We start from the raw sequence: 72,089 nt of genomic DNA, 5'->3' as shown, positions 1-72,089 counted from the left end.
AGTTTAGTTTTAAAAATGTCAAAAAATTATTCAAGAAGGATCCCTATCAAGCAGGAAAAGACCTACTCAACCCTAAATCTTATGTTCATCTTTTTGTCGAACTGTCTATTTTTGACAATCACAAGTTATGCAACTTGAGTGACGATCTTGTCTTCCACCACCTCAGCAATCAAAAAGCCTTTGTCATCTTCAACAAATTTTCTGACATTGCAAGTGTTTTTTTATCCTTCTTGATTAATGTATTTAAATGTTGTGTAAAAATTGATATTGGTAATGGTGAAAATAAGTACCGATAATATAAAGGATGATCCCAATAGTTGAATTAGATAAATATCTAAGAACGACAGCGCGTTCCTTTTACGTATAAAGCTTAAAATCAAAAATCTATTTAAAATAATCAAAGCTTTATCTAGAAAATATTTACCAGTACGGCCCTTTAGTATCTCATCTACATAAGAAGGTACATATGAGTAAATGTTATATTATATAGTTATAACCAGACATGTTTTTTTAGCAACTGCAATTTCAAATTAATACTGCAAAATACCAAACTAAACAACATATTATTTTCATAATTAGTAATTATTTGATGTAGGAGAGTAGAAAATGTGCTATCTTTCTCGTATGTGTGACTGCATTTGTTGATATCTTCTCATATACTTTTTTTCGAATCAATTTCTCTAATTGAATTGAATCAGCTAAAACGAATGCAGATACAGGATTTACGAAAGCTTTGTTTATAAAACCACCTACCATTATTTTCTTGGGTTGGCATTTGCCTTATTTACTGTATTTTTCTTTTATTTTTTCATAGCTAAAGTGTGGCCATCTTTTGTTGGAGTAAAGAATGTTATCATCTACAACTATTTTTAATATTTTTCAATATTTTTAAGAGCAAATAAAAACCTAAGAATCAATATATATTCTTCGAGTGACCCATCCCACTACAAGCTACAGGTGTATACTTGTCTGATATCAATACGGAACAGTACAGGTAGATGAAACGCGTGTTTTCTGTGGGTGCCAGTGATTGAAAACAAGTCATTCAATCATGTACATTTTGGACATGATCAATGACGTGTTTTCATACATTTAACTTTTGTCTGCCAAGTATAACATTAAACACTTGTCTTAGACGGCCAAAATACACCCATAACGACCACCTAATTAAAGTGGCGAATAATTGGTCTCCTTGAGTGGCCGTTGTAAAAAAGGTTGGACTATAAACAACTATTCTTCTATCTTCATTATTTCGTTAAGTTCCAAAACGGCTTGAAAGTTCCAAGAGTAACACATTTTTGCCTGCTTTCTCAACTTTAAACAAGTCAGGTACATTAATCAGACTGGTGTGAAGCAGCCATTCAGAAATACTGTTAAAAACCGCACCTCTATTAAATGTTTTTGTCACTCAATCAACGTTTTCTTCCCATAGATACTCGCAAAATATTTCCCTTTCCGTTTGTGCTGTTGAAAACTAACAGAAAGTTGGTAGGCCATCCATAGTTGTTCTGAAAAAGCGTGGTATAAAAGAAAATTGATTTTACCTTTATTTTTGTGCAACATGAACTGGATTAGTTAGTTAACGTATAGGGTATATTTGCTATTTTTGGCAACACTTGGACGGTGTTTTATTTTTGACCTAATATCGTAGGTGTGCTGGACGGATTTACACTTCCGTCACTTTGACGATTGCCTAAGGAGAATTCGCCAATGCCATAATCCTGAGTATCTAAAACTAGTAATTGGTGTAAAAGCAACGCATAATTTTATTGTAACCGCTTTAAAAGGTTTCTTAACCCCCAGTACCAGGTTATTAATTTAATATCCAGTCAGTGCTGAGGCTTCACTCTCCATCGATGTGTTTTGCCGAAGTACTATGATTTTTACGCTATTCAACTATATATTGCTGGATTTTACTGATTTTGTTGCTTTCGATTCATTTGTTTTCTGTAAAACAAATCAACTTTCGCGGCCGGCGAAGTGTGGACTTTTGGGCCCTGTTAAAATAAAACTTTACGAGGTTAGGAGGAATCTTGCCGATGTCGTCAAATTTCATGGAAGCAGAAAAAGTGGTATTAGAGGATGGGTGTGAGGTTCGCATAACTTCGGCGAGTTGCAATTCTGAAGTTCTTTCCGATTCAACATGTCTGCCGTAAGGGGACTAAGATATCATTTTGTACTGACTTGCAAAAAATTAGGCGGAAGTTTCTGAGTTTGGAATCTATGATTGCAAAATGAAGATTAATGATAAGTTGTTGAGAGGAAACATTGCTGAGGACCCTTTATTATTTGACCCAATAACAACCCTTTGAGGTACAGCTGTTTATTTAAATTTTATTGATCTCAGAGTAAAAAACAAATGTTGTTTTGTATTTTTCAGGCAAGTGTAAACATAAAACTGTTTTGTTTCACTTTTAAAAAATTCAAATATGCTTTGTGTCAAATTTGCCACAGGATTCTTTTTTATTTCAGTTAACAACTTATATTTGGTTTAACAAGAAATGTTCTAATAACACAATAAATCGAACAGCTTTTTTGATTTGATGTTTATCATGACTTTGTACGTCTACTTTTTGTAGATTCAAAGCTTCTGACGGTGGACACTTCCCGAGGGATTTTTAAACATTCTATGAAGTCTATAAATAGAGCACTAGTTTTAGTAGAAAGACTTTAACAAGACTTTATAATGTTCTGGTTTAAACCTCTAGTGGAACATCGACATAATTCTGGGAAATGGTGGGAATTATATGCAATCCCTAAGAAGTTGAAATACTGTCATGTAGGAAACGGTTGTAGTTCTACCAACATGGTAAAAAGGACTTTACAATATATACTATTGTAACCCTAGCCAGATGACACATACCTGTACAAAATCTTGATATAATCTTGTCATTTTTTAACTATTGTATATACAGTATTCTCTTTAATTAGCCGACGCCGTTGGAGCATAAACAAAGTGTCCGCTAATTAGATGTTTGCCTTTTGGAAAGTGTTGCAATGTAAACTCAAAATTTGAAGAAAATGCAATTTTGTATACGAAATATGTAACTTAAAAAATTAACGATAAAACCTCTTCTACATCAACCCAAGATTGCTTAACTTCATCATTGTTGATTGCAGACAGTGAACTACACGTTTCAACATCGAAATCAATATACTCTTTAGCAGTGAAAGATTTGGAATCTGTATGTTCTTTGAAAAGTTATTTGAAATTCTCATCGACAAAGCAGTGAAAGATATGGAATCTTTATGTTCTTTGAAAAGTTCTTTGCACTCCTCATGGACAATATCTTCTTCATCTTCACTTGTTTCCTTAGTAAAACCACATTTAGCTAAGCAGTTTTGACTTGTGTCCGAAGTAACCTCTTCCCAAGCTTTAGCGACCCTATCAATAGCTTGGACAACATCAATTTTTTTGTAATTTCTGAAGCAAGTAAGTCCTCTTTAACACGGGCAATAACATAGCGCATTAACTTATTTCGATACTTAAAATTAAAACTTTATATTATTCCACCATAAAGAGGTCGCTTCTCTGTTTTCATTTGACGGTTTAAAGTTTCGAGTATTTTCTCCATTTCTTTTATTTCTTTGCCAAACCTTTGTGGCTAGACCTAATAATAACCTCCACTTTCATCATTTCATATATCCCATATCCTTTAGTTCTTGTATTCGTTCCATCCCAAATTTAATTGTAGTCTAGGGACTCGCCAGAAATTTGTTTTTCCTTTGTACCATGACTCATTTTCCATTTATCCAACCAAGCCTTCCAATACCTTGAAGCTATCTAGTTCTCGTCGATTAAAGATTGTTTGATATTCATTACTTCTTCTTTGAGTAGAGGAGGCTTCACATTTTTTAAACCACATGTAAAGGACTTCGGCTCTGAGCTTTTTCTCATTTTTCAAAACGTTTATTGCTTGTGTCTTTCCAATATTATATGTTTAAGAAATGTCTCAACAATTATTTTTTTATTTTTTTCTCATCTAGTATTATGATTTTCTTATTTAATGGCAGCAGCGTTTGTTACGTTTTCCTGCTTCACGTTTTTTTAAGTTAGCAGGAGCCATGATAATGACGAAAATATTGTTCATTCCAAATAGTTCCCTGTCCATAAAAAAATTTGTACTCAGTAACACAAATAGGATTACTGAGGAAATGCACGAGGTCGACATACCCGTATTCATCGAAAACAGGATATTATGTTTACGATCTGAAGCCATTTAGAGATGTATACCTAAGCAATTAGACAACTAGAACACTTTCACAATTTGTTGCTTCCTGATGAGACGAGCACTGGGGACAATACCACTTGTTGTTGCCTAAAAGTTGCCGGGGTTAAAAAAGATAATTTATGGAGTCTGATATTGACATAAACATTGGCAAGGCTGGAATGGGCTCCTTTGGGGCTTTGGAAGATGAATAAAAACAGAAATTACAGGCTGTTGGAGCGTGTATTTTATTTTGCAAGGACCGCAAAAACGCGAGCGACCTTAAAAGGGACATATTCATGACTAAAGATTTCTCTAGTGGAGACAACAAACATATCTCTGATGGCCACTGAGTTTTGGGAGGAGAGTTAATGCTTGAAGAATGAAGTTTGCATAGCAAGGGTTGCCTTTGTTTATCAACCCAGGGTGAAGGTTGGGAACAGCCTTTTTAGTTGGTGTTTGATTAGGAAGTGTAGCTGGAGGTTGGACACTTCACGTGGTCTTAAATTTGAAGAATTTGCAATACGGGAGTGATTATTTTGTGTTGGGGGTGAAGAGGAACTACTCTCTAAAGGCTCCCGCCACTAAAAATTCTGCTATTTCTTTCCGCCATGAAAAAAATATCGTATTTTGCCGCCCTAATAATACGCAAACGTGATTGGACAAAACAGCAATTTCGTTCCCAAAGCATCAGAGTTATAGAGACAGGACACTGGAAACGAGGGTGTTACATAGCAGAATGAATTTCGTTGTGCGTCTACTTTATTCTGTTCGTTACAACGAGCCAATCATGGACGAATATTCCAGTGTACCAGTTACTTTGTCGCTGTATAGTTCAGACCCGGGGAAAAAGAACAACAAACGAAAAAAATAAAATAAGCAACAGAAATTTAATGATATTAATATGCCAAATGTGTCAAATAATAATATACCTGATAGCTTTTTTTTAAGAATTAGTGTTTTTGTGCTATTAGATCTTTTCATAATTCTTGGATGAGCCATAAGAAAAAAAAGTAACAAAATAAAAAACAGCTGGCTAGCTCTACAAGAAAATAAATTTGACATTGATGTATTTCCTAGTAGAATATGATAAATATCAGTACATTCAATAGCTATACGAAAGTATGGTTTCTAAAAATAACCATATAAAATAATTGAAATTAAACTAGTCGTTAGCCCGTGGAAAAATCCACGGGATCACCCGTCCTTTTTATACCGCATTGCGTGCGTCGCGCTACCTGCGAAGCTACGCTACCATTTTGCGAGACAGACGGACGGACAGACAGACGTATTGAAATTAAAAAAAAAAAAAATAACAATAAGTATGCTTTGCTCTACCATTGAGCTACCCTTTTTTGTAAAGGAACTGGATTTGAAAAGTATCAAGCATGCGAATTACATTTACAAAGCAAAGTAAAGAATATTAAAACATCAACATCTATACATAGATTTTCTTTAAGAAACATTTCAAGCTGAAAACACATTTTTTTCAATGAGAACGATTAAAATCAGGCTAGCTGTTTATATTTTTTGATACTTCTTCCAGCCTAACTTATTCTTATCTGTTTCACAACTTAAAAATTCCTTATTTTTTTTCCAATTTATGGAATAATTTTAGGTCTTTTGTTGCTGAGGGAACTCTGTAATTGTGCTCATGAACAAGCAAGCCATAAGTTTGTGATGGGTTTATTATAGGGCAAAATTCAGACCCAGGTTGTTCCTAGTGAAAAAATAATTTGAGCTTGAGGCTGTTCTTATTTTTTTGTGTTCTTATAAAGTGATGACATATTTGTAGGCAAATGAGCTGTGAAATAACTTTTTGATTCTTAAAAGTGACAGAAAACAAGTTTTAAATTTAACTTTAAATGTAAGACCCTTTCGGGTATTAAATACAAGGCAGTTATTTTGAACTGGAGATTGCGTTCTGATTGGTTAAGAGTTAACATTGAAATAACACCGCTGAAAAGTAGAAACTGTTTCTAATTTACAGGAAAGTGAATTTTTAAAAGCAAAATCAAAACAAGCAAATCTACACAACTCAGATCAATCCAGCTGAATCAAATTACAAACAAGAATTTGGTCTGGAAATTTTTAAGTTTGTAAAAGAGAAAGTGTTTCACACTTTCAGTAAGAAGTGTTTTAAACGGAAAGAAGTCGCAAAGAAAAAAGTGGGCATCATATAGAGGTGTCATACAGTCAGGGAAATCCTCTTAATTAAGCTGTATAGCTTAATTTGGAGATCTCCTAAATAAGCTGTATCATACAGCTTAATTAGGCGACATACATCTAAATTAGGAGGTAAAAAAGTTTTTCCCTGATTTCTCGAAAAATGTAAATTTTAGCAGAATCACCGCTGCAGCTCTTTCATCGTCAGTTTCACCACTATATTATAAAAAAAGAACGGTATTTCCAGCACCCCGGGTTCAAAAGATATGAACTATAAACAATGGTTCATTGTTAGTGATAGTCTATTTAAGCTGTACTGCATCCTAGTTAGGATGTCACGTCACGTGATACATCCTATTTAAGCGGATATTTTGAAAACTTCAAATTTAGCGGATCTCCGGGGTGCTACGAAAAAACTAATGTACTGGAGATGTTTATATGCCGGAAATATTAGATTTATTCAGTTAGATAGATGCTAAAATTCAGTTAAGTGTGTGTTTTAAACGATCAAAGTTTTGTACATCTTAACTAAGCTGTAAAACGCCTAATTAGACTGTATCATACATCCTAATTAAGCCGACATCTAAATTAAGCTGTACAGATTAATTAAGAGGATTTCCCTGACTGTCATAGGGTTTAAAATTCAACTTGCCCAGTACAATAAAAAAAATTATGCTAGCTAGCTAAGTCTGAAATTGCTTGTTGATATGCTTCCCTCACAAAATATAAATCATTTCTCCTAGCTTGTTAGCTAGACAGAACTTAGATTAATTAGATTCTGGACTAAGATTAGCTAATACTGACTCTTTTTTATTGTTTTATCAGATGTATAAACGAACAAACTAGCTACAAACGTTTTTTTTTTAATCTGTTGCCTGGGTAAGGTTTGTTAAATATGGCGGCAGGGACCTTCGCGGCATAAAAAGTCTTCTCCAGAAAAATGCAGACCAGGTAATGGCGGCTACTGGAAAGTTTTGAAAGACACCAGACAAAAAATATGCTTGGGGATAGCTGAATTTTGCTTAATAAAACAAACAAATAACTGAAATACTTAGTAAAAACAATACTTTTAACATTTCTCACATGGTATAAGTCACAGGTTAACCAGAAAACCTAATATCATCCCAAAAAGCAGCTACAACGTCAAAATAATCAAATTTAAGGGTGGAAATCCTAAAATATTAATACTTTCCTCTTTAATCTGGATATATACCATGTAAGATATGGCCAAAGCATGTGTTTGGGTATTATAAAAATAAAGTTTGAACACCTGATTGTAAAAATTCAGCCAGCCCCAAGCGAAAATATACTATTTTCCATACCTCTTAAACTTTCTCACATTTCCCATGAAAGAGCCAACATTATCCAAGGGACGATATGTTTTATGAAAGTCGAAGGGTTCTACTGACCAAATATAATTCGAGTTTGGTACAGCGGTTAACAAAATCATTATAACAAAGCAACAAAGTCAGCAAAAATTCAAAAAGTAAAAAGCGTGTATTTTGCAGACCGTACCTTAACGTCGTCGAGCCTGTATTAATACGAAAAATTGCAAATATATACCATCCATCAGTTTGAAATTCCTCGTTTATCAATTTTACGGCTAAAACATAAAACCTGAGACGAGGTTGTCGATCCTTAATGACAATTATCTTGCATCAATACGAAAAATCGAAAATATATGAGACTCGTCAATTTGAAATGCCTCGTTTATCAAATTTACGGCTAAAATATAGAGAACCTGAAACGAGGTTGTCGTCCCTAAATAACAATTACCTTTTATCAACACGAAAACTGGCAAATATATGAGACACTCATCAATTTGAAATGCCTTTTTATCAATTTTACGGCTAAAATATATAGATCCCGAAATGAGGTTAACGACCCTAAATGACAATTATCTTGTATCAATACGAAAAATCGCAATTGTGTGATACCCGTCCCTTTAAATGCCTCGTTTATCAATTTTACGGTTGTCAAACCTAAATCACAATTATCCTATAACAATACGAAAAATTGCAAGTACATACCATTCGTCTCTTTTAAATTCCTCATTTATCAATTTTACGACTAAAATAAATAGAACCTGAAACGAGGTTGTGGTCCCTAAATGACAATTATCTTGTATCACCGCGAAAAATCGCAAATATATAACACTCGTCACTTTGAAATGCCTCGTTTATCAATTTTATGACTGAAGTATAGACAACCTGAAACGAGGTTGTACTCCCTAAATGACAATTACCTTGTATCAATACGAAAAATCCCAAATATAAAACACTCGTCTCTTTTAAATTCCTCATTTATCAATTTTACGGCTAAAATATATAGAAAATGAGACGAGGTTGTCGACCCTAAATGACAATTATCCTGTATCAATTCGAAAAATCGCAAATATATAACACTCGTCTCTTTTAAATGCCCCGTTTATCAATTTTACGGCTAAAATAGGGAGAACCTGAAACGAGGTTGTGGCCCCTAAATGACAATTACCTTGTATCAATACGAAAAATCGCAAATATAAAACACCCGTCTCTTTTAAATGCCTCGTTTATCAATTTTACGGCTAAAGTATATAGAACCTGAGACGAGGTTATCGACCCTAAATGACAATTATCCTATATCAATACGAAAAATCACAAATATATAACAATCGTCACTTTGAAATGCCCTGTTTATCAATTTTACGACTAAAATAATTAGAACCTTAGACAAGGTTGTCAAACCTAAATCACAATTATCCTATATCAATACGAAAAATTGCAAGTACATACCATTCGTCTCTTTTAAATTCCTCATTTATCAAATTTACGGCTAAAATATATAGAAAATGAGACGCGGTTGTCGACCCTAAATGACAATTATCCTGTATCAATTCGAAAAATCGCAAATATATGAGACTCGTCAATTTGAAATGCCTCGTTTATCAAATTTACGGCTAAAATATAGAGAACCTGAAACGAGGTTGTCGTCCCTAAATAACAATTACCTTTTATCAACACGAAAACTGGCAAATATATGAGACACTCATCAATTTGAAATGCCTTTTTATCAATTTTACGGCTAAAATATATAGATCCCGAAATGAGGTTAACGACCCTAAATGACAATTATCTTGTATCAATACGAAAAATCGCAATTGTGTGATACCCGTCCCTTTAAATGCCTCGTTTATCAATTTTACGGTTGTCAAACCTAAATCACAATTATCCTATATCAATACGAAAAATTGCAAGTACATACCATTCGTCTCTTTTAAATTCCTCATTTATCAATTTTACGACTAAAATAAATAGAACCTGAAACGAGGTTGTGGTCCCTAAATGACAATTATCTTGTATCACCGCGAAAAATCGCAAATATATAACACTCGTCACTTTGAAATGCCTCGTTTATCAATTTTATGACTGAAGTATAGACAACCTGAAACGAGGTTGTACTCCCTAAATGACAATTACCTTGTATCAATACGAAAAATCCCAAATATAAAACACTCGTCTCTTTTAAATTCCTCATTTATCAATTTTACGGCTAAAATATATAGAAAATGAGACGAGGTTGTCGACCCTAAATGACAATTATCCTGTATCAATTCGAAAAATCGCAAATATATAACACTCGTCTCTTTTAAATGCCCCGTTTATCAATTTTACGGCTAAAATAGGGAGAACCTGAAACGAGGTTGTGGCCCCTAAATGACAATTACCTTGTATCAATACGAAAAATCGCAAATATAAAACACCCGTCTCTTTTAAATGCCTCGTTTATCAATTTTACGGCTAAAGTATATAGAACCTGAGACGAGGTTATCGACCCTAAATGACAATTATCCTATATCAATACGAAAAATCACAAATATATAACAATCGTCACTTTGAAATGCCCTGTTTATCAATTTTACGACTAAAATAATTAGAACCTTAGACAAGGTTGTCAAACCTAAATCACAATTATCCTATATCAATACGAAAAATTGCAAGTACATACCATTCGTCTCTTTTAAATTCCTCATTTATCAAATTTACGGCTAAAATATATAGAAAATGAGACGCGGTTGTCGACCCTAAATGACAATTATCCTGTATCAATTCGAAAAATCGCAAATATATAACACTCGTCTCTTTTAAATGCCCCGTTTATCAATTTTACGGCTAAAATAGGGAGAACCTGAAACGAGGTTGTAGTCCCTAAATGACAATTACCTTGTATCAATACGAAAAATCGCAAATATAAAACACTCGTCTCTTTTAAATTCCTCATTTATCAATTTTACGGCTAAAATATATAGAAAATGAGACGAGGTTGTCGACCCTAAATGACAATTATCCTGTATCAATTCGAAAAATCGCAAATATATAACACTCGTCTCTTTTAAATGCCTCGTTTATCAATTTTACGGCTAAAATAGGGAGAACCTGAAACGAGGTTGTGGCCCCTAAATGACAATTACCTTGTATCAATACGAAAAATCGCAAATATAAAACACCCGTCTCTTTTAAATGCCTCGTTTATCAATTTTACGGCTAAAGTATATAGAACCTGAGACGAGGTTATCGACCCTAAATGACAATTATCCTATATCAATACGAAAAATCACAAATATATAACAATCGTCACTTTGAAATGCCCTGTTTATCAATTTTACGACTAAAATAATTAGAACCTTAGACAAGGTTGTCAAACCTAAATCACAATTATCCTATATCAATACGAAAAATTGCAAGTACATACCATTCGTCTCTTTTAAATTCCACATTTATCAAATTTACGGCTAAAATATATAGAAAATGAGACGCGGTTGTCGACCCTAAATGACAATTATCCTGTATCAATTCGAAAAATCGCAAATATATAACACTCGTCTCTTTTAAATGCCCCGTTTATCAATTTTACGGCTAAAATAGGGAGAACCTGAAACGAGTTTGTAGTCCCTAAATGACAATTACCTTGTATCAATACGAAAAATCGCAAATATAAAACACCTGTCTCTTTTAAATGCGCCGTTTATCAATTTTACGACTAAAATAAATAGAACCTGAGACGAGGTTGTCGACCCTAAATGACAATTATCTTGTATAAATACGAAAAATCCCAAATATATAACACTCGTCTCTTTTAAATGCCCCGTTTATCAATTTTACGGCTAAAATAGGGAGAACCTGAAACGAGGTTGTGGTCCCTAAATGACAATTACCTTGTATCAATACGAAAAATCGCAAATGTAAAACACTCGTCTCTTTTAAATGCCCCGTTTATCAATTTTACGGCTAAAGTATAGAGAACCTGAAATGAGGTTGTGGTCCCTAAATGACAATTATCTTGTATCAACACGAAAACTCGCAAATATATGAGACACTCATCACTTTGAAATGCCTTGTTTATCAATTTTACGGCTAAAGTATAGAGAACCTGAAACGAGGTTGTGGTCCCTAAATGACAATTACCTTGTATCAATACGAAAAATCGCAAATATATGAGACACTCATCACTTTGAAACGCCTTGTTTATCAATTTTATGACTGAAGTATATAGAACCTGAGACGAGGTTATCGACCCTAAATGACAATTATCCTATATCAATACGAAATATCACAAATATATAACAATCGTCACTTTGAAATGCCCTGTTTATCAATTTTACGACTAAAATAATTAGAACCTTAGACAAGGTTGTCAAACCTAAATCACAATTATCCTATATCAATACGAAAAATTGCAAGTACATACCATTCGTCTCTTTTAAATTCCTCATTTATCAAATTTACGGCTAAAATATATAGAAAATGAGACGCGGTTGTCGACCCTAAATGACAATTATCCTGTATCAATTCGAAAAATCGCAAATATATAACACTCGTCTCTTTTAAATGCCCCGTTTATCAATTTTACGGCTAAAATAGGGAGAACCTGAAACGAGGTTGTGGTCCCTAAATGACAATTACCTTGTATCAATACGAAAAATCGCAAATATAAAACACCTGTCTCTTTTAAATGCGCCGTTTATCAATTTTACGACTAAAATAAATAGAACCTGAGACGAGGTTGTCGACCCTAAATGACAATTATCTTGTATAAATACGAAAAATCCCAAATATATAACACTCGTCTCTTTTAAATGCCCCGTTTATCAATTTTACGGCTAAAATAGGGAGAACCTGAAACGAGGTTGTGGTCCCTAAATGACAATTACCTTGTATCAATACGAAAAATCGCAAATGTAAAACACTCGTCTCTTTTAAATGCCCCGTTTATCAATTTTACGGCTAAAGTATAGAGAACCTGAAATGAGGTTGTGGTCCCTAAATGACAATTATCTTGTATCAACACGAAAACTCGCAAATATATGAGACACTCATCACTTTGAAATGCCTTGTTTATCAATTTTACGGCTAAAGTATAGAGAACCTGAAATGAGGTTGTGGTCCCTAAATGACAATTATCTTGTATCAACACGAAAACTCGCAAATATATGAGACACTCATCACTTTGAAATGCCTTGTTTATCAATTTTACGGCTAAAGTATAGAGAACCTGAAACGAGGTTGTGGTCCCTAAATGACAATTATCTTGTATCAACACGAAAAATCGCAAATATATAACACTCGTCACTTCGAAATGCCTCGTTTATCAATTTTATGACTAAAGTATATAGAACCTGAGACGAGGTCATCGACCCTAAATGACAATTATCCTATATCAATACGAAAAATCGCAAGTATATACCATTCGTCTCTTTTAAATTCCTCGTTTATCAATTTTACGGCTAAAATATAGAGAACCTGAAACGAGGTTGTGGTCCCTAAATGACAATTACCTTGTATCAATACGAAAAATCGCAAATATAAAACACTCGTCTCTTTTAAATGCCCCGTTTATCAATTTTACGGCTAAAGTATAGAGAACCTGAAATGAGGTTGGGGTCCCTAAATGACAATTATCTTGTATCAACACGAAAACTCGCAAATATATGAGACACTCATCACTTTGAAATGCCTTGTTTATCAATTTTACGTCTAAAGTATAGAGAACCTGAAACGAGGTTGTGGTCCCTAAATGACAATTATCCTATATCAATACGAAAAATCGCAAATATAAAACACTCGTCTCTTTTAAATGCCCCGTTTATCAATTTTACGGCTAAAGTATAGAGAACCTGAAATGAGGTTGTGCTCCCTAAATGACAATTACCTTGTATCAATACGAAAAATCGCAAATATATGAGACACGCATCACTTTGAAATGCCTTGTTTATCAATTTTACGGCTAAAGTATAGAGAACCTGAAACGAGGTTGTGGTCCCTAAATGACAATTATCCTATATCAATACGAAAGATCACAAATATATAACAATCGTCACTTGGAAATGCCCTGTTTATCAATTTTACGACTAAAATAATTAGAACCTTAGACAAGGTTGTCAAACCTTAATGACAATTATCCTGTATCAATTCGAAAAATCGCAAATATATATCACTCGTCTCTTTTAAATGCCACGTTTATCAATTTTACAGCTAAAATATAGAGAACCTGAAACGAGGTTGTGGTCCCTAAATAACAATTACCTTGTATCAATACGAAAAATCGCAAATGTAAAACACTCGTCTCTTTTAAATGCCCCGTTTATCAATTTTACGACTAAAATAAATACAACCTGAGACGCGGTTGTCGACCCTAAATGACAATTGTCTTGCATGAACACGAAAAATCGCAAATATATGAGACTCGTAATTTGAAATGCCTCGTTTATCAATTTTACGTCTAAAGTATAGAGAACCTGAAACGATGTTGTGGTCCCTAAATGACAATTATCTTGTATCAACACGAAAACTCGCAAATATATGAGACACTCATCACTTTTAAATGCCTCGTTTATCAATTTTACGACTAAAATATAGAGAACCTGAAACGAGGCAGTCGTCCCTAAATGACAATTATCTTGTATCAACACGAAAACACGCAATTATATAACACTCGTCACTTGGAAATGCCCCGTTTATCAATTTTACGACTAAAGTATATAGAACCTGAGACGAGGTTATCGACCCTAAATGGCAATTATCCTATATCAATACGAAATATCACAAATATATAATAATCGTCACTTTGAAATGCCCTGTTTATCAATTTTACGACTAAAATAATTAGAACCTTAGACAAGGTTGTCAAACCTAAATGACAATTATCCTATATCAATACGAAAAATCGCAAGTATATACCATTCGTCTCTTTTAAATTCCTCGTTTATCAATTTTTGGCTAAAATATATAGAAAATGAGACGAGGTTGTCGACCCTAAATGACAATTATCCTGTATTAATACGAAAAATCGCAAATATATAACAGTCGTCTCTTTAACCCTATTTGGTATGGGCTTTTTTCATTCTTGTAAGTATGGAGGGACATAAAGTGCGGGCTGTAACTTTTGTTCAGTTTGGTTTTAAGTGACGAAACTTGGCACAAAGAAGCATCAATATGTTGTGACTTAATTAGTGTTAAAATATTTAGATTGACATGTCATGTTAGGAAGTGATGACGTCATAATGAAACAATGGTTGAAGAAAATATGTCTTTCTTGGAAATTCTCGTTTTTTTATATTTTTTAGAACTATTTACACTACTAGTCATTATGAGAATGTAAGATTTTATTAGCAACATTATCAGGTGGTATAAAGACAAAGGATTTAACTAAGGAGAAAATGAAAATCGATCAGAAACCAAATCTTCAAGAATATTTTTTTAAAAGTCTATATTTGAGAACCTTAGTGTTAGTAGCTGTCATGGAATAAAACTTGGTATATATATTGGCACCTACGTCAGTAGCTACTCAATCAAGACAATTTGGATTGACAAGGGACAAAATGACCTATGACGTTTTCATATGACAATTCATATGAAATAGAGAAATAGGAAATTACAACCATTCCAGTCTGCAAATGACACAGTATGCATGTCAATATTGTATGATGAGTTTTTGTCACTATCACATACATAATCCCAAAATTCATACAACTGGTTAGTTTAGAAAGCAGTTATTTTTAGCACTACAATAAAAAAGTTGATATGACCACCTGCCAAAAAGGACAAAGTGACATTGACAGGACAATTTTTGAAATTTTTTATTTATTTTCCGTAAGTCAAATAAAAGTTAGGAAAAGTCACAAAATTTCAGGTAATTTCATCCAATATTTAAAAAGTTATTATGAAAATGCCGCGGGCACTTTATTCCCCCTTCCCCCCATAGCAAATATGGCTAAGCTTGGTTGGTTATCAATGACCTTCTATGTTGCGAAATGGTTCAACAACAGTTGCTGTTTCGAATTTATACGAAACAGCTGGTGTATAACAAAAGCGAAACAAAACAAAAGAGGTTGCACAGCAGGAAATAATAATTAGTGTTATGTATAGGCCCTAGTGTTTACATCATTCAGTGCTGCATATTATTTATCTAAAACTTACTTATTTTTTCTTAACACAGCCATGAATTTTCTTTAAAAATATTGTTGGAAAAAAATATAGATATATATTTATGGAACATATGTATTTATTTGTTGTCAACGCATTAACTTTAGCTGATTTTAGACATGTAATATTTATTCCTCTCTCTCTTAAAATTTATTTTGCGGCTCCTTTAAAGTACATCAAGGCATTACTTTTTGAATATGTTCTGCTCGTGCTTTACAAATGATCAGAGATACTTCTAAGACATTTTCCGAAGATTTCCGATAAAAAAAGAATCGTTCTTATCTGTAGCGTATTCACTAGAAGTCATATTTTAAAATGCAACAAATAAATCAATAAAATTTTAGGGTCTATTAAGTGCCAGAAGTATTAATTCAACAAACCCATTAACTTTTTAATTGAGAAATAAACTGTACCAAACATTTTCCAGATTATTTTAAGTTAGAATATCCTTGGGTATATGAAAAAATTAAAAATTAGGAGGTTTGAAAGAGTGGTTACAATTTTCATTTAAAATCTGTACTTTGTACAGGCAAGACTTTTTGCTTAGTGTGTAAATAATAACAAAAAAGAAAACTGTAGGAAGATAACCTTTTGCTTAAACGCATGCCGTCTTTTTAAATCTTTTTATCTTTTCCCTTGTAGATCTATTTCAGGTGTTATATGGAAGTTATAAAAAAACGAACAAAGCTTTTTTTAAGAACTTTTCTAAATTTAATTTACTAGGCATTTCGTGACACCACGGCAACAACAAACACATATCAATCCCCTGGAAAACGACGTCATACTTTTCTGTAAGGACTAGATAAAAGATAATAACCCACAAGGAGAACTTGTTTACTGTTTCTTTGCTTTTTGTTCAAATTTTAATTTTTTCTTCAGAATTTTAAGTATCATTTTTGGAACAGAATCAATACAAAGAGATTAAGAATCTCTGGAACGAGATTTACATCAAACCTGTCCTCTGAATGTTAATCGGAAATTTGAAATACTAAACCAATAATAACCTTTCTTAATGTGTTGTATAATGGACTGTCGAACAGTGTCAACAAATGTTCTGGACCAACAAAAGAAATGTAACATTGACGCATTTCAAACAAAGGTCAATTGAGACGATACTGGTAACAAAAACAACTACATGACAGTGCCAGGAATTCTTTAAAATATTGGGCACAAATCTCAGCTCCTCATGGAATGCTGCTGATGAAAAACTATATGGAAGTATGCAAAAAGTAGGGAAAAAATGATTTTTAATTTCCATTTTTTCTTTTCTTTAAATATTTGATATTTACGAATTTTGGATTTCAAAATAAAAAAGTATTAGAAAATGAATTTGTATCAAAATTCTGATTTCTGATTTTCAATTAAATTTAAAATCAAATGGGCGTAATTACAAAATGTGAATTACAAGATTTTCAATGATATGAGAATCAAAAATACATAAATATCGAATAACATATTACCGCGATTTTACTTAAAATTATATGATAACTATAAGCTTTTAAAAGGCATTGAATAACGGAGTCTCTCATAGCTTCTACGATGAAGAACTTTTAAAAGAGAATGCAAGCTATGGCAACAAAAGAGATTATCAATAAACTGTTTTATTAAATATTTATAGCGTGTGTCATTTGTGGTAAGTTGATGGGTATTGTGAAAAAAAAAGTTAGAATATTTCTGTTAAATAATTTTAAAAATAATTCCAAGACATATTTTACGTAAAGGGTAATATCTTACGACTTTTATACTGAACAATCTCACTCAACATGAATAAAAAATATACTTATAATATTTTACTTTTTAGAAGATTTTCCAAATTTTTGAAATAAAATGGCTTTATCAAAAGTTGAGCTTGCTGCGATGTTGGAATGCAAGATTTGTTTAGACACCTATCATCAGCCTAAACAATTAAACTGCGGACACACTTATTGCCAAGATTGTCTAGATGATATTTTAGTGTTTATGGAAGATGGGAGTGCTGAACTGTCTTGTCCAGTGAGGTGTACTGAAAAGACAATAATTACTCAGGAACAAACAACATCCTCGTTAGTAAAGGTGTTCACATTAACTGGCATTTTGGACAAAGTGTAAGTTAATCCTATGTACATAATACTGAAAAACGCTCATTTTGTACTTTTCTCAGTAATTGTAGGAATTTTTATTTTAGACAAACGCGCATGGAAATAACACAGACATAATTTTATGAAAATTTTTTTAGTTCCTAACATTTCAGTTCATTTGGATGTGAACAAAGAAAAAAAATTACAAAGCTGAAAGTATTTCATAAAAAAATAACAAACATAGGAAAATGGTATTTTAAAGCAGAAATTTTATACCAAATATTTATAATTTAACGTTAATAACAGGTGTTCAAAATATAAGAACAAAGTAAGAAAAACAGCAACTCATGGTCGTCATAAAAAGTGTATAGCATATGTTAGGAAACTCATTATAATGGAATATGAGGATATATAATTTGGTTATATAGAGTGTTTTCAATAATATTAATTAATTTTACTTTATCCATAGTTCACCTGGTAAAAATGTTAAATCTTTATGTAAGCAAAGTAAAAAATGTATGCAGATAATCAGCTATTCCTGTACAACATGCAGTTTAAAGATCTGTGAAAAATGTCAAAATCTTCATTCTTGTTCCAACAAATCATATATCAATGTCATTTTCAATCAAAAACTGCAAGAACTCCAACCATTGTGTAAGCAACATGACTCGCTTGCAAAATTTGTCTGTATTGATTGTGAAAATTTGTTAACATGTGTATATTGCACACACAGACAACATAAGAATCACAGAATAAAAACAATTGATGATTTTGGACTGGAAGCCAAAAAGTGGTTCCAAGCGTTTATCAGCTCATTCGATGAAACAAAAGTGGTGTTGGAAAAGTTAACAAGGAAATACAGTGACGCTCTAACAAATTTAGAAAAAGAAAGGGAAGTATTTGTTCAAAAATTAAAAAAAAGAAAGTTAATACGACTAGAAGAATATCTCAAAATGTTAAATAAAGAAGAAGAAGATCTATTGCGGATATTCGATGAGAAATCTGAAGAATTTAAAGCAAAATTGACTTGTGATGGTTTTGTCGACAACAAGAAAGTACAAGATTTTACAGATTACGTTCAAGCTTTTAATTTAAAATCTAATTTTGAGTTAGTTACTGAAAAGTTGGAAATTGAACGACAACTTCGCAGGCTATCCTCGTTTCCAAGAACTATCCCAACATTCAATTCACACCTTCATCAAATGAACAAAGCGGATATCTCGTCAAATCCGTTGGGCAAAATGAAAATTTCAATTGATGACGTCACCGCTGTTGAAGTAGACCCCAATGAATGTTCTGTTTATAGAAACTTGATTGATGAAGTTGAAACTCAACGCAACTATTCACAATTAACAACTGATCTAATGAACTTAGTTGAAAGTCTGAAAAGTGAGTTTTCATTTTATTAATTAAAGTTCTAACATAAATTGTGTGAATTTTAAAAAATTTATTGTATTTTATAGAGTACGAGAAACCAAATGTAAATCCTCGTTCTGAAAAACAGCAACAGAAGTAAGTATATTTAAATTCGCAAAGAGTTATGTGCTACTTGACACCATTAATACACACCACTATATTGATCAGAATAAGAATTTGTTGTCATTGAACTATTTTAAATGATTGATATATCATTACAACTGCTTCAATATTTGTCACATACAATTAAAATATTTCTACAGCCTGTTTGTTAAATGTTTGTACAGATTGATAAAGATTAAAAAAATAGCAGCACTATAATTGAACAGTGTTTTTATTTAGTGATTTAAAGCCAAAAGGTTTCCAGCATGTTAAGAAGAGTTACTCTTTCGAAGGTATGAAGTTCTTTATGTAGTGAAGATAGGTTAATTTTTCTCAATCTCCAGTAATTTTGGTATTGCTACCTAAAACAGATTGCCTTTGTACTAACGTGAGCAAAAGTATTACTCCAATACTATCAATTCAAAACACTCATCAAGTTTGACAATTTTTTCTTGTAACTGTTCTGTTTTGAGCACTCGGCTTTGCAAAAAAAATCCTCCCTAAAAATTTAAATTATTTTAAGATAAACCAATATGCTAAGAGAGATTTTAGGCGAAAAAGCCTGGGGTTTGTTCTCTTGCGTTACGTAAAAATTTGACTTGTTTATTCGTATTTGTTTATTCTTTCATTCCCATTTTTAACCACTTGTAGTTTACATATTTGTTCCATACAATTTAAATATTGCCTTTGTAATAACGTAAGCACAAGTATTATTCCAATACTATCAACTCCAAGTACTCATCAACTTTGAAAGTTTTTCTTGTTGCTGTGTACTGTGCATAGTACTGTTCATTTCTGTACGCTAGGCTTTGTAAAAAATTTTCCCACCAAAATTCAAATTATTTTAAGATAAAACCGATATGCTGAAAGAGATTTTAGGCAAGAAAGACTGGGGTTTGTTCTCTTGCATTACGCAGAAATTAGACTTAATTTATTCGTCCCTATATGTAGTTTTTGATGATTAACAGTACTGTCAATCCCATTTCTAATCACTTGTAGTTTACTGTAGTACTATCACTCCAATTTTCACCACTCGTAGCACAATAGATGTTCTTCTCCACTTCTTCTCACACTGCCCCCTAAATATTTATACTTGGTGAGCCAATCAAAGCCAGTCTGCCTACTTCCATTTTGATTCTTAACAACTCACCGTGTTACTGTAATGTCACTTGCCACTTTTAAAATTAAAAAAAAAACTGTTTGAGAATCCAAATAAAACTGCCGCCCTAGGTAACACCTACTAATGATAATTCCTCACTGAACTATCCATCCCTGCGCTCCCGTAAAATTACTCCTTGCTAATATCGACTAAATACATGCTATAAGCAGCGACTTCCACGGTTTTCTTACATAAATAATTTTATAAGAACAGGAGCCTTTCCTTTCTGGCAAATACAAATAACAAAAGAACAACTTTAGGTTCAAATCGTTGTTTCTAAAACTAAGGACAACCTCATTTTCGTCGTCAAGTAAAAACAATACAAAATGTAAATTCTCTTGGCTCTCAATAACTTTCACCCAAAATCTTTATTCTTCAATAATTAGGCGCTTTTAAAAGAGAGTAGCTTGAAAGAGCATGTGGAGATTCTTTTTATAAAAAAAGTTCGTTTTTTATATGATTTTTATTTTCTGTTTTCCTTTTTTAGTTTAAAATTTGTACCTCACACTAGATATGATAAACTCTCACTTTAAAATTTGTAACTCGCACTATGATACGTTAAACTCGCAGTTTAAAATTTTTAACTGGCACTAGATATGATAAACTCCCAGTTTAAAATTTGTAACTCGCACTAGATATGATAAACTCGCAGTTTAAAATTTGTACCCCACACGAGATATGATAAACTCGCAGTTTAAAATTTGTAACTCGCACTAGATATGATAAACTCCCAGTTTAAAATTTGTAACTCGCAATAGATATTTTAAACTCGCAGTTTAAAATTTGTAACTCGCACTATGATACGTTAAACTCGCAGCTTAAAATTTTTAACTGGCACTAGATATGATAAACTCGCAGTTTAAAATTTGTAACTCGCACTATGATACGTTAAACTCGCAGTTTCAAATTTTTAACTGGCACTAGATATGATAAACTCGCAGTTTAAAATTTATAAGTCGCACTAGATATGATAAACTTGCGGTATAAAATTTGCACACTGTTAGGTTGCACCTAATCAAAATCGAGGATAAAAACTAACAGCGTTTTTCTTCTTTCAGAGGACTGTAAATAAAAGTAATGTGTGCAAAAAATGGAAACATTGAACAAAGATGTCACCCAAGTCAACAGCGAACGCCCGCGGCAACTTTGTTTCCAGGGAATTTACATTAATAATAAAACAGAATATCAAATACGCACTTTAAATTTTTACACTTAGTCGTATATCAGTTTAAAAAATGATGAGTTTAATTTTTATTATTTACGAAAAATGACATAACCCAAGTAAACTTTTTCCTAAAGTTTTAATTTTTAGACAATTGATTATATAAATGTTCTTAAAACTTAAGAGGTTAGAAATAGAGATTCCTATTGAAATTTTGCGCCGACTGCGAACTTCAGTCCTATTTCATTTAGCGCAATAATTTTTATTTAAAGTTTACACCCTTGTTATTTTTGTTTTTAATTAATACCACATAACTTGTGTTTAGAACTTGTAAAAATCATTGCAAATAGTGATGTCAAGACATTTCAAACAATTCTTATTGATCATCCAAGTATCGTTAAAATGAGAGGTTTTAGTTATGACAGAACACTGTTGATGGAAGCAGCACGTTACAATAAACCATCAATAGTGAAATGTTTGATTGATGCTGGTAGCGATGTGAATGCTGTGGATAAAATTAAATCGAATGCATATCACTACAGTGCATGTAATGGTCGTCATGATGTTTTGAAAGTTTTAATTAATCATGACGTCACAAACATTAACAATTTAAACGGTTACAATTACACCCCATTACATCTTGCATCTCGTGCATCTTTTCATGGTCATATTGATTGTGTGAAGTTGTTGTTGTCTATACCACACATCGATGTCAATATACGAGACAATTCGAACAGAACTGCTTATGATGTTGCTCGTAATAACTCTATCAAACGTTTATTACAAGAACATTAGAGAAATTAAGAAAATTTTCAGACAATTATAATTTTTAATTTACCTAAGCAAATTATTAAAAGCACATATCGTCTTTTTTATTAGAACTATAGGTTATAGTAGAATAGGTTTCTTATTTATTTCATAAATTTACGTTCACAAATTTTAAAATGTGACTTCTTAAGAGGAAGAAGATATAATTTATCAAATACAAAAATTTTAGCTGGGATGTGTCATCTTTACTAACAGTGGTGAGTAAGACACCTCAGTAGTTTGACAAAAAGAACGGATTGCGGTTTGTATCAGAATAAACCCTTAGAAAAAACATTTCAAACAGAATTTATTTTAAGAAACACCACTGGCTCTTTCTGGACTTATCGTCAAATCTTTTTTTTTAATCAAGAACGTAAAAAGCACCACACAAGTTTTCTTGACATGTATATATCGGAATTATATGACACTAGTCACTTTGCATTACCTCGTTTATCAATTCCACGGATAAAGTATATAGAACCTCAGACGTTGTTGACCCCAAATGACAATTATCTTGTATCAATACGAAAAATCGCAAATACATGTCTCTTTGAAATGCCTCCTTAAGCAATTTTACAACTAAAATATATAGAACCTGAGACGAGGTTGTCGACCCTAAATGACAATTATCTTGTATCAACACAAAGAATCACAAATATATAAGACATTTGTCTCTTTTAAATGCCTCGTTTATCAATTATACGGCCAAAATACAAAGAACCTCAGACGAGGTTGTGGACCCTAAGTTACAATTATCCTGTATCAATACGAAAAATAGCAAATACATGGCACTGGTCACTTTGAAATGCCTCGTTTATCAATTTTACGGCTAAAATACATAAAAACTGGGACGACGTTGTCGACCCTAAATGACAATTATCTTGTATCAATACGAAAAATAGCAAATATATCAGACATTTGTCTCTTTTAAATGCCGCGTTTATCAATTTTACGACTAAAATATATGGAACCTTAGACGAGATTGTCGACCCTAAATGACAATTATCTTGTATCAATACGAAAAATAGCAAATATATCAGTCATTTGTCTCTTTTAAATGCCTCGTTTAGTAACTTTACAACTAAAATATATAGAAACTGAGACGTTGTTGACTCTAAGGTACAATTATCTTGAATCAATACGAAAAGTCGCAAGTACATTTCACTTTGAAATCCCTCGTTTATCAATTTTACAACTAAATTATATAGAACCTGAGACGAGGTTGTCGACCCTAAATGACAATTATCTTGTACGAACACCAAAAATAGCAAATACATGACACTCGTCACTCTGAAATGCCTCGTTTATCATTTTACAACTAAAATATATTGAACCTGAGACGAGATTGTCGTCCCTAAATGACAATTATCTTGTATCAATACGAAAAATCGCAAATACATGACACTCGTCACTTTGAAATGCCTCGTTTATCAATGTTACGGCTATAATATATAGAATCTGAGACGAGGTTGTCGTACCCAAATGACAATTTTCTTGTATCAACATGAAAAATCGCAAATACATGAGACTTGTCACTTTTAAATGCATCGTTTATCAATTTTACAGCTGAAATATGTAGAACCTGAGACAAGGTTGTCGACCCTAAGTAACAATTATCCTGTATCAATACGAAAAATCGCAAATATATAACACTCATCATTTTGAAATGCCTTGTTTATCAATTTTACGGCTAAAATATATAGAAACTGAGACGAGCTTGTCGTCCCTAAGGTACAATTATCTTGTATCAATACGAAAAATAGCAAATATATCAGACATTTGTCTCTTTTAAATGCCTCGTTTATCAATTGTACGACTAAAATATATGGAACTTGAGACAAGATTGTCGTCCCTAAATAACAATTATCTTGTATCAATACGGAAAATGGCAAATATATCAGACATTTGTCTCTTTTAAATGCCTCGTTTAGCAATTTTACAACTAAAATATATAGAAACTGAGACGTTGTTGACTCTAAGGAACAATTATCTTGTGTCAATACGAAAAATAGCAAATACATGACACTACATGATACGAAAAATAGCAAATACATGACACTCGTCACTTTGAAATGCCTCGTTTATCAATTTTACAACTATAATATTTGGAACCTGAGACGAGATTGTCGTCCCTAAATGACAATTATCCTGTATCAACACGAAGAATCGCAAATATATGAGACATTTGTCTCTTTTAAATGCCTCGTTTATCAATTATACGGCTAAAATACAAGGAACCTGAGACGAGGTTGTCGACCCTTAGTGACAATTATCCTGTATCAATACGAAAAATAGCAAATACATGGCACTGGTCACTTTGAAATGCCTCGTTTATCAATTTTACGGCTAAAATATATAGAAACTGAGACGAGCTTGTCGTCCCTAAGGTACAATTATCTTGTATCAATACGAAAAATAGCAAATATATCAGACATTTGTCTCTTTTAAATGCCTCGTTTATCAATTGTACGACTAAAATATATGGAACTTGAGACAAGATTGTCGTCCCTAAATAACAATTATCTTGTATCAATACTAAAAATCGCAAATACATGTCACTTTGTATAGCCTCGTTCAGCAATTTCACGACTAAAATATATAGAACCTGAGACGAGGTTGTCGACCCTAAATGACAATTATCTTTTATCAACACGAAGAATCGCAATTATATGAGACATTTGTCTCCTTTAAATGCCTCGTTTATCAATTATAAGGCTAAAATACAAAGAACCTGACACGAGGTTGTCGACCCTAAGTGACAATTATCCTGTATCAATACGAAAAATAGCAAATACATGGCACTGGTCACTTTGAAATGCCTCGTTTTTCAATTTTACGGCTAAAATACATAAAATCTGGGACGAGGTTGTCGACCCTAGATAACAATTATCTTGTATCAATACGAAAAATGGCAAATATATCAGACATTTGTCTCTTTTAAATGCCTCGTTTAGCAATTTTACAACTAAAATATATAGAAACTGAGACGTTGTTGACTCTAAGGAACAATTATCTTGTGTCAATACGAGAAATAGCAAATACATGACACTCGTCACTTTGAAATGCCTCGTTTATCAATTTTACAACTATAATATTTGGAACCTGAGACGAGATTGTCGTCCCTAAATGACAATTATCCTGCATCAGTACGAAAAATCGCAAATAAATGTCTCTTTGAAATGCCTCCTTAAGAATTTTACAACTAAAATATATAGAACCTGAGACGAGGTTGTCGACCCTAAATGACAATTATCCTGTATCAACACGAAGAATCGCAAATATATGAGACATTTGTCTCTTTTAAATGCCTCGTTTATCAATTATACGGCTAAAATACAAGGAACCTGAGACGAGGTTGTCGACCCTTTGTGACAATTATCCTGTATCAATACGAAAAATAGCAAATACATGGCACTGGTCACTTTGAAATGCCTCGTTTATCAATTTTACGGCTAAAATACATAAAAACTGGGACGAGGTTGTCGACCCTAAATGACAATTATCTTGTATCAATACGAAAAATAGCAAATATATCAGACATTTGTCTCTTTTAAATGCCTCGTTTAGCAATTTTACAACTAAAATGTGCTGTGAAATCGGTGTCTACTATTTTATGTGTCTAAAAACAATAGACACGGGAATGTGTCTTATATGCATCCGTTGAGATGATATCTAGCATGCTTGAGTATGGTGTTTACAAGTATAAACTTTAAAGCCGTTAAGGTAAACAGTGGCAAATTCTCGAAGAAATCACAGCAGCGTTTATATCATTCAGTCATTTGTAAGGGTAAAGCCTAATTCTTATTGATAAATATAACTTCTTGATAATTTTTTATAACCTTTTAATAATTTTCTTGTCAAAATAGTCAAGAAACCTAAGCTAAAATTAATTTGTTCGAGGCATAGCCAAGGGTATAAGTTTTTTTAGCTGGGTTATTTTATAGCTAGCTAGCTTAAAAGTAGTTAGCTAGCTAGCTAGCTAGCTAGAAAAGGGGGCCAAGGTAAAGATAGCGTGTCAGTGATATCAAGAATTTCGAAAGCCAACAAAACTTAGTTAGCTATCTAGCTAGCTATAGATAATATTTTTCTGCACAAGATTCCATATTCAAAATTGTTAGCTATATATTATATAGCTACCTCCTCTTCAAGAAGAATGTTTTATAGTAACTACATAACAATGGTTGAGTCTGTTATTAGCTTGTTGATTGATTATTCCATGTTGTTGACTGTGTTGAAAATCACTATCTCTCCATCATCACTTGTTCTGTTTTCTGTTTGTGTTGACAGATTTCTTTGTTTAAAGTTTTGGTAGTAATTTCTTTCGGTTACTGGTATGCTGGCCAAAATCAGATATTATGTGACCTATCCTACATTGTGCTCCATTTACCATGCCATCTTTCACAGTCATCTCACATACGTATGTATATACAGCTGTCACATTTGGGGTTTTATCATCCTTGAAATAAAAAACAGAATTCAATCTCTTTAAAACAAGGCATTAAGGATTATTCACTTCAAAAAATGTTGGGAATCTACTGGTCCATTTTATCTTGAATCTAAAATTCTTCCACTGAGCTGAAGTATGAAACTGAAAAATTGTTTTTTTAGCTTTTGACCATTATAAAATCAATATTCCATCTGTGATTCAAAGTTTATGCTCTCCTGTTAGATATAGACATGAACACTGTACAAAATCATCGCATTTTAAATTGTGTATTCATTCCTCGTGTCAACACCATAACTTAAGGATCATACAGTGCTAAAACTAGGATTGCAAAATTATTACCAGGGTTACATTACCTATTGAAAATTGTTTGAGAAAACACTAACAATGCATGTTTCAAATTTACGTCTAGGATTAACGCTGCATCTGAAGAATCCATAAATTATATATATTAATTTTCGAATCCTTAGTGTCAAAATTTTGGAAAATGTTTATTATATAATACAGTGGTAGTTCTATTTCTTTTAATGAAATTGAGATAAATCCCCTGTTTTTTTAAAAAACTTTGGTGATGAAAAGTATTTGTTTCTCCCCTCCAGTGTGACGGCATTCTGGCTTTATAAAATGTTTTTCTTAGCACTTACTTTTATTAAGATTATTCCCTTACTATCAATATTTTTTTAGATATCACATCAAAGAATTTTGCTGGGATGTACATGGAAGTACTCTTTTTTAAACAGAGTACTTCTGAAATGGAGAGTTTGGAGCATACGTTAGCCGATAACTTGCCATGTTCCTCTGGAGTGACGGAATTAACGTTCGATGTTAACATTTATAACTATAATAATTATTAATAATGACATTAACACGGACACTTTATAATTCTATCTATATGAAATATATTTCCCAATAAAATTCACGTAATCGATGGTTATGCATTTTTTTCCTTTTTAGTTTTTTTTTGTTTAAAAAATTTGGCGCTTAAAATACCTTTCCGCAATCGTTCCGTTTCTTAAAAAAATATGTACTTGTGGATGCACACTATCACGAGGCTAAAATTTCATGAAATTTAAAGCAACTATTAAGCAACAAGCCAGCCTCAGATGGATAAGTCAGAATTAAACTTTAAACAGCAAAATACGACAAATTAACCATGGACTTCTGTAGCATATTTACATGTAAGGTTCCACATAGAGAAAGAATAGTTCCCTAGCTCTGTTCCTTCCTTTACGCTTACACCAGATTCTTAACAGAAGAGAAAAAGTCCGATATAAGCGTGATGGAAAGAAGTCCTAGAAACGAGGTTGGAAATAATTGCTTTTGGGATATTTAAGCAACACATAAGCATTAAACGAGACTAAAAGTTTTAAAAAATTAAGCAACAGCGAGGCTGGACCGAAAATTAGCGTTGCTTATAAAAAACGTGTATTTCTACACTAAATTTCGCGTACTAACGAACTTTTTTTGCTCGGTGCGAAGATTTGTACGAAGAAGCTAGTTTTACATTATTTACATACTAAAGTCATATTATTTTCATCAAACTCGTCCAATCGCAAAAAAGGTTATCTCTATATTTGTCTAACATATCAAGCGGATGCTTAATTTGGCGCTCTTTACACTACCAGAAAAAAATTTCTCCATGTCAATTCGAACAGTTCCATTCCATTAATTTCAAGGTCATAGTTTGAATTTCAACGCAGATTTGTTGAATCAAGTCCTATCCATGTCATTTCTACTAATTATCCACTTTAAAAAAAACAGTTTTATTTTAAATTCAGGGCTAAATTCTTCATAACTTATCTTCGGATTAAAAAGTCTAAAAAGTCTATATTATAAATTAATCGAAACCGTTCAAATTAAGGCACAATTTTATCGATATCGTATTCTTGATTTTGTAACCATAGGTTCTTACTGACAAAACTCTGTTTAAATTAATCAGTATGCAGTTCTGAAAGATATGAGACGGCCAGCACTTAATGGCAGCAATGTTAGCATTTTAAAAAAAACGTGATTGAGTTTGAGAAGTCGACAAAATCGGTGTGTATGGATTGATCAACAGTAAGAGGTTTTCAGCAAATATATAATACAGATCTGAAAGATATCGTAATTCTAAGATTGTAACGTACATTCTCACCGATAAAACCTTGCATGGATTAGTTAATATGTATCCGTATAAACGATATGAGACGACAGGAATATTTAACAGAAGAAACGGTTGAAGCGCAAAAAAAAGAAAGAAAAATATAGATTTTTGTGTCGGTGTCAGTAAAATCTACGAAATGCTGTGTATGGATTGCCAATAGCAAGAACTCTTATAACGTCAGCAACATCTATATTGCAAAAAGATATTGTAATTCGGAGTTGGTAACGTGTACGGAAGAAACTTTATATGGATTAATCACCACTGTGTTGGTTAAAGCGTATATTTATACAACACTTATACCTAAGGATACATGAAACATCTAAATGTTCTTGAAAACAATTGTTAAAATTTTATCACACACAGTGTGAAGGTAAAATAGTTCAAATAAATTCGGGACTCGACCTTAAAAGCTCAAAATCAAGATAGTGTTATAGCACTCAGATGGACTAGATTTGAATAGTGTGAATTTTATGCGATATAAGCTTTAAATGTCTGTACCTTTTGGGCTCGAGTGTCGGCAACTCGAAAAGGGTGTTCAATTATATTCAAAATCTTACCAGTTTATTATTGTATGACAGAAATACCACTATTTTATATGAAATTTATCCGGCTTTTGTTGTATTTATTTCAATCTGTTTTTAAAATTATATTTATGTTATTAGTATATCGTTAATAAGATTTATCCTGATACATCCGAAATCTTAATTACTAAAGTATTGGAAAACACGTTTCTCCATGTAGTTATTTAACATACTTGTTGTATAGATGTACTGTATTAAGCATGTAAGCTAATTCTGATATCGTAAGGGCGAAGTGTGACACCCAGTCGTGTAAACGCGCCTTTAGTCGAAACAAATTGTAAAAATAATTTCCTCACTCACAATATCAAAGAAGAAAACAAAATATGTCTAAATATAATTGTTGAGGAAGATCTAGCATAAAAACTTCAAAAGTAGTTTAGGGAGACTGTTTTCTTCCACACTTGACACGGGAAAAACAGATAACACAGTAGGACACCCTTAAAGCGACACCTGGGGCCAGAGATTCTGTCCGCTTTAGAGAGGTGTCAAGGAAGTTTTCCTTTTTTGGCAAAACGCGAAAAATTCTATTGCGAAGTCAATTAGGCATGCCCATTATCCCCTCCTCAGTTAGACAAAGAAACATTCTTAGAAGACAATTTGCCTCAACAAGGACGTTTTTAGACATTTTAGGTAGTAGGGTAGAAGAATATAAAAAACGTGATAAGACTGAGAAAATGATTGCAAAGTTATACAACCTGGTCAAAAATTTTCTTTGTCCGATTCATTGAGGTAAATTCTGTGAGAAATAACCGTGTGGGATATGGAAGAAGTATCCACTTTAGACTGTCTGCCTTAGAGAGATTTTATTATAAGGGTTATTATGAAGTCATCCAGGACAAAAATTTATCTGTCTTTTAAAAAGGAAGGTGTCTGCTTTAGGAGGGATGTCCCCTTTTATTAAAAACGTTTCACTGTAGTTCTAAAAACTTGCCAAAATTTTTTATTTCTTAACCCTCGTAGTGCAGTCCGTTTGTCAAAAAGCCCAATTTTGACACAATTTTCATTCCTACTTTAATTGACTATAACTCAAGAACAAAAAGAAACTAAATGCTTACTTCAGGCTTATTTGATGGAAAAAGTCCTAAACTTTTTTTTTGGCCTCCAGAAATTTGCGTGGGGGGCACTGCCCCTTGGACCCCCGGGCCTGTTGACTTTAGTTGACTTTAGTTTAACGTAAGAACGGATTGCGAGCATTAGATGTGTAGGAAATGCATTGGGCGCACGCTAAGTACGTGACACAAAACTGTGTTTGGGTGAATTTGCGCTGCTTTGGTGGCCCGTGACATGACCAAAAATCTCGAACTTGGCAAAATTTGCGGAGAGATTATTTGAATGAATTATTGATTTTGTTTTAGACTCCGACTTTCTTTTCAAAGGGAAGAGTTTTGTACTACCAGTTCTGAGCAAAACCAGTTTGTTGAAATTGCTTGTGTGACGCAGCTTGGGGCGGGCCTGTAAAACGTCCGTGGCTATCCCGTATATATACGGGATCCGCACCACAAGGGTTAAATTTGGGCGCTAGTCTTTCTGTTATTTCGTGAGAACTAAATAATAGATTAGATTTCATGAAATGAGATCAAAAATACTCTTTTTGTGGACACGGGGGAATTCAAGCGCGTCTCTGGATATGAAAACCCGGGGCATTATGACAGATCAGCACTAATCGAAACGGGATCGAAACTTTATCGAAACTTTTAAATGTTCAAGATAAATTAGTTGCTCTTTTCCTTTGAAAAAGAAAATTTACAACTTCTTTTACTTCTTACTTCTATATTTGAATATTGTACTTTTATATCGACAAAATATAATTATCTGACAAGAGTTATTTGACACTTATCGATTCCCTTGCCTAGGTCACGATATAATCGATTAACACTCACAAAAGACCAGAGAGTATAATGGCGGCCCGAGATACAGGAGAAAATGTTTGTAGGTAGCAAGATAAAAATTATTCAGACATCTTTGTTTGTGTATCTGTTATCATGTATTAAGTCGCTAATGAGATTATTTTACATTGAAGGCAGCATCTAAGGAGGTGTAGGGAGTAGAGAAGGGCCTCCTCCTCAATTGATTTTTTTTTAAATTAGAACTTTTGTTACTGATTAACTTTTAGGGTTTGATTTAAATGTGAAATTTTGCAGGAATTAGTTTTGTTTGTTAATGGCAAATTGACTGTTTATTATGTCCCTCTTATTTCTACCCTCCCTACTAAATGCATGCTATTTTTGAGTAAGGTGCTGTATATACACAAAAGTAAATAGGGCAATTTTAGTTCAGAGGCAGCAAAAATTTAAAATTTAAAAAAATAAGACTATTCACATAAAAAGGCACAAAAAAATCTTTGATGGGAACGGTAAGAGACAAAATAATGGTAGGGCTAATTCTCGTCATAGCACGTTTGATAGTATAAAAGAGAGAGTAACTTGTTACAATTAATAGATAAACTGGTAAAATTTTTCGTCATATAAACAATCTTTATATATTTTAAAAATAACATTGTGCACATTAAAGAAGCTTTTCATGTGTGAAACCTCAGGTAAAATCTAAACTAAAGACAAAAGCAATAATAAAACACAAAACTCTAAAATAATAAAAATAATGTAATAAACATTATTTAAGTCATATATACTATTCTCGACACCACTGTTTTTTATGTTATTAAGTGTTTTTAAATATTTAAAGAAAAATATCGAAGGAGTAAAAGATAAAAAATAAATATTCGGTCTTGTCCCTTTAAAAAGTTATTACAAAAATAACCTGTAAGGACACCTTGCCTTATCCTAAAATAAATACTATGTTTACTATAGAAGTTAAAAATGTTCATCTTCCTCATTTTTAAAAAAAGCCATTATGTTAATATTATTTGTTCTTAAAATGTTAAGAGCAATTTGCATGTCCTTCATAGAAAAAAATTCGTAGCCACAGTAGTCCATTAGGTATTCTTGGCTATTCATTCATGTCATCCTCCAATGCTCTTTTAATATTGCTTTGCAATTCTTCATCTTGACTAGTCAATACAAGTGGACGAGTTGGTTGCATTTCAAGAGTTTGTGGATTATTTTCAAACCATATCTCGGCCTCAACTAAGTGTGGCAAATAGTTTTGACAAAAATCTGTAATCCCCAATTTGTTACATAGCCTTTCTTTCTCACCTAAAAAATGTTAGGATATTCTTTCACTAAAGTTTAATGACTAAAAAAGAAAAGAAAATACATCATGGATGTACTTGACATACCAATCCGTTTGCATTTTTTAGTTGGTGATTCCATCTCTCCTGATTTCAATGAAGTTTCAATTTCACCTACCTTAATCGGACAAATTTTCGCGCGGAGAAATTTTCGCGGTTTTTGCGAATTTTGCCCAAATTCGCGAAATTAAATCCTCGCGAAATATTTGCAAACAGTCAAATCGCGAAATTAAATTCGTGCGAAATTTTTAGAGAGCCTGAATTCGCGAAATTAAATCCTCGCGAATTTTTTTTTAATTTGTACCATCGCGAAAATTAATACTCGTGAAATGTTTTGTTCTCGATTATTTTTTTCTCTGTAAAACTTACAACAAAATTCGTAAAAAAATACGGTAAATAATATTATTTTATCTCTTTTGAAAAAAGTTTCGGATGTCTTTGCTCCCTGCTGTTGGTTGAACTGTTTTTTAACGCATTTGCGTTTTTTTGCTCTGGCTGGTTCGGTACGGCCAACATTGTTCTCAAGAAACGAACCCATGATTACCTCATTCTTTGGTTGACAATATAATTCATCCACCACATCTTGATAGCGTCGAAGAAGCATGTGCCCCTTGATACTTCCAGGCATCGAAACTGTTATTTCGCAGGCAATTTCAAGACCTCCTTGAAATAGAGGCGATCTTCTGTAGTGGGTGGCTGTCAGCTTTGCCACAACCGTAGCCCCTCTATCCAAAAGAGGGCGAGAAATTTCCCTTGGTAAATGACCAACTGTTTCATTATTTTCGATGCGACATGTTTTGATCGCGAACATATCAAATATATTGTTTTTCTCAAAACGACATTCAAGCTCTTCATTTTCATAGGGATTCCAAATATCACGGTAAACGTGAAAGCCACGTACTGCCGATGAAAATACCAAGACCTTGTTCGTGTCCGCCATATTTCTGAAGTGTTGTTTAAACAAAGAAGGAATTCCATTGGAATTCGAATTTAACGTTCGAAGTTAAGTACGTGGGGAAAAACCTGTTTTCCATTTCATGACATCTTTTTCTCATTTGTTTTGGTGAACGAGGGAAGTGTACGATCAGAAGTAAAAGATGTCTATTATTAATAGCCTTGGAAGAATTAAAAAAAGTAGACAAAATTCATCAACGCCAAAACAAACTTTGTGATGTAGATTTGACAGTTGACGACTGTAGTTCTCTTGCATCATCGTCACCGATTAGCAAGCTACAACCTTCTTATTCGGAAACAGGACTTGGTTTGCTGGACTATGAAGCGTCTGCCGCAGCAACATCACGTGAACTAGGAGCGAAAAAGAAACTGAGAGGATCATACACTAAGTACTCTGATAACCAAAGACACGCTATTGGAAAGTATGCTTCGGAATACAGTACAGCTAGCACTTTAAGAAGATATAAAGATGAGTTTCCAGAACTGAGCGAAAGCACTGTTCGAACAATGCGAAAAAAATACGAAGAGGAGATTCGGAATGCATTACGACAAAAACGCCAACCAAGTAATACATTGAAAACCGCTCGTCGTGGAAGACCTTTGCTCTTAGGGCCAATCGATTTGATGGTACAGAATTATCTACGGGTAAATGCATTTTTTATATATTTCAATAAGAGACCCAGTTATTAATGTACACCCCAAATAAATGTCTCACTTAGCATTAGGACAAGGTCTAACTTATGGTAAGTATGCCCGCGAGGTGTGAAAAGATTTCTCAACAAGCAACATCCTCGTATGTACTAAACTATGACGTCAACAAGTGAAATTCCCCAGCTTAAAAATGAAATTGAATAGCATTTTTTTAATTCTCAGCCGAAGGCTGAGACCTAAGATTATCGATAGAGGTAGAAGCATATACTTTTTGAGACAAAAAGGCAAAATTCTAGGTAATCATGTAGGAGTAAATACTTTGCCTAGAATTTTGCCTTTTTGTCTCAAAAAGTGACAATCATGTAGGAGTAAATCGTAGGCCGGCTGAGATGCTTCACGCCTGCGTGGCTATTTCATAATTTTTTACTTTTTAGGCTGTACGCGGAAGAGGAGGAGTTATCACTTGGGGAATCGCCGAGTCAGTCGCAAAAGCATTAATAAAACGTCATCCCGAGATGAATGTCGATCATATTGATCTCAGCCATTCACACTGGGCACAAAGCTTGTTTCGAAGGATGGGCTTTGTCAAAAGATTCGGTACAAAAGGGAAGCACTTCGAAAGGAGCTTGAAACTTCATATTTACATGGAATTGTCCGAAAGATCGAGGAAAACAATATCCCACCATCACTTGTTCTCAATCTGGATCAAACGCCTTCAAAATACGTACCCGTATCCAACAAAACGTTAGCACAAAAAGGATCAAAAACTGTTCCAATTAAAGGTTCGAGCGATAAAAGAATGATTACCGCGACCTTCACAATAACATTGGATGGTAAATTTTTGCCAATACAGTTGATATATGGAGGGAAAACACTACAAAGCCTCCCTAGAGTAAGCTTTCCATCGTCGTTTTCACTTAGTGCGAACCCCAAACATTATAGTAATGAAGAGGAATCAATTAAGCTGTTGAATGAAATAATTGTTCCGTACGTCAAGAAAGAGCGAGAGAGGCTGGGATTGGAGAAAGATCAGTCAGCTTTAATGATTATGGATGTCTTTAAAGGGCAAATGACCGGTCCTGTCTTGAAGGTATTGTCTGACAACCATGTATTGCTAGAGAGCGTTCCTGTCAATTTCACATACCTCTTCCAACCTCTTGACGTCCAAGGAGGCCCAAATGGCTATGTAAAACGCATGATGAAAAAGAAGTTTACCACCTGGTACGCAGATCAAATCCCCCAAGCTATGGATAAAGGTCAAGAGCTCGAAACGATTGAAGTAGCACTAAAGCTTTCGATTGTCAAACCGTTACACGCGAAATGCGTTATTGAGATGTACAATGAAATGACGTCGGATGATGGAAAACAGGTGTGCTTGAAGGGTTGGCAAGTAGCAGGTATAAAGGATGCTGTAGCCAAGGGTATGTCCGGTTTACCAAGCCTTGATCCGTTTAACGACATCGACCCAATGTTAGACGAAGAACCTAATGTTCAAGCTGTCAATTCTTCTGGTTTGTACACAGCTTCAAAATACGTCAGTGATTACGGGATCGAAGACGAAAGCGACGAAGAAGAATGGGTCGAAGAAAATGAAGAGGATGAAGATAGGAATTTTTTTGATGTTTTTGATGACGAAGATGATTTGTAAATAGATTTTGACATGTAACTCGGAGGAAAAAGCATGATTCTTGATACTGATGACAATAAATCATTTTCTTTCCTTTACAATTTTTACGATGTTCAAATGTTTTGTGAAAATATGTTTTAAGTTAAGACAGAATACGCGAAATTAAATCCTCGCGTAATTTTTAGAAAGACTAAATTCGCGAAATTAAATCCTCGCGAACTACGATTTATTTGACCTCGCGAAATTAAATCCGCGCGAAAATTTGTCCGAATAAGGTATATCATTTCCGCTTTCCCGTCATTCTGCTATCCCGCTTCGTATTTCAACGTCTTAGATTTTGTACTGTTATTAATTCACGTATTTTTGATACCCCGCTTTTACAAATATAATGCATTAGTTTAAAAACATAAATTACGGTCGTATAACTGAAAAACATTTGGTGTTTAAGCTTTTGAAAGGGAGGAAATTTTATAGAGGAAAAATGCTATTCTGGTGTCTATTTTAATTAATTCTAGTTTTAATACGTCCCTTAGAAGTTGTAAACATTTGGATTAAAAACGAAGGTTTTTAAATATTCGTGCGAGAACAGCTGGCCGCCATAACCGATGAAGACTAGGTTGCTATGAAATTTTCTACACGTGTTTAAGAATCCTTTAAAAATTTGCAAATCGTTCTGTTTTGTGATATTAACATTACTTGAACACGCAAAGAAAATTTTTTAAAAAGAATACGTGATATGTTCAAGAATATATAATATACCTAATATACCTCGGTTACTGTTATTTTAAATAATATTATCTTGCTCTAAAGATAATTATTTTCTTGAAGGCTATACAATGAGCGTCATCCTCATCCGTAACATTAGGTTCCAAAGGTTATAAAAAGAACTTGGGTTTCAAAGGTTATAAAAAGAACTAAGTAATACTTACAATATTTATAATAGCAAACACACTCCCATTGGAGAACAACGTTTTTTTAGCCTAGATGGTTGTTAGTACTGTTCACCATATACAGTTGATATTGAAATTCCGAACTACATATTTTGTACGTCCGCGTGTAATACTCCGCGTCGCGTGTAACACAGAACACCGACCCGTGTAATGTGTAATAAAAACACCAACCGTGTAGCGTTTAATACAGAACACCGACCTATAACGAAGAAATAACCTTATAGAAGCAGTTCACTAGATCAAAGCAAAAAAAAGCTAGAAATTTCTTTTCTAGTTCTAACTCATGTCAATGGCACAGTTTCATTCATATAGATGTTTTGGTTTTAATACGAAGATCATGAATGTGTAATATCACCGATCAAAAAAAGAAATGTCGCAAAAATTTCTTTTGAAACATTATGTGAAATAATTATATCATCGTCAATTTGGAGATAACACTACTCCTGCGATATTTATTTTCTTTTTTTAAGTAATGACATCTAATATAGCGATTAATTGAAGCATTTATATGGTCGAATAATAAGAACAAAAAAATTTTAGTAGAGCTCAGATGTGCCTATTTTCTTACACTGAGCCTTAAGTGTTCTTATTCGTGGTCTGCCAAAAAAGTTTAAAAGAAGTATTTGAAGTTAATTTATATTGTTGTAAACAGTTATTCTTATCGATGACAGAAATTCACATTTGAGATAAATTCAAAAGTAGCTCTGGACCTGTCTGGTCATGTGGTAAAAATACCCCCATTATATGTGTGCATTGTCTCGATTCGATTGCCGGACTCCTTGCTTGCAAAAGTGGCCGTTTCTAGTTTGACTTATCGTTTGTGCGGACGAATTAGATTTGTGACTTTGTGCGAAACAGATTTTGTCCTTACAACACTTGATAGATGAAAATGATGTCGTAGTTGTGTTGAATACAGGGGAGATACTAAGAACTTTCTGAGTCCGTTCATAACTCTTTCACAGCGAAAACCTCGTGCATTTTCCAAAAACAAGAAATTCACAAGTTTTGTCGCTTTTGGGAAACTGCTTATTTTCTAGGAAGTTTAGTCTTCTTTCAGACAAACTTATGTAGAGTGTCCATGATGTTTTATATAGAACATCAGACGAGGTTGTTGACCCTAAAGTGCAATTACCCTGTATCAATACAAAAAATCGCAAAAATATAACAGTCGTCACTTTCAAATGCCTTGTTTATCAATTTTACGGCTAAAATGTATAGAACCAGAGGAGAGGTTGTCGACCCTAAATGACAATTATCTTGTATCAATACGAAAAATCGCAAAAATATAACAGTCGTCACTTTCAAATGCCTCGTTTATCAATTTTACGGCTAATATATATAGAACCTTAGGCGAGGTTGTCGATCCTAAATGACAATTATCATGTATAAAAACGAAAAATTGCAAATTTATGATACTCGTCACTTTTAAATGCCTCGTTTGTTAATTTTACGGTTAAAATGTATAGAACCTGAGGCGAGGTTGTCGATCCTAAATGACAATTATCATGTATGAAAACGAAAAATTGCAAATATTTTTAAATGCCTCTCCTATTAATTCTGCGGATAAATTTACAGAATCTGAAAGAATTATCCCGTATCAAAAAGCCGTAATGGCTTGAAGATTTGTGCAGCCAGCATAGATAACCCCGAATTTAAATTGCCCAATAAGCACAAGGCCAGCTTAAGGGTTTCCCGATATTCAACAATGATGGAAGAACAATAGAAGTAATCTGGCTGCAAACATTTTTGTTAGCGACACAGCGTAATTTTTCCCACTTCAGCGACTTTCGATTTCCCGGAAATATCACGCTGGGTCTTTATTGTTATTGTGAAATCACGTGATTTTTTTGTTCTTTAAAATAAAAAAAATAAAAAACCACTGTGGAGATAAAACGTGAATGTCACGCAGAAAAGAATGTCTACATTAAAGTAAAAAATAAAAATATTTTACATGGTATTCTCAAAAAAAAGGAAGGCTTTTACTCGATGTCTTTAAAATTGATCTAGAAAATTTTGGTAATTTTATGATAAATCCATTTACGTAAAATTAAACTTCTGAACAAGTTGATTAACTGTTTCGGTATTTAGGCGTTACTCTTACTCTCTCGCTCAATCTGAAAACTGAGGATGTTTTAATAAAGGTTGATCTGAAAAAGAAGAAACATTAAAAAAATGAGGAACAATAATACAATTGTAGCACAAATTGAGTGAACACAAGTTTATTATTCCATCATTATCTCTTTAAGGCAGCACTTCTATGATTTGAAGAGGACATTCTCAATACTTCATATGATGCAAAACGTATATAAATCTTTATCAACCTGATACATAAATATTTTATATTTTGAGTAAAACATCGCTACCGTAAGAAGTGAAGAATTAATTAGTGCGAAATTGGGGTTTTCATGGGATACTTTAGCAGTTTTTAAGTATTTTTTTCCCCTACGCTTTTATTCTCACACATTTTTATACTCACACATCTTTATACCCTAAACAAGTTGGCGAAGAACATATTTTCACGAGGCTCTGCCCAGGAAGGTGCATGGAAAACTTCCCTGTTCACATGAACCAATAATATTTGGAAACTCTAGAGGACATAAAAGCATACTTGTCACATGGTAAGTTTGTCCATGCACTACATATTCATCCATCCAATTTTAAAACCACCAGGACAGAAAACGTATATACGAGACAGGAGAAGTATATATACATAATTTTACTGACTTTAAACAAGTGAACAGGTGTAGAAAAAAAATAATACAAAAATTAGGACTACTTGTGAAAATATTTTTTTACTTATACTCCACATAAAACACATATCACCAGAAATACAATAATTTTTTTTAAACCTTAACCCTGCTTTTATGTTAATAAGGCACGTTTTTTCTAACGTCTGAATTTTAGGTAAGGCTAGATATTCTTATTTATTTACGCTTTTTCAGCGCCAAGTGTTCTTCAATTTTATTATAGCAATTGTAAACTCATTATTTTGTTACTATAATCTACGAAGGCATTCAGACTGAGTACGTTCTTATATGTTGTTAATATTCGGCAAAATAACATCAACGTTCTTATAAACTAGATTCTTCTAAAAAAACGTGTAGTCAAATAAACCCTTATTAAATAAAGTCAACCCAGCCGGCACAAAGAGCTCTAAAAGACGTCTTTTAGACATCTTCCGCATTTCTAAAAGACATCTTTTTTAGCGCTGATTTGTCCGTCTATAATGCATCTTTTTAAGCATCTAAAAGAGGTCTTTTTAAAGATGCATTTGAAAAGATCTCTTTTAAACATCTTTTAAAAGACATCTTTTCAAAGATATCTTTTAGACCTTTTACAGATGTAGAACCGACTAAAATGCAACTTTTTAAATGCATCTTTAAGACTTCTTTTAGACGTTTACTTTTTAAATGCATCTTTAAGAACTTTTTTGATCTATTTATAAGACGTTAACAAATTGCAGTAAACGACATGAAAGGCGACAACTATTTCGTGATAACTTTTTATATCAAAATCGTACAATAAATATATTTTACAATTACATAAATATAATTTATATATAACCGGAAATAAATAAATAAAATATTATTAATAATCAACACTATAGCTACAATTAGTATATGTAATCGCACGTTTACGAGTGCAAATAAATCATTTTTATATTCATATTTGCAAATTGTGACCATTGCAATAATCTTTAATACGAATTCTACCTATGAACTTATCTATGCTATTTAAAGCATAAATTGGAACTCTAGTCGAAAAAATCTTAAGCATATCGAGCTTAGGCCATAGAAAAAAAATTGTGAAAATTGCTAGTAGTTGAAATTCGTCGTAACGCTTGCAAGGCCGAAATAAACTAAATAAATATTGGAAATAATAAGGAAGTCAGTTCAGAAGAAACAAAAGAGATATATTAAATGTATTTAAATGACATTCATAAATAAGTTAAGTCGAAAGGGCTTTTTCTTTATTTTTTGGAAATTTATACATTTAATGTACCCTTATGTCTCTGATACTTTGACTGGGAGCGTTTCGCAGCCTGGTCCCAATTATGCGCCTCATCTCTTGTCCGTTCGCATCTTGAAAACGCTCGTTGACAGATTCTAGAGAGAAAGAAATAGCTTATTTGCAGATAAATAATAGATTTTTCTAGAAACGTAGTCAGTAAATGTTTGAGAAATACACCAATGAACCTATAGATATAGGTTCATTAGAATAAATCATGAATTCTATAAATATAATCAATTACAAATATGGCAAAAAGTAATGAGCAATACGAATACCATGTCATAAATTCTGCTTTTATTAAAAAATTGAACAAACACAGAAAAATTGACAAATAATTTTATGTTCGACTATGTCCAGGTGGTTGTGGGGGTTTGATCCCCACATAAGGCTGTCGTCCAGTTGGGCAAAAATTTCAAAGAAGTTTCTGTAGCTCTAATAGAAGCTTTAAGGATTCCAGAACTGCGTTTTTGTGAACCACTCCTGAATTGACTAACATAAAATATAAATTAAATTAAGACATAATATTCTTTAAACTATAGTCACAAGTCTCTGCCCCAGCCAAAGCGATTCTGCCTCTCAAATTACGTAATAGGTCAAGTTGCAATAATCCCATCGAAGATTATCTTGAAAAGTAAACATAAATAGCTTTAAAAAAATAGCTAACTAGATTTATATATATATCATTACATTGCATTGAGCTGAATGTTATATCTTGATATTGAGTCAGTATTATTATTTAGTCGGTCATTATGCACACAACAATTCAGGGAAACTATCTATAATCATGCAACAAGGAGGTCTCTATAACCACTTTAAAAAAGTAGTGTTGTTTTTGCTACCCACAAAAAACTTGAAATGCAAAACTCGATTTAATCTCAGCTAGCTATATACAACAATACGCCAGAAATTGTTTCAGCAGCTCAGTTCTTTCACTTTATTGGAGTTATTTTACGTTAAATACTAGGTCTTGATGTATGCAAACACCTTTTAATGCCATGTCGCAAGTTGGTCCTGGCCCGTCAATTGACAAGGGAGCATGTGAAAAGATGGGCCGTCTTAAGACGGGCCGTTTTCTAAGTTGGGGCAGAATAGCACCATCTTTAAAAAAAAAAAACTCCATCGCTGTGCTAAAACACGTGATCTTGTTGAATTGGGAATTTAAGGGAAAATAGCCAGATAAATTACTGGGGAAACCAGTCAAAAAATTGACTAAAATTGAAAAATTTTGATGTATAGGTGCGGAAAACCTATACACCCTCCACCGTCCCTTATATTTGGCTAATTAATGAGGAAATGGACTTTGATACGCTCCGTTCGCTGACGCTTTGCCCCGCAAAAAACCCTGGGGACAGGAGTGCGTTATTGTTTTAGGCGTGTTAACCCAACGATAAATAATCCTTGTAATAACGTTGTTTTATGCAACTTTTTTAATGTTTAAGGAGTTCAGAAAAAGATTTCTACCTAAAACACAATAAATAATAATCATATAACTTAAACTATACAGCTATATTAATTGAGCGAATACTTTACGAGACAAATTGGCAAACATTAGTTCTGTATTACTTTATCCCATAGTCTTATCCACATTTATTTCTTCCATTCCAGTAGCTAGCAACTTTCTTAGACAATTCTAATTTTTTGTGAAGCAGTGTAATTAATAACGTATACAATGTCAAGATTGTCAAAATGGAGGGAAGCCAACAATAATTTTTGGTTTATAAAAATATCAGAAGAGCTGTTTGTAAATAACTATTTGCAGGAAGGTAGGGCTTAATTATATCAAAGGAGACGGTTGTCAAAGGCAAGTCGGACGAAACGCAAAGATAAAACTGTGATTTTATTTGGAGCACCGAAATGACGCCATTTTATCAATCAAACTTGTGCAGTTTATTTTATTTTTCTCTGTTTATTTTGTTTCTGTAGTGTGGCCAGTGAAACCTGGAACGAGGTGGAAAGAGAAGACAAACGTAAGCGCGAAAGACCAACAAAGAATGCGGAAAAATAAAGAAAATGGAATAACAAAGAGACATTCAAGTTGATTAAAATTTTGGACGCCAAGTGTGTCTGTACAGACCGACTGGCATGGTCTGCTCTATATTAAATCAATTTAAATATTGCAGCCATCATCAAGCCAAAATCGTGCAAGTTAACTCAAGTTGATTGAAATTTTGGACGCCAAGTGTGTCTGTACAATACGGAGTCATCTTTTTATCTCAGAAAAGAGGCGAACTGCGAACTGCTAAATAAAAGTTTGTAATTACTGTGTTAATTTTGGAAACCACGCCGGCTGGCATGGTCTGCTCTATAATAAATCAATTTAAATGTTAGAGTCATCATAGTTGAGGCCATTTCATATTAAAGCAATAATGTAAAACGGCCTTTACAAAAATTTGTATTTTCACGTAAAAAAACAGTATTTTCACCTGAAATTTTGCAGAACGACAACACACTAGACCCAAAATATAAAACAGTCTAAGAGATAGATATTTTTTTCGTCATTATATAAAAGATACAGGTTAAAATTGTCTTATCAACAAGCCCTGTTAAAAATACCAGTTTTGTTTATATCTTTGTGAATTATTTTTAGTTTTTTACATATTTACCAAATGTGACTGAATTAAAATACAATGAAATATATTTCTCTTTATAGTGATGGTCACAGGTCAACACGCCTAAAATAATGAAACAAGAAAAAGTTAAAGATCAAAATAGCAAAAATGTTAAACAACATGTGACGAACTCGCCTAGTTAACCCTATTCGGTCCTGGGGGGGAGGGGAATTCCGCCCACCCCCCTGACGGTTTTTTTTAATAACTCCTGATTACTTTGTAATATAGCTATGATACTTACTGAGTTTCAGCATTTATCTATTAGATACCTGCATGCTAATTTTTTAGGTCCCATACCTTTCAGAGGCTTTGATATTGGCCATTACTCGAAACTACCCCTAAAAATCTCTATGAAATCCTTATAATGGGGAAAATATAATAACTCCTGAAAATGTGCTGACGCAAGCAAAAGTTTATTGGCGCCATTTTGTTCCTTTTATGACGTACTATAAGTGTGCCAAGTTTGATTCAATTTGAACAATCCTATGAAAAGTTATTGAGGGGGGGGGGCGGAATCCGCCCCCCCCCTCTCCCCGCCGGTCATAGTATATTCGAAAACCCCGGACCGAATAGGGTTAACTAAGCATTCTTTGAGCATATCAAATTCACTTTCTATCAAACTAAAGCTTAGACGCAAACACATGTCAAGGCAATGCCCTAAAAATCGAATCCACCTTATAGCAAACCTTGAATTATAATCAACCAATTAACACAAAGTTGACGTGGTCACATCTTACCCTCTTAATAATGCAAGAAATAATTATAATTGTTCGGGTGAATATAGCCATGCACGCTCGAAACAAAGGATTTCCTGATATTGACCACGTGAGCAAAGAACAATAGAAAAACCAATCAAAAAGCGCGGTTAAAATTCCGACTGCAGAAAAATTGTTTGTAATTTTTCCCACCTAAGCTATTCTGGTGGTAAAAAAAATTGTCCTGGTTGTCCTGGCTAGTGATGTATATATTTTTATTATTTTATACTACTGCACTTACTGAACAAATTGTGAGTAAAAAAGATCAAGAAAATATAAGTATGAAGCCTCCAGTTTGCCTGTTCGTTTTGTTGTTAAATGAATATTTGGCGCCATCTCATCATAGTGTTGTAGAAAAGAAACTCAAACATGAAAGAAATGTTGTTGTTGGTCATGACTACGATGAAGACTTAGTCTCAAAAAATTTTGACATCCTGAAATTTTTAAAAGATAACCTCGTTTTCCAGCCTACATAAAGTAATCTGGAAGACCTTGATTCTTCTAATAATGCATTTACTTTAACAGCGTCGGCTCAATAATCATTTTGATTTCGCAAGAATTCTCGTATCCATGTTTTTCTGTTTGCTCGTTTCCTTGTAGAGGCATTGCAGCTGAACAAGCCAAATTCCTGCAAGTTAACTCATATTCTGCTATTTGTTTATCTCCCATTTTGAAACTTTTCTATTGAGTCACTATCTTTCAGTAAAATTTGTCTCGTATCAATCTTCAACATATTCTCAAGCATATTAGTCATGTTACTACTTTTGAAAATGTTGCAACCCAAAATGTTATCATCTATCAGGGCCTTAACTGCGTGCTCAAAAAATACTGAAATTGATTTGCACAATTGTCAATGTTTATCTAACGAATAGCACTCACTAAATGTACAGTGTAAGTCTTCAAACTAATTTTAGTGAATGCCAGGATGAGACAGAAAAAATACTATTCTTTCATTGAACAAGTTTGAATAAGTTTTGGAAAAAAACAAAATGAATTTGATTAAAAAACTTCCAAGCTGAAATCTTTGGGAAAAATAAGGATAGGGCGCCAATGTTGGGAAGCAGTAGGTAGTGTGGTGGGCATGCGCCCTTTGTTAAAATTTATTGAAAGTGCCTTTTCTGTTGACATGGAAAAACACCTAAAATGACAGGCAATTCAAGGCCATTTTAAAGCGTTTAAATTTTCTTTCATTTATATTGACTAACAGCTTTACTTTTTCTCGCATGTACATCACACTGTTTGACATGTAAAAACAAAACATAAACAAAAATATAATTTAATAAAAACATCTGTGTGTACTACCGGATGTGCACGTGACGCACTCATCATTAACGTATTGAAAATAAAAAGATGCCATACTAAAAGGTTATCTTAATGGATTTACAATGATGTGTTAAACCCAGCCGGAATTTTGTTTCTCTATTTATTTTATTTTCATTGCATTTACAAATTCAATATGTAGAAAATATTAATATATGTTAACGGTTGGGAAAGCGAGTGGCTGCTAAGTTTGTTTTGATCGGCACATTCTTTAAAAGTCAAGCAAGTTAGTCATCTCTTTTTTCTGGCGGACAGAAGCACAAGTGTGTAAACAAAGTATAAATGGAAAAGAAGCAGTGAGTTTGGTTTATTCATGCTATATATTTTTTTGATTATTTGTTCCACGGCTTCTAAGCTGGTAAGACTTTGAAATGGGCTCCATGTTTGTGTCTCTTTATAATACCGAGACTGGTGAACTACGAAACGGTATCATTCTTGAGTATAGCGCTACGGAGACCAATAGTAGGTTTGTGTTGTAAGCCAAAAAATCTAGTTGAACAAGATACAAAACCATCTTCTTTTTTAAATAAATAATTTTGAAATATTATTTTCTATTTAGTTGGTTATGGAGCCAGATTTTCATTTGCCAATACAAAATTTTCCGAACATTGACGATGTTTTATTTCCATTCAAAGTTCTATGAAGATATTTGTTTTCTTTATAAGGAGTTTTTAACTAGCCGAAACTCGTAGATAACTAAACATTATATAGTTGTGTCTATTGATTTTTATGTTTTATAAAAACAAAATGTTTGAAATCGTCTTTGAGTTTTATTTGTTTCTTGCTTTCCTAGTTATTAAAAAAAAACTTCTTCTACAGCCTTTAAGCCTGTAGAACTTTAAAATACTCTTTTGTCGCCGTTTGTAATATAAAGACTAGTGTATCAAGAAACGGTACCAGTCTAGCATAGCGGTACGGAAATTAATAGTTGTAGAGTGTTGTGGTCAAAACTGTCTTGTTAAACAGGATAAAAAACGTAAACTTTATTTTTACACTATCAGTTTGAATTATTATTTTGTTTCGCACATTTTTTCTTGGGTTTAAGGCAATAAATAACAAACTAAATTTGATAAATTTTCTTATTATTTTGTGTTCAGTCGGTTTGGCTTGTCAACATTTTAGTGATCTTAATTTTTTTAAAACTGGATTTTCTTTTATTTTGAGAAAAAGTAACTATCCCAATTTCGTTTTGAAAAAAAAGGAATTAAATACAAAATATTTTTTATTGATTCTGCTTCATAAAGCAGTGGTTCACAAACTCAAACAAATTTTTAAACTTTTGTGTTGCTTGCCATTTCTTAATAATGTGAACACATGTCGCGCACAAAAAGGTCAAGTACAAACCAATACACTACGTAACGAAAAAATTTATAAAATAAACCACAGTCAAATCTCCTCAATTTTATGACGGATTCCTTTCTGGCCAGCTTTTAAGATCTGTCAGCGGTATTCCTTACCACACCCACGCAACAAAATAAGCCATCTTGATACCCACAAACGTCTCGAAATTCGAGAAAAATGGCGGTGTTGAGTGAATTTACCAAGATCAAAATGCGTATAACGGGCTACGCAATTACTTGTGGCGCAAAGTTCAAAGTTAACTGTCTTGTTTAATAGCGACAGGCAAATCTCTGATGTTTTTTCCTTGGCTAGTTGATTCTTATTCAGGAAATCCGTTATTTGACCAGTAAATATTGAATTGAGCAAAGGTGATAAAATATGTCAGAGTTTTTACCAGATTACGTCACGTGTCAAAAAACACAAAAACAAGCATTTTTGTTGCTGATCTTTGATATCTGTTCTTAAATTAACTTATAGGATCATAATCGGGCTAGTGGTTGTCACTGTCGTGGTAGCTGTCGCCATCACTTTAGGCGTCACACTAAGCAAAGATGACGACGACGATGGAAACAATTCTGCTGTAAATACAACCAGCTCTACAGTTATTACGACTAGCTCTACAATTAGTACGACCAGCTCTACAGTTAATACGACTAGCTCTACATTTAATACGACTAGTTCTACAGTTAATACGACTAGCTCTACTGCCAAGGACTATTACACAAATGGTGCTGTTGCAACAGATGCTAAAAACTGTTCAGATGTAAGTTTTATTTATTTCTAAACTTCAATAGCCCTATAAAAAGTATTTTAACATGAAAAAAGAAGTCAATGCTGTACTTCTTTGTCCATGTGTCACTAAATATTCTTCTTATTCTTAAAATGTTGCTGTCTCTTCGCATCATAGCCGCAACATTAGTTCAAAAAGCTCTCAATAAAATGGTATACCTTTTCACCACTAATGCATTAAATGCAATTAGTTTTAACAATCGTATATAATTCATAACGTCAACCTGCATGCCATATAAAATATCTCTTAAGATTGGTTTGGAAATGTTAAAAGCAGGAGGGCATGCTGTAGATGCTGCTATCGCAAGTTTAATTTGCGTAGGAGTGGTAAATCTGCACTCTACTGGTATCAGTGGTGGAGGTTTTATGACGCTGTACGATAAAGCAAGGAAGAAAACTACAGTGTTTGACTATAGAGAAACTGGTCCAGCTGGCTTACATGCAAACTCTTATGCTCATGACAAAAACGCCGCAAAAGTAGGTATGTACATAGTAATTTAACTCTATTCAGGTCGGTTTTGTGGCCGGGTTACCCCTGAGAAATGACCGTGACAACAGTCGTTTAAAAAGACAAAAGTTGTTTAAAAAAATCAGCTTTCCTGAAGGCAACTGAAACTTACAAAAGTCGCAATATTTAATTCATGCATCTTTTCAACAAAAATTTCAGAGCGACAGATTTAAAACACTTTTAATTTTAGCACTTTTGAGTTACATAAACTTCATACCATACCATTTCACTGATCTTTCAGCTTAATTTTTTTAACTTCCGGGTATTTTTGTAAGCATGTCCAAATCTTTCAAATCTTAACTACAGAAATAACCCTGGTCGGCAAGTTCTGTAAAACTCTCTGTATACACATATAACTTTAACGTTTTTTGTGGGCTTTTTGTGAGATTCTGTTTAATCGTCTGTTAATGATACTTATACATCAAACAACATCGCTACAAACAATTGAAATCAAGGAAAAAAAGCTCTGTAAACACATTGACTGAAAAATTTGTTGTTTTTTAGAATAGCGGTTTCTTCTAGAATAAATTGGTCCACACAAACGATGTTTTCTTTCTGTTTTTTGGTTTCAAAATCTGACGTTGTTATAACACTAAAAGCTATATTGCAAACCCTCAGAATTTTCTTTTAAGGTGGATTAGCAGTCGGCGTTCCTGGAGAGATCAGAGGTTTAAAGTTAGCTCATGAAAGGTATGGAAAATTACCTTGGTCTCAATTATTTGAACCATCAATCAAGCTGGCTGAAGAAGGTATCACGATCGGAAAGCACATGGCTTCAAAATTATCAAGTTCTACAAAGAAAGCAATGATGGCGGATCCTGGATTGAAGTAAGAGACGACATATTTATATTTAAAAAGAAGTACCAGAAATTTCTGGGCAAGTTGCTTCGAAATCTGAGTGTGCTTTGACTTACGTCAAAATTCTAACCAAAACCGACTTTTTGCCAGCAATATCATAGCGGACTAAAAAAGCGAAAGAGAAGCATTTACATAAATTTCGGATTTAGTTTCTGGTTGCTAACATGTTAACATGCTCTATTTTGACTAGTATTTCACTTGCCAATGGGGAAAATATATCAAGATATATTATAGATATCATAGATATATCATAGAACCCTGGGCAGCAAGTGTTTACTCCTAAGGATTTCTCTGCTTCAGTTCAGGGACTATACCCACTTCGTACCCAAGACCAAACATTTCTCCAATGTCTGAAAAGTTCTACGATAATAACTTCAGATTTAAAATCCATAAAAACGTTTATCAAGTTATATTCTTTAATTTGTCGGGTAAAAAAACATGCGAATTGTAAAAAAAATTATTTGTTGTCAAACTCGACATTTCAAGATTAAGAAAATAATAACTGAAAGCAATTAAGTCACTAATCCCTGACTTCTCAACCCTTTGTCCTGTCTATCATAAACAAGCAAGGCTTTCGCGTTTTTGTTTGTTTGTTTGTTAATTAACTCAGGTGGACAAGGGACAAAAACTAAAAAGCTGTGAGCTTGTTGTGTTATGTTCCGTTTTTAACAGAAAAGTGCGACTTCAATAAAACAGTTGCAACAAATCCATATGATTCCACATTCGTCTCTCTCATCACAAACTTTTATATCTTTCAACAGATCCTGTGTACAATGATAAACCGGACATAAAATTTATTTCTGAAATTATTTACAGAAGGAAATATTTACACTCGCTTAAAGGTTACCTCCCGCGAAAAATAAAGTTAATTGCATATGAAAGAGCTTGAAGGGGTGTCTAGGAATTTGAATATTTTTTTTAAAATTCTTGATTGGTTCTTTAGAAGATTCACTAATTGATGCATGATGCCATAAGTATTCTTTGCGAGAGTGTTGTATTTAACACTTCTGACAAGCGATATAGAGCTATAAAATTTTCTGGCCGTTCACTTTGACGCGTTTTAAACATTTTACATACATTTCAATATTAGTTACCATAATTATGCTCAATGCTAACTCATGACGTCGTAATTTTGCACAATTAGCGCAACTTTTAAGACAAATATTTCGAGAACAGATAAAGACTTTTCAAAAAAATAAAAATATTTCTAGTGAATATAGGTAACCTTTAAAGCCAAATAGGCTTCGCCCACACTTAGCTCGTTCTGTAAGAAGTACTGTTGGCAAACATCGAAGCGTGAAAGAATTCAACGCCTGTAAACTGATGCTGTATTTAGTATCAAAAATTAAGTTTCTATTATTAAAAGCCGCATCATTTGAGGACGAAGAATAAAGAAGTTGGCAACTAAGGTTATTTGAGGATGTTACAGTCTCATTCCAAAGTTGTTGTTTCTCAGTTCTAACCTCTTTAAAGCTTCCGAAATATAAATCTTAAAATGAATAATTTTTGGTGAAGAAATAGGTATGTGGAAGTTCAGCTATCAATTCAAGCATGCGCGAAATAAATAACTGGCAAGCTATAATTAGTTACCTGTATACTCCAAATACCGACAAATCAGTAGACCATTAACAAAAGAGAGGATATAAACTCATTCCAGAAGTTAGGCAAAAATTCCCGATCTAATTTAAATTTTACACGAGTCCACTGAGACTAATCACCTCTGCTTGAACTCTAGGCTAAACTTTCCTTGTATGACATTGCGTAAGAAATGAGGCTATCTTTTAAACATTCTCTGTATTTTTATTACCCGTACTCTGTTATATTAAAACTAGAGTAGTTTCATTCAAAATAGTAACCGAATTGCAAATTTGGGCCAAAGTTACACATAATGGTAACCGTAATATGTAACCCCGGCGAACCGTGTTTTTTTGTAGAGAAATTCTAGTAAATGAAGATGGTACGTTCAAAAAAGCGGGAGATATTATTGTTAACAAGAAATATGCTGATACACTCCGAATACTTAAAGACAATCCAGAAGATCTTTACACAGGAAATATCTCGAAGTCCTTTTTAAGTGACGTCAACAACAATAATGGTAACATGACGGCGGAAGATTTGAAAAATTACAAAGTTTTAGAGAAAGTACCTATAACCACAACATTGAATGGTTTGACACTTCATACAACTCCTTTACCAGGAGGTGGTTCTGTTTTAATACACATCTTAAATATGGTAAAAGGTATGATTTTATTATTTGATTATCGGTTGTGTATTACGGCATTGCTAAATAAAACAACAACGTTAACGTTTGCGACTACGAGAAAAGGGATTTCTTTTAATTCATCAGAGTATCCAGTCTCGTTACCTGAGTAAATAAGATAAAAAACTCCTTGCAACTTTCTGTTTTCTCATCTTAAAATACTAACTGAGGTGTTTCTTTTTTTTCCTAGTGCCAAAGTGTATTAGTTTGGTTGCATTTCCTTACATTTTCATAGGCTACAAGTTCAACGCATCATATTTGGACACTGTTGACGAGAAAGTGTTAACATATCACAGAATTGTGGAAAGTTTTAAATTTAGCTATTCGAAACGACCACATCTTGGTGATCCCAATAAAGTACCTGTTGAAAATAAAACCGAATTCGATAAAGTAAACATTCAGTTGACTTTATACATATTTTTGCGGTGGAAGTTCTTATTTTCACTCCTTAAACAATTTATCGCATTTTTAACTTCTACTCTCCTATTCAATAAAAGTATAATCGCGTGCGTTGTATTTCAGATGAAAGAAGACATGATAAGTCTAGCGAAGGCTGAAATGAATCGTATGAAAGTGAATGACACTTCCACGCAAAAAAATAGTTATTACGATCAATTCTTTACGACAATTGAAGACGATGGTACTACACATGTTTCAGTGATTGATAAAGATGGGAATGCTGTATCAGCTACGGATACGATCAATTTTGCGTATGTCTTTTTTATTTAAATTTTTGTTTAATCTCTTGATGCCTAAACCCGCATAGTTTGTAGAAATTTCAATTTATGTTTTTCAAGAAATGCGGTTCTTACCATTAACTTGATTCTTTTAAATTAAGACAATGATAAATAATCTTCTTAAGTATTATTTACAAATGTCTCACTAATTATTCGTCTGTTTTTATGAATTTTCAGCAGGCATTCGAGTTTTTTTTTTTAATTTTATTTTTAAAAAACTTGATTTTGTCACATTGCATTTTTACGTACCACCTGCTACTTTAACATGCAATAAAGTAACTTTCACATCCAGTGAAACAATCATGATTTTTTATCTGTATGTCTTGATCGATATTAATAATGTTATACTTCACTTTAGTAAAAACTCACTTTTTTCATTGCTTGAATAGCATAGTTAAAGTTCCTCCTTCCTAGGTTTGGAGCAAAATTTCGATCAATGAAAACTGGTATTATATACAACAACGAACTAGCTGATTTTTTCTTAAACTCCACTTACGGTGATAAATATCCAACGCCGTTATATAATGCTCCCGGTGCTGGACGCCGACCTCTTTCATCGACCTGTCCGTCAATTTTAGTTGATAAAGATGGAAATGTTGTGATGGTGGTTGGTGGTTCGGGAGGTACCAGGATAACACTTTCTACCGCTTGGGTAAGAGTTTGGTAAATAGCAATTATATTTCTATACAAGAAGCATAACTTCCATTTATAAAACCTCCTTACAATTTAAATTGAGATATAAGAGTTTAAAGCGCGTCCACACGCAGTTTTGCGGCAAAGCATAAAGTATTATTAATTAGCGCTATATTATTACTCAGTGTCCTTCCAAAGAGGTCTTTATAGTTAAGCGAATTTATCTGGAAGAAATAATGAGATAAGAAGTGTCTAGAAATTAGGTTGTACTCATCGAAAAATTTTTAATTGCATTGCTTACTGTCATAACTTTCTTTTTAACATTCTAACTCCTTTTTTAGGTTATCATCAAGAAGTTGATGTTTTCGTACAATCTAACTTCGGCTGTGGAAGATGCTCGTCCGCAACACGCATTTTTTCCAGAATACATTCGAAATGAAAAAGGGTACCTCCTCTCCGACGATATTGTGGAGGGATTAAAAAAAAAGAATCACAGAATTCTACAATCCAGTCTTAATGCTATAGTTCAAGGTATATATGTTGACGGTGGGAAAATTTACGCAAAATCTGATCCCAGAAAAGAAGGTGTGGCAGTTGGATATTAACTTCGTACACGAATACAATGTTACCATATTTAATAAAAGTTAGAAAATATGTTCACAACATTCTAATTATAATTCTACATTAATAACACAAACACCGAACCAGCGACATAAGAGAGAAACAGATTTTTTATTTTTTATAAATTTTAAATAATTACACGTCTTTTAAATCTTAAATATATTCCTTGATATTGCTTTTATGGCCTGTATGTGCAGCCTTGTTTCGCGGTGAAGTAGGAAGAGTGAAATTAAGACTTTCGCTTCTAGTTTTATTCGGGAAACGTTTTGAATAAAAAGTGGCAAAAAATCAAGAGTGAAACGCAAAATTTTGACTCTATGGATTATTTTTATGGTATTCCAGGGAGTTAGGACTTCTATAGAACACCGAAAACATTTCAGCGGAACAATTTCTAGTAGTGAGAATTTTAATAGATGACACAGGTCTGTTAAGCGCTTGATTGATTAGCAGAACAATATAGCTAGTAGGTGAAATAAATGTTCTTTTTCTTCAATATGTTTTGATCTTCTTTAACAACTGACAACTAAATTTCATTCTGTATTTTTGGTATTTTTTATTCAACGCCACAAAAATATGATTATTCTGAGGAAATATCTAAAATACTATACATAACAGGGACATATAAAATGAAATCAAGTCGCTCTTAGGCGCAAAAAAAGTGTAATAAATCTTTACCATATGGAAGTAAATTGTAGTCGAAACAAAAGAAAGCCTAAATCAACGGGGGATTCGTCATCAGACTTAAACTACCTAACTTTAAGCAGAAAGACCACAACTGAAACCATAAATCTGCTAATCGAGAAGACGAAATGTTACTACAACCTTCCATTCTTCACAAGACATAAAAAAAACGATTTTTACATTTTTTTCGAAATGAGTTATAATAGCCACTACCATCGTGCAGTCACTGAATATGGTCGCCACAAGCCGGAAAGTGGGTCGACTTTTTTTTAAGTAGTTTAATATCCCTTGGTGACTTCAAGGCTGCTAGGGCCTTACAAATTAACTTTTGTCCTGTGTCCATGAGAGTATTGGTCCACCTTTACTTTCTATATTTCCTTATCACCTTCAGTGAGCTCATACAGCTCATTGGTGAGCCATAAAGACGTACATGCTCCTGTTTCCCAAAGGATTCGAGGATGAGCCAAGAAACAAGGTTATAAATCAGCATGAAGGTGGAGTACTTGACAAAATAATGTTGACCAACGCAATAAACAAAAAGGATATTCTCGATGATTTTCGGCCAGATTTTAGGATTACATTTCAAAATATTCAAATGAGTTCTTTATTTTTCGGTTTTGACGTTCTCCTAATCTATCTACCTAAGTGCGATAAGCAGACTTATTCGACGCCTGTTAATCTTTTGATTTCGGATAATGTAAATCTCCGATTTACGGAGAGATACAACGCATCCTCATAGATAATATTAATGTATAGCATGAAAGGTACAAAACGGTCTAGTATTCATGCCATACAGTAAAACTTTTAAGCGGTAAAAAGGCCTGGCAATAGTCGATGCAATATTGCGGATTTAGCTGCACGATTTTATCAGCCGAAGCTTTTCTTTGTTAGAGGTCGTTGTGTTTCTGATTAGCTGACTTTTTGTTCTACTATAGTAGTATAATCACAAGATCCTACAAGATAATGGATAATCAAGAAGTGACTAGAGATGTAAATATTGAACAAAAAAACACTTTTGACTGTAGTGATGGCTGTAAAACTGCTGTTGGCGTAAAAAACAACCTGGTTAGTATTATTATATTACTTTTGAATTCCGTAGCTAGCTAGCTAGCTATTTCTTAGGCAGAAATCTTAACTAGCTAGTCAGCGCCTATAAATTCGCCTATTAACCAGCTTGCTACTACCAGGGTTCAAGCTTTACTTTCCAAACAAATGGCTTCTCACCATGTGTTGAAGCAAGTGTTGTGTAGCTAGCTATATATTTTGGTTTGGTCAGTGATTTTTTTTGTGTGTAAATTTAGGCGGTCATCACCCAAATTTTGAATACTCTGCTTATTGGAGAAGCATTACGTCCAACTTAGTTAACAGTTCTTTCCTGACTGATAGCTAGCTATAGATGAGTTGCGAATGTTTACGATATTTCTTATATGTGCGTGCATCTAGACAGGCAAAAAAAAAGGATCACATAGGTCAAATTGGCTATTTACGTTAATTTGTTGATTAGGAATATAAGATTAAATTTACATTGGAATTGTTTCTCAGGGCAGACTTTGGTCTGTTGTTTATATTTTTTGCCTGTACACAAACGTGGATGTCCTTTGTTCTCGATACTAAACTTAAAACAATACGTCATGCCGCAACTCATGTATTATGAGCTTTTTTAAAATCTAAACACCCTGCCTACTATCAATGTTCCACTATATATATAACCTCGTGGTTTTCTAATTTCGTTTTCTCAGAATTTAGACATAACTTTATTCTCAAGTTTATCCTGTGCTGCAGTAGAGTAAATTGAGCAAGAATGGAGAAAGGCCCAGATTAAATCTACTTTTAAAAATAAAAGTCGATAATTTCCCTCAAAAGTTTAGGAATGACTCAGAAAATTCAGAAAATGTATACAAATAAATTCAAAGTGTTATTAAGATATTTTTTTGCAAAATGGATATTATTTTTTCACACATGATATAATGTAGTATATATACACTAGTTGTTAGCAAATTTGTGTTTCACATTGGAAATTTATATTTTGTTATGTGAAGACACACAAATTAGAGAGAAAATGAGAGACAAACATTTTTTACTCTTTTACAAATAAAAACCAGTACTAGACCGCTTCACCTGAATGCGTGGCACAGTTTCCGGTTCATATTAGTCCCTTCACTGGTAACAAAGTTATTTGCGTTTCGACTTTGGATCACCTGGCTAGTTTACACACAAATTATTAATTATATAATTCAAGACAAAGCTACTTTTACATATGTGCATGTCAAAATGCAAATCAATTTACAGTTTATATCCAGCAGTATCGTACAAACCACATGATATCGACATATCTTGCCGGACAGAACAACAATGTCATATAATACGAAGCTTCCGTCTGTCTGTCTGTGACTTTTGCAAATTGGGTTATATTTTTCACAGTTTTCCTTAACAAGGTTATAAAACTTTATCTATAGAATTGTTCTGTAATTTACCAAACTTTGACGTTAAAACAAAATTGACGTCAAATGAAAGTACAAAAAGATTAGTGAAGCCATTACATTGCTATTTTAAATTGAAGGCTGAAAAATTGGAAACGAGTGGAAATAACTGACGTAATCTCCGTTGTCTTTGTTGCTCAGAACACACACCATTCTCACTTGATCATTCTCAGCTTAAAGCAATATATATTTGTTTTACTACTGTTTGCATTAAACTGATTTTTTGTCCATTAAATTGCTACTTCATTTTCTTGTTGTCGAAGTTGTTATAGTGGAAGAAGTGTTAATTTATTTCTTATTATAGTTTTTATTATAGTAAAAAAAATTTACCGAGGTGCGCTTCTTCTACCTTGCATTTAAAAGATCCCTAAATGTGGTGGCGGACCCTCTATGTGCGATGTTTGTTAATTGTTTTAGTATTTTCTCCTTATATTTTGTGTTTTACGAGTAAAGTCGAATTTCATACATCTTGCCGTCTTTTTGTTAATAGTGATTTCGACAACAAATTTTTCTGTTAAAATGTGCCATGCGCCTTAGTAAGGAAATTTATGTGGATTTCTGAAAACAATGACAGTGACACTGGGGGAGTATTGTTTGCTGTACTATGCTCAGTTTTTGTATAAAAAAATTAGACATCTAGGTGTAGTGAAAACTACAGACTCAGGAAAAGAAAAATAAGGACGATAAAAAATTTGAACTGAAGAAAACAAGAAAGAATACAAAAAAGAAAGTTTATTATTGAAAATCATGTAAAATTCTTAATTAAAAGATAAAATCTAAAGTTGAAAATAAACATACGACTTTAAAATACCGTACTCAATTCCAAAATTTATTTTTTAAGGACTGAATTTTCAAAATTGAAGAATCTAAGGTGAGTCAGTTGTTGAATAGGTGTGAATTTTTTATTTATTTTTTTTCAATCAGAGTTTCAATTTTCTGTTCTTCTTTCTTTATCAACCACGTTTATACATAAGCAGACAAGCTCGAAAAAAAGAGTGTTACGGTACTGCATACGTTAAGACCACTGGATTTACAACAGTGTTGAATTTCCTTGTATGTTTTTGCTACCGCTACTGATGTTACGTAAAAACAACTATTTTTTAGGTCTCAACAAAGAGTGACCATCTCAATGTGTTCTTGCGAGAAAAAAATTGACATTGAAACTAAGACGTACAATAAGTTTTTGTCGCATTATTTTGTTGAACATCATACGCATAGAAAGACAAGAATAATTCGTTGCACTGTGTGTAGAATTTTCACATTATTTTCTTGACAAAGTGCTATGATAGTAAAAGGATTATTCTATAGCGTGCTTTCCAAACATTATATTAACCTCACATGCTTTCATCCCAAGCGTATGACTTTTCGCTTCTGTTATAACTATCCAGTAATGAATTGATAATTCCATAGTATCCTTTTATGCATAGAATTCAGTTATACGGTTACTCGGATGTCCCATGGCATTTCAAGAAAATAAATTAAAATCTCGTGACTATCGGCCACTATAGATCGGTTTCTCTGAAAAGAACTCGATTTTCTACAAAATCAAACTGTTTTGGGGCGGGCATGTTCAAAAATTACGTGCTTCCCGCCACGAAAGTGAAAATAATCATGAAATTTTTGATTGATTCTGCTTCTTCTGCAGTAAGTTTGATAATATAATTCACTTTTTTCGGAGGAACACAAATGAGAATATATATAAAGCTGAAAATGTATTAAAACAATGAACACATCCGGCCTTTATCCTACTGTTGGAACATTATAGCTATGTATAGGAGATGCACATAGACAAGATTTAACGATAATTAATACTTAACACGATTGGCATGTTCGTAAAATTTTTCGTTACTTTTTAACAAGTCTCATGACGGCTTTTTACATTAAAATATTTTAGGATTGTCCTCAACCGTCTTTTTCGGACAGTATTAACGCCGCATGCTTAATATTAACGCTGCATGCTTTCCTCAATTATGAAATTCCAATTTCTGTATCATAGAAACATATTTCCCAAGCGTAAGTTTAATGATTTTTCGCTTCAATTGTAACTACCATTAAGGAATTAATAATGACATTGTCTTGTTCATGTAGGGAATTCATACCACAGTTACTGATCTCCCATGACTTTTTAAGAAAAGAAATTAATTAACCAGAACGATTTTATTCCACGCCTAGTCGAGATAAGCATTGTTGAGCGAGAGGAAAGAGTTTCTGACGATAAGAAAAAGTAACATGACTGGGTAAAAAGTTTGTAGTAGCGGACGGTAAGTTGCGTTTTTACTGATTCATTATCTATTTTTTCATTTACCTGATCCAAATAACGGTGCATCTGTTTTTAATTTATTTATAGAATGACAAATAGAACTTCAGAAGCAAGAAAAAAATAATGTCACACTGAAGGATGGTAAGTCGAATTTTTACAATTCGAACAATCTTACAATCTTTGTAAGTTATAACTTGCGATCATTTTTTTAGTTTGGTTTATCAGAATTTTATGAAAAGGTGGAAAAAGCAATTGTGGGAGCTCCGAATAGGTTTGAATCGACAATCTGGATTTCTGTATGTGATTTTTTTTATTTTTTAATATATTACGTATCGTGTGTTATTAAGCCGTGCACGCCCACTAAACAGCAAACTGCAATCTGCACTACACTCAAATATATAATTACCCGCGTATTTTTTTTTCCGCAACAAGCTTTTGGGACAGATTTAAGTAATGCGCGCTCCTTGCAGGCTGTGTAGAATAGAATCATTATGTACCGTTTTGTGTGGCTGTCAAATTCTTAACCCCCTTTAATTAATGCCAACCTGCATTTCAACTCCAGAACAATTGTGCATACAGTCCTGAAAAAAAGAAAAAATCACTCTTTATCAAAACTTTTTCTCAATCAAGTACAATGGAAAATGTTTCAGCTAGTCACAAACCAAACTGTATTTATCTTGAAACAGACACATAGAAAAATTTTTCGAGCAATTCTTAAACCATTTTAAAGTATTCTGTTCAACGAATTTCTATCTTTCGGTGCCATTTTATGAAATCTTTTGTTAGCAGGTATAATAATTACAACTACTTGAAAAACAAAACTTACATCAACCTTTATTTATTTCAAAACAAGCCAGTTCGATATTAATTCTCGGCTAATTTGTACTAAATCTGTTTTTAGGATTTATTCATTTATGAAAACATTTTGTTGTTGGGTAAGAAAATGCCACAACTCAAACGAAGCAGTAAAACTTTTAAAAAAGCCAGTTTGATTTTGAACCAGTTTACTGCTTTTGTATATCGTTAGTGCTTTTTTATGGAACCCGTTTTTTCACTGAGTCCACTATTGAAGCTTGCAGTTAGGTAAACATGTCCACGTCATTTTTCGTAAGGTTTCATAAAATGCAGAAAGATGCGCAACCTAATATATGCTTATCCTTTGAGAAAATATGCTCTTTCGTTTTCGTAACATAACTGGTGAGATATGACAACAACATATTTCCGTCATTCCATAATTGCACATCCGTTTTGCAGCGGAAGTGATCTGACTTGAAAACGATTGATGTTAAACATTTTAAAATCTTTTACCCAAATCAATATGTGAATGTGTAAAGTCGTCTGTTTCTGGAGCTCGAATCAGTAAAATATCAAACTCACATTTGTTCGGCCTGCATGAAAAGGACCACAAACTTACTTCCGTCACTTAATCATTGATTCCAGACAATATTCCTGTAGCAACTTGCAAGAGGACATGGACAATGTTTTCTTACAACGTGACTTGACTTTATACAATCTGACGTACTGGGCAATTCTATAAAAAGCATTTCTAATGCTATAACATAATATCAAAGGTTGCATAAGAATCCGTTAAAGAAATAATAGATAGCGTCGGGTCTATCAGATTCTATGGCACCCAATTCTTCAAAACAACTTATTTAAAAAAATATTTATACAGATAAAATCTTAGCTACGTATAATATCATGTACTCACCTTATGGTTGAGTTCTTCTCGAATTTCGATTGGTTAATCTACGCGAAAGAAATGATATATTTTTAGTTTCTACTAAGAGACGGGTGCAAGTTGTTGTTGGTGTGTAATTCTAAAAGTAATTTTCCCGTTGAAAAGAATTTTCCAGATTGGTTTGACCCCAATTTGGTAGGGTCTAAAAATTTAGGCGAGCACATAATTGTTGACGCCTATTGCTAAAAATAAAATCATTGCATTGCACATTTACATTTCAGACTAAATATCATGGAACGAATAAAAATAACAACGACTTAAAGTAATATTTTAAAACTGGGTTAACCGGGTTAATACAACCGTTTTAAACCGCTTGTTTAAAACGTGTGATCCTATACATATTTTGATCAGCATTTCAACAATGAAATCGGGTAATTTTTGAAAAATTAAACAATAACAAATGGCTGATAAATTAATTTTTTTAGTTACTAGAAAACCTATAGTATTGAATCCAGGCCTTTTGCTTGTGTAACCGAGCCGTAGTTTTGTTTTTACAAAAGAAAACTAGTATACCACATATACGAAGAAAGTTTTTGAAATGCAGTCCGCGCGTCTTGTCTTTGTTTTAAACACACAAAATTTTCTCAACATTAAACAGATTGGTTTTCAGTTCATGGATGCTTCACTTTTTTAAAACATTTTAAGGTGAGAGAAATTAATGTTTGTTTTTAAAATGTGAAAATGTGTTATTTCTTCTAAATAAAAATATTTTTTTCTGTGTAACATTTGTGCAATTCTTAATCTGTAAACTTTATTATCTTGCAATTATTTAGATAAAAATATGAAACAAACGAAATATCGTGACATCAAAGATCCGATCATAGTGTCAATACGTGTATCTGCAAGTATAATATGTTACGATTACAATTTTATATCAAGAATTATGGATACAAAAAACTAGATGTCAACCAGTAAGGAAATTTGTGCAAGCGGAGTTTTTAAATTCAAAATCAATTCATAACGTATTAAACAGCGACCAATTTGTTAAGCTGTTTCATAGTCTTACGATTATAACCTGATTTGATGGAAGTGCTCTGTGTTGTTTGATGTACACACGTTTATCAAAAGCAAAGCGATTTCAAGTCCTGCTTGCCGAATGATAATTGTGCGTAATAATTCAGATTCAAGTCATTATTGCTTCGCTTACACCATATCTTTCATCACAATATTTAAATAGTGTTTTGGTGTTAGATAAACAGTTCTCGGTTATTCTGATGACACTGAAACATTTTACCATGACAAATGGTTTGGTCACGCTTTGTAATAAACATCAGCAAGTAACGCAATTGTTCTCCACAAGTTTCAAATAAGTGTCTGTCTGGGACAAAAAAGTGAATGTGTTTATTTTTTCGAAACGAAGTTACCAACTAAAAATTAGTATATTAATTCTTAATTAGGAGAGCACTTCGTGTTTTTTTACCAAGCTCTTCAAACTTATTTCGCAAAATTAATGAGCTATCTACGTCCATTCGTTCTTTTGACTGAAGTTAACAAACAGATTTTTTTAAAAGACTTCTTTGTTTACAAAATTGGTAAATCTTGTTTGAGCATTAAATAACTAATTATTATATGTTATAAGTTATTGTCGAAGTAACATACAACTAGTAATTTATTACATATTAGGAAGTATGTTTTACAGATATGCTTAATTTTCGAGAACAGCATCCGTGAACTGGAATAATTGACAATCTGATAAGAGCGTCTGTGTGCACTAACAAGTGCAGCGAACATAAAATAAACAACGCTTGACGCGCAGACTGCAATTCACAAACATGTAATGTAGGTAACAAGAAAAAATAAACAAATTTAATTATAATTTTCTATCATGCGTGTTGATTATTTTTTTAAAATGTGACCACTGTAAACAGCCTTCCTTTAATTGCAATACAATTATTTTCTCCATTCACCATCAAATATAACAGGGTCTTGATTCAATGCAACCGTTTAGAGTGTAAAAATATTACGCGACTGTCATAAAATAGCGAATTAAAGAAAAACTACTTCTACAAAATAATACATTGACAATTCTTTAGGAGGTGCAAATAGTAGAGCGAGAACGCTGATCAAAATGATGTATAGAAACATGTACCTTTGACGAACGGTTAAGGAGATATAACGGTTAAAACTTACGAAAATATTAACCAATTTAGACCAACCACAAAATTAAAACACAACATAGAAAGATTATAAAAAGAAAATAACCATAACACTAGATTTTTCAGGGAAATCGATGCACAGCTTACAAGAACATTAATCAAAACCTCATGTACACCCATCATAAACTCATCTACGTCAAGTAAACTAAAACATTCGAACAGCACGTTCTCGTCTACATCATTCTGTAGAGCACGTAGATGTTTGTAAGCCATGTAGAGGTTATATGTTTCCATTTCCCTTTTCCTGGAAACGCTCACAAGTTTTAATCTGAAAAAGCTCTGTCATGAGGGGGGGATTTACATCTAGCAAATTTATGCAAATTTCACAACATAAGTGACATAGAAGTGAATTATAGCCAATATGCACACCTATTATCAATACAGCAGATGACGTAAATTATTTCCATGTCATTTGGCCTGAAAGTGATAGGTGCATATATTGGTGAATATTTACCATAGCACATCCGTATTTCATTCTCAACAGAGAATGCTTCACCCTGATCAGACCTCTGATCATGATAAGTGCATATTGGCTTAGCCCCTTTAACATTACATTAATGTAATTGACGGCGTGACGTTTAATTTGTCAATTTTCATTGCATTTGAGACATGCATTTTTCGGCGAAAATCTTTGGACAGGATAAATATATAAATTTATTATAGTGTTAATCATAATTGCTGGACCTCTGCATCACGAGTCACCTACTATTACTTGTCACTATAAGTCACTTGTAGCATCCAGTGACATGTCACATCATCTGTTACATTTAAAAAATCACAATTGTAAATTAGCTACCAGAGAACTTAGTTCCTGGATGGTCTTGTTTCCGAGAAAATCTCACGGTCAAATTCTCATCAATTGAATTTTTGTAGCCCAGCATGAGAAAAAGTTAACAAAATTTTAACATTAATATTTTCCCACAGTTTTTATCTCGTTCAACATTTTAGTGATTTAGTGTGTTTTAACACTTACTTAAAAAACGATAGTTTTTTAATGTTAGTTTTAAGCGTAGTGCCAACGCGATTTTGACCGTTGACTGTTATTAAAGTTGCTTAAAGCCTTCATATGACTTTTCACCTGTCGTAACGAACTACACTTCTAATATAAACTATATTTTGATGTATAGTTCATAAATTTAGAACGTTAAACTGTCTATTAAAACTTTAAAAGCGTAATTGATTACTTTTCTAACTTTTTATTTGAAACTGTAATATCTCACCACACGTCACTCTACTCTACCCAAATTATTATCCAACTAGCCGATTTCCCGTGGAAGAATCCACTGAATGTACCAAACAAAGACATATATACAGCATAGTAATTTGGTAACTTTATATTTATACCCGTTGAAACCAAAACGTTGAAATACAAGCTATGAAATACAAGGTGCAACAACAACAACAAAAAAAGCAAAATGCAATATGTCCAACAAAATCGAAAGGGGTCTAACAACCGTTACTTAAAAAGCGAAATCTAAAATTTATACTTGCTTTGCCATGCCAGAAATACAACAGGGAAAAAAGTAATTATAAAAAACAATTATACGAATAAAGTTATTACAAAATTTCCACACTGTACAGTTTGTAAGACGTCATAACAAAATCAGATAATCAGTCTATTGCATACAGCATCTCTTTCAAAGTTATACACAAAATATAATGAATTAACAGTTATCTGAATTCCCGTGGTCGAATCCATTGAATCTCTCATTAAACCGATGTAAGAGATACGAAACAAAAACATACAACACAGTTATTTGAATTTTCAAAACTCACATTTCAACCTCGACCCAGGGCTATTTGTCTCCTTTATAACGGGATGGGATAAAGAAAAAAGCCCTGTTATCGAGGTTGCTCCCAATCTGCATTATTCTATGTTTATAAACGCTGAAACAAAAAATCTAAAAAATCTAAGTATGTGCAACAAAAAATAATAAAAAAAATATAAATGAAAAATGTCCAAAAAAATCAAAGGCGTATAACAACCGTTACGTAAAAAGCGGAATACGCTAAAACTATATAATTGATTTATCATTCCAGAAGTACGCCAGGGAAAAAGGGAAACCAAACGTTAAAAAAATACAACATTTTTCGTTAATTCATACACAATAAGCTATTCAATCTATTGCATACGCCTGCAATTCCAAAGTTATACTTAAAATATAACAAATTATAATTAGTAGCTGAAACACATAAAAGAGAAATATAAACATTTGAATCACTTGGTATATTGTATATCTACCGAAATATTTCAATCCAAAATATTAAAAGAACAGACCCAAACTTATAATCAAGGTTTTAGGTTTTTGATAAGGACATCAACACTGAATCACAGTCTGTAGTGTTAAAAACAGTAACAACGAAAAAATTACTTTTTACAGTTTATGTAAATTCTCCTCTAGAATATACACGCTGTTTTTATAACAATGGTGTGTTATAGTTTCAGCCTCGATGTTCTGAACTTCTTTGATAAATGCTATCCTCATTATTCTCAATATGTTCTTAGCATGACTATGGCCTGAAAACATAATAATTTAATAAAGAAAAGCATGCTATACGTTTCTATAGCTAGTTAATGGCAATTCGGCTGCATTGCTTGGACAAAAAAAAGTTCAGTTCGTTTGATATACAATAAAAAAAGTAAGCTTCTAATAAATTTTGTGCGTTATACAAATGTTCATATTTAAAGGCAATTAATTCTGATATATATCACAACCAAATCTCGGTATAGCTTACGGGAAATAGCAAAGCATGGTTTTCCTTTATTACGTGGTGTCATTCGTAAAGAGTAAGCCAATGACATAAATTTTTTACGTACAGGGCACTTTGGTTACACTCATAAGCGCAAGAAATGAACACATAAAATTTGGTACTTATTACAAAATACCAATAGGTTTGTTTACAAAAGAGAACAGCCTCGATGTTGTTTGATGTTGTTCTTACAGGTAGCTTCAATTAATACTCAGTAAAATAGGTCAAGTTTGAATATTAAACTTTTTCGCTATAGCTAGCTAGACTAAGCATGAAAGGACAGAGAGAGAGAGAGAGAGATTTATTTTTTATTAGGAGTTTACAATGAAAATATATAATATGAAAAATATATTGAACATTTACCTAATAAAAGGATAACTAGCACAAAGCACTTTATGTGCTTAAATAACGTGCTAGCTACCTGGGAGAACAACAGGTAGGACGAAGCCACAGGACAACACAGGGACAAGACGAACATTCAGACGAGGATATCACAGAGTCAAAGTCAAAAATAGCATGAAATGTCTGGAAGCTGCTTAAAACAAACCTTCAAGCAGGAAAAAGGAATTTGGACTGGGTGAAATAAAATAAAATTGTAATTAGATTTTATATGTGTTAATAAAGTGACTATGTAAAAAAATTTTTAGCTCAGAGGTATTTTTACTCAAGATTTTAAAGGGTAAGGAATTTTGAAGACGGTTCCATGAGTTTATTGCAAAGAACTTAACAGACTTTTTACCAAACGCAGTTGAATGAACAAGAGGTAGATTCAAAAAGCCTTTGTCAGCAGCACGGGTGTGGTGGGAATGGGCGAAGTCGATTGCGAAAGTATTGATGAGGCTAATAGGAAGAGTTTTATAATAAAGGTTCAGTAGGAAAATTATATTATGTATACAGATCATGTCAGAGAATTTAATTAAGTTAAGGTTCCCGTATAGTGGGGTAGGAGAAGCATTGAAAGTACTAAAAGAGATGATACGGATAGCATGGTTTTGTAAAATTTCTATTCGACGGGTAAGAGAAGATTTTTGGCCCCATACCAAGGAGCAATATTGTATTTGGGAGTAGAAAATAGCAAAATAAATTTGACGAAGAACACATTTTGGAACAAAATGACGAGCTTTGGCAAGTGCTCCATTAGATTTTTTGAGGTTGGAGATGGTGATGTTAATTTGAGATTTCCAGGAGAGGTTTGAGTCAAGAGTTATACCAAGGTATTTGACAGTATCACTAGGAACGATTTTAGTTCCATTGATTAGAAATTTAAAATTAAATAAAATTGGTTTTAACGGAGTTTTAAAAATAACAAGTTCAGTTTTAGATTTATTTAATGAGATTTTATTTGCATTGAGCCATTGACAAAGGAATTTGAGATCCAAGTTAAGATGTTTATTTAGTTGTTTAGCGGACTTACTAATATTTAGCAGGTTGGTATCATCTGCAAAGAGGTGGACCATGGAATGTTTAATTGCAGTATGAAGATCATTAATATAGAGTAGAAATAAAAGTGGACCAAGAACAGAGCCCTGAGGAACACCATGACGAATAGGTTTATGTGAAGATGACGAATTATTGATAAACACAAATTGTTCTCTGTTGGTTAGGAAAGAGCGCAGCAAAGATAAAGGAACCCCACGAATACCATAGTGATAAAGTTTTTTAATTAGAATTTCATGGTCAACAGTGTCGAAAGCTTTTTGTAGGTCAATGAAGACACCACAAACAAGAAGACCATTGTCAATAGCTTCCATAATCTTTTGAGTAATGTTTAGTAAGGCGTGTGAGGTAGAAAATTTTTTCCTGAAGCCAAACTGATCTGGAAAGATAGTATTGTTCATAGAAAAAAAATTATATAAACGATTGAAAATAAGCTTTTCGAAAATTTTGTCAATGTTTGAAAGTAAAGATATGGGCCGATAGTTGCAAAGTTCGACATTTGAGCCTTTTTTGTAAACAGGGATAACTTTTGCAATTTTAAGAGAAGATGGATAAATACCAGTTGAAAAGGAAAGATTGATTAATTTAGCAATTGGAACTGCGAGGAGTTTTTTAGTAGGAAGAAGGACTTGGTACGGAATGCTGAAAGGACCTGTTGATTTTTTTTTATCAAAGAGAGAAATACAATCAAGGACTTCTAAATCATTAGTTGGGCGAAAAAATATTGAATTAGCTGTTGGGTTTTTTAGATACAAAGAAAAGTGTTTAAAGCTTGGTGGAATCGATTTCCTTAAATTATCTGCAATTGAGCTGAAGTAACTGTTGAATGAATTAGATATGGTTAATGGGTCTGTAGTGAGATTATTGTTAATGTTTAAACAAGAAGGAGTAGGAGATTTGGCAGACCGGAGTGAAATGATGGAACGAACACCATCCCAGATAGCTTTTGAATTATTTTTATTTTTGATGAAAAATTGTTTGTAGAAGTTACTTTTACTTATTCTACATAGAGTGACAAGTTTGTTTCTGTATTTTTTAAAGGATGTGTGCAGTAGAGATTTTATGAATGGATCTTTTTCTTTAATGAATTGTTTATGTAAAGCGTCACGTTTGCGTATAGAGGTGAGTATGCCAGTAGTGATCCATTCTTTATGAGAGTTTGTGTTATTTCTAGTAAAAGATTTTTTGAGAGGAACACATTCATTTATACAGTTATTGACAAAGGTATGAAAAATATCAAAAGATTTAGATGGGTCAAGTTCATTTAAGCAAAGAAGTTCATTCCAGTCAATGGCAGATATTTTTTGAGAAAATAATTCTTGGTTAAATTTATTCCAGTCTGGAATAGGAGATCTTTTTGTGGGAGGAGGCGGCAAGACGTGTTGTTTGTTTATTATAAGAAACTGTGGGAAATGGTCAGATATTGACGATATGATGTTACCAGACTTGCAGTTTAGTTCAAAAGGGTCATGAAAAATATTGTCAATTAAAGTACTAGTATTTTCTGTAATTCTTGTTGGAAGAAGTATAGAAGGAGCTAAAGAAAACGAAAATATAGAGTCTAAAAAATCAGAAATATCAGGGTTGGAATCAGAGAGTAATAGATTTGCATTAAAGTCTCCCATTAAAAAAATGTTTTTGTTCTCAGAGGTGGTTTTGCTTAATATAGGAGTAAGATGGTTCATATTAAAGTCATGTAGGTCCATATGAGGATGTTTGTAGATGCAACCTATGATATAATTTTTACCTTTAGGATGAATAACTTCAACAAATACTGATTCAAGTTGGTGACTTATATAACATAGTTGATCAAGGTCAGGGCGACTAGAACAGGAGAGCTTATCAGAAATGTATAACAAAGCGCCACCTTTAATGCTTTCTGAAGGAGTATGTATAAAGGTATATCCATTTAGATTACAGTTCAGAGAAGGAGATTTACTTTGAAAACCCGTTTCTGTTATACCAATAGCACTGAAATTAAAATTAAGGTCAGAGAGGAGATAGGTTAAATCATTAAAATGTTTAGATAAGGAAGATATGTTTAGATGGAACAAGGAAAAGTAGGAAGAATTAAAGTTTTGAGAGACAAATTCAACAGAGTCATAGTATTTACAATTGGTGTTATCATTTTCAGAAGGACTGTTGTTAAGAGTATTAAGATTGGATAGGAATTTTCTTTTCTCAGTGGAAGATAAAGCAGAGTTGAAAACAAGAGGGGTAGATTTGTCATTAAAAGGAAGTGAATCATTTATACATTTAAGACAGAACCAATTATCGTTGGAGTTTTGTAACATTTCATAATCAGTGGCATTAAGCCCATTACATTTAATATGCACCCAGAAACCGCACACATCACACATAATTGCTCGATGGTTTGAAGCAACAGATTTCAGACAGATCCTGCAGGGATGACTAATCATAGTGATATACAAACAAAACAGACAAAACATATAATGACACGTAACAAGGGAAACGGGGAGCTTATTCGGTTTTTGTCAGAAACCAGAGGGCAGTAGATAAATAAGAAAAATGACATACTTCATTTCACTTCATTTGCTCGCTGTTTAAGAGTAGCCATTTTTAATAAGATTGTTTTAAAAAACTGGGGCTGGCCTGTTACACAGAAATTAACGCGAAAGTAACGGGGTCCGAAAACGGCCCCGAGGAAAAAAACTAATTCTTCAAAATATAAAAAAATAATATAGAATTATTTATCAACATCAACTTTTAAATATTCAAGGTCATCATAATGCAAGATTTTTTCTGCGGCTGAGTTTTCTCCTTTTTTTATCCGAACCGTTCCGTTGTAGATCCAGAAACTGGAAATTTTACCATCCTTGTAGAGGGATTTACATTCGCCCCATAGCATCCGATAGTAGGGACACAGGTTATTGTTTAAATAAATCTTGCGCGGGTCGAGTCCAATATTTTCCAGTCGATGTTTCTCAGTTCTAAGGATTTTTTTATTTCTGTGCATTTTTTCCACCACCTTTCTATTTACAAACCTTACTATTGTTCTCCGCGGGTCAGATGCTTTCGCATGTTTACCTTTAGGTAAACGGTGGCATGCCTCAAAATCGGTTTCGTTAATTGTAATATCCATCGCATGTCCTATCTCTATGACTTTCGCCTCTAATAGATCATCAGGAATGTCTTCAGGGATCCCTGTAATCTCCATATTGTTCCTCCGAACATATTGCTGTAGTTCGCATAAATATTTTTCGATATCCGTTACCAAACAGTCTTTCTCATAAACTTCATTTTTTAATTTGGTTATTGATTTTTTTAATAGTTCGTTTTCCGTTTGTAAGTTTTCGATGATTTCATCTTTGGTATCGCTTATCACTTTAAATATGTCCGCCTTAGAAGATTGAATCGATGTCTTCAAACTCTGGATTTCGCAATACAAAAATTCCAGAGTTATTGATGAGTTTGGTGAGGTATCCATTTCGTATGATCTGCTGCGAGTATTGACCATAAGCTCGAAGAGAACACGAAGAGATGATTAGGTGAGTGAAGATTATTGATTTAGATGCAAAATCTATGTGCCCTTGGCTTCTAGGGATGCACTTTAATTTCCCGCCAGTTTTCAGCTAATACAACACGTCCGTTCACCTCGACGACCAGACGCGAATTATGAAAAGGACAAGGCTGAGCTTTTTAACTGGTTTAAAAGTCAAAACTTAAAAAGCAAAATTACATCACATTTTTTAAGATTATACTACACATATTTGAGAACACCTGCAGGAAAATGCATTGTTCATCAAGTTACCCCATATGGCTAATATGGAAGATTTCTTCCTAAAAAGCATCAAAAACTTTTTTCATGTGGATTACCTTTACATTAACAAAAATTAAAAATTTAAAAACTTTTTTGTCATTCAAGTGATTTTGTCATTCATTAGTTTTCAAATTTCTCGCTGGAAATTTTTAAGGATTAAAACCCATGTCTCACAGTAACTTTTTCGTTCTTATCCTAATGTTAATACATAAACTATGCAACAACTTTTGCAGGAAAATAAAAACACATCAAGAGAAATAGTTTGTTATTAAAATATTATAAACTAGTCGATAAGGCCCGTGGAAGGATAACAGAGAGAAACAACCGTCATTTAAATTTTGGAGATGACGTCAGTTAATTCCACCCGTTTCCAGGTTATTTAGCTTTAAATTTAAAAGTGCAATCCAATGGCTTCACTAATCTTAATATGCTTTCCTTTGACGTCAATATGGGTTTAACGTTAAAGTTTGCTAATTTACAGAAAAAAATTTATAGGCGATGTTGTATAGTCTTTATCAAAGAAATTTTACCCACTTTGCAAAAGTCACAGACAGACCGAACTGGCGTATTATTACATAGATTAATTTCAAACCGATTAGTCCCTGCAGTCATTTTAGTGTCAATGGTATGAAAAACTATGCTAAAACTATACTAAGTAAAAGTTCTATTACTTCAGTAAAAATTGAAATAATGACTTGAAACTTAGTATTACATGTTTTTAGACCAGTTTAATGAAATGAACCCAAAATGTTTTTTACTACTATCATAGCTTCTGAGTGACCAAATACCTTATCCAGCTCAGAAAAAGTGGGAATGTGCTTCTAAAGCACAGTGCTAAATACATAATCTAAATTTCATGCCGTATAAATACAAATACCTGGATCTGCAACACGTTTACTTTGCACTAATCGCCCAGTCTGGTGCCACTCACAATTAATTTTTGAATATACACAAAAACTTTTTATGCAAAATAAAAAATGCTAAACAACTGTATTTGCTTTGTAGAAGTAACAATAGGCTTTATCTTTATCATAACTCCTGTGAATGTTGGTTTATAAGAAAGATATTATACTCTATAAGCGCTCCACTGGATTTGTAACACATTACACTAAGTGTTCTCCATGTGAAACAGTTTACGCTTTATTAAGTCTTAACCTTGAGACTTAGGTCTTCCTATTTCAAGCGAATATTAATTCTGGCTATTCTTTCCCAAATTTTGTTATTTCATAAAAGAAAACCGAAAATCTACAAAATTATTCATATATGCAGAAATTAATTTATGAAA

At 33.0% G+C, this 72,089-nt stretch overlaps 3 protein-coding genes across 3 annotated transcripts; 2 read left to right on the top strand and 1 right to left on the bottom strand.

The window, feature by feature from the left end:
* Positions 1–17,144: 17,144 nt before the first annotated feature.
* Positions 17,145–23,077, top strand: LOC130649531 (E3 ubiquitin-protein ligase TRIM56-like). The gene is made up of 6 exons (XM_057455827.1): positions 17,145–17,557; positions 17,637–17,919; positions 18,362–19,281; positions 19,356–19,404; positions 19,651–19,703; positions 22,057–23,077. Exons 2-6 carry the CDS (start codon positions 17,663–17,665, stop codon positions 22,524–22,526), a joined length of 1,749 nt encoding a protein of 582 aa, XP_057311810.1. The 5' UTR covers positions 17,145–17,557; positions 17,637–17,662; the 3' UTR covers positions 22,527–23,077.
* Positions 23,078–45,834: 22,757 nt separating this feature from the next.
* LOC130649523 (glutathione hydrolase 1 proenzyme-like) lies at positions 45,835–54,735 on the top strand. The gene is made up of 9 exons (XM_057455815.1): positions 45,835–46,066; positions 47,589–47,874; positions 48,153–48,381; positions 49,041–49,236; positions 51,201–51,505; positions 51,762–51,916; positions 52,049–52,236; positions 52,678–52,915; positions 53,238–54,735. Exons 1-9 carry the CDS (start codon positions 46,053–46,055, stop codon positions 53,499–53,501), a joined length of 1,875 nt encoding a protein of 624 aa, XP_057311798.1. The 5' UTR covers positions 45,835–46,052; the 3' UTR covers positions 53,502–54,735.
* Positions 54,736–69,648: 14,913 nt separating this feature from the next.
* LOC130630159 (uncharacterized) lies at positions 69,649–70,501 on the bottom strand. Its single transcript, XM_057443553.1, has one exon. It carries the CDS (start codon positions 70,499–70,501, stop codon positions 69,731–69,733), a length of 771 nt encoding a protein of 256 aa, XP_057299536.1. The 3' UTR covers positions 69,649–69,730.
* Between the last annotated feature and the right edge of the window lie 1,588 nt (positions 70,502–72,089).

This window comes from Hydractinia symbiolongicarpus, chromosome 1, assembly GCF_029227915.1.
Source record: "Hydractinia symbiolongicarpus strain clone_291-10 chromosome 1, HSymV2.1, whole genome shotgun sequence".
Taxonomy (NCBI): domain Eukaryota; kingdom Metazoa; phylum Cnidaria; class Hydrozoa; order Anthoathecata; family Hydractiniidae; genus Hydractinia; species Hydractinia symbiolongicarpus.
This window is presented reverse-complemented; position numbering and strand designations above follow the sequence as displayed.

What these genes read in the sequence shown, in the direction of transcription:
- LOC130630159 (XM_057443553.1), bottom strand. Translation starts at nt 70,501, where the DNA reads ATGGTCAATACTCGCAGCAGATCATACGAAATGGATACCTCACCAAAC.
- LOC130649523 (XM_057455815.1), top strand. An exon ending in CAAAAACGCCGCAAAAGTAG is followed by an intron (nt 48,382 to 49,040) that starts GTATGTACATAG and finishes TTTTCTTTTAAG; the next exon opens with GTGGATTAGCAGTCGGCGTT. An exon ending in ACGGATACGATCAATTTTGC is followed by an intron (nt 52,237 to 52,677) that starts GTATGTCTTTTT and finishes CCTCCTTCCTAG; the next exon opens with GTTTGGAGCAAAATTTCGAT.
- LOC130649531 (XM_057455827.1), top strand. Translation starts at nt 17,663, where the DNA reads ATGGCTTTATCAAAAGTTGAGCTTGCTGCGATGTTGGAATGCAAGATT. An exon ending in ACTGGCATTTTGGACAAAGT is followed by an intron (nt 17,920 to 18,361) that starts GTAAGTTAATCC and finishes CTTTATCCATAG; the next exon opens with TTCACCTGGTAAAAATGTTA. An exon ending in GAAGAGTTACTCTTTCGAAG is followed by an intron (nt 19,704 to 22,056) that starts GTATGAAGTTCT and finishes ACTTGTGTTTAG; the next exon opens with AACTTGTAAAAATCATTGCA.